We start from the raw sequence: 72,089 nt of genomic DNA, 5'->3' as shown, positions 1-72,089 counted from the left end.
CGTGAATTACAATTGAATACTTGCTGATAAGTATCGAATGGATTCTTTTTATACGGCTTTAAAGGTGGCTTATCATTTCGTTACAATGTACTACAAAACATATGAGTGTCAATTTGTAAATGAAATTATCTATTTGACCAATGTAGTCAGTGACAAGTAGGTTTTGGAAAAACTTATGAAGTGACAATGAATCGAATAAATACTCAAATGGAAATCATATTCAAGAAAATAACAAAAGTATTGGATCTTGTTGGGTGTAAAATGTCGTGGGATTTGAATATTCTGTCAATATCATTCATAATGAAAGAATATGATTTTAAGTATCAAAAGTTAGTACTAAAAAAATGTTTCGTGAAAATATGGAACAGAATTCCCTATCAATTCCTCAAAAAGGTTCGACTTTTAGGGTTTCACTTCCATCACGGTCTCATGATGTTAGATCATTCACACAAAGTTTTGATATGTCTAGATCCTAATTCTTTTATACCAGAAATCTCTTGGACATATGTCATTGTGTGTAAAAGTGTATGAATTTTAGGATGAAAAACGATTTGGTTAAGGAATTATAAGTACCTCTGCAATGTATGGACCAAGCAATAAACTCTGAACTTAAATGAGAAGTGTAAGGTAGCTCATGGACTAATGTGAATATATTCTAATTGGGTAGCAATTTTCGTGTTGAAAACTTCATTAAGGCTTCAAAATCACACATTGAGTCAAAAGAGGCTTGGGTTAACAAGTTGCAGCATGCTTCTAGGGACATCCTAACTAGTACAAAGGTTATCGAAAATAGACCAGAGCCTAGAACTGCAAGCATAAAGCATCAATGATCTTTGTCAAAGTCTACATTAAGAAAACAAATGCAAACACCAAAAGCAAGAAAATCTTTTTGTAGTTTTTGAATTTTTGAATTTTTGAAAATGAGAAACAAAACAAAATTAAACTCTTTTTGGTCTTTTGGATTTTTCAAAAATTGAAAAACAAAACAAAAATAAAATATGTTTGGTCTTTTTGATTTTTCGAGAGAAAAAAAATATTTTGAAAACTAGAAAAGTAAATGTACCAAACTTGCAAAGATTTTTCATGTTATCCATTCACCAAGATGTCAAAAGCGAAGCATGTCGAAGCGTTGACTATGAACACTAACCATTGACTCTGACAATTGTCCTCCTTTTTCACCTTATCATTCTTTCGAATCACATCCTGGAACTAAACCTCCTTCGATCATTCCTAATCCTGCTTAAATTCGAACAAATGATTTTTCATCTAGTGGCTTTGTGAAAATATCAGCAAGTTGATCATTGGTTTTCACAAAGTGAACTTCGACATTGCCATCCTCAACATGATGTTTTATAAAATGATATCGAAGAGCAATATGCTTAGTTTTCAAATGTTACACAGGTGTGTGTCAAATGCGTATAGCACATTGTGAATCGCAATACAAAGGAATTTTCTTCATATTTATTTCATAGTCACATAGTTGGCTTTGAATCCAAATGATTTGAGAAGTGCAAGCCGCAGCAGCCATATAATCTGCTTCTGTTGTTGAAATCGAAACACACATTTGTTTCTTTGATTGCCAGCTTACTAACTTCCCATCAAGTAATTGACATCTGACACTTGTGATTTTTCTATCAAGACTGCAACCCCTAAATCAACATCAGAAAATGCTTGTATGAAGAATCCTGTTTTCGAAGGATACCACAATTCTAACGAAATAGAGCCTTTGAGATATCGAAAAATATTATTCACTGCTGTTAAATGTGGTTCTCTTGGATTCGATTGATATCTGGCACAATTATAAACAGAAAACATAATGTTAGGTCGATTTTTCATAAGGTAAAGTAACGAACCTATCATGCTTCTGTATAAAGTAAGATCAACAGGTGTTTTATCTAACGAAGGTGCGAGCTTTGTTCCAACTGCCAGTGGTACTAATAATTTTGTACTATTCGTCAAGCCCAATTTTTCAAGTAGATTCTTTTTGTATTTTTCTTGATTTATAAAAATTCCTTCTCTGCTTTGACGAATATTCAATCCTAGAATATTGTTTATTTTTCTCATCATGCTCATTTGAATTTGCTCTTCATTAAAGTTTCAAATTCACTAGACAAGCCAGGGTCAATCAAGCCAAAAATATATCATCAACGTAAATCTGAACAAACATTAAATGATTTCCTACCTTCTTTCTGAAAAGAGTGGGATCAACAGAACGTTGCTTAGATTTAGAAAGTTTCAAAAGGTTGGTTAAAGTTGCATACAATGCTCTTCGTGCTTGTTTTAACCCATAAATGGCTTTATCCAGTATATAACAATGATATAGAAATTCTTCATTTATGAAACCTGGAGGTTGTTCCACATATACCGTCTCTTCAAGTTCTCCATTAAGAAATGCACATTTGACATCCATTTGATAGACGTCGAAGTCTTTATGTGTTGCATAGGCTAAAAATATTCGAACAGCCTTGAGTCTTGCGACAGGGGCAAAGGTTTCTTCATAATCGATACCTTCGTGTTGCGAATAACCTTTTACAACAAGCCTAGTTTTATTTCGAACAATATTACCATCTTTGTCGGATTTATTTTTGAAAATCCAACACGACAATTGAAACATCTTTTGGTTTAGGAATTAATCTCCAAACCTTGTTTCTTTTGAATTCAGCCAATTCAAATTGCATTGCAACAACCCAATCTTAGTGTTCCATTGCAGCCTTAATTGACTTTTGTTCGATTTTCAAAATAAAAACATTAAACATGCAAAACTCTTGATGAGTATTGAGTACCTCATTCTTTGAACGTATTTGAGCTCTTGTCAGCACTCCTTCATGTGGATTTCCTAACACTTGTTCTTTAGGATGATTTTTAACCCATTTATCCATTGGAGGATATGCTGGATCAAAATCTAATGGTGCATCCTCGAACATTTCTTTAGTTTCGGAACCTGCAATAGAAATATTGTCTGATAGATCATGAAAATTTTCATATTGATTATTATCCGACACAATTAGCTCCCCCTCAACAATTTCATTTATAGGTTTCTCCTCCTCAACATCAGCATCCATTCTTCTATTCTCCCCCTCGAAAGAATGCTCCCCCTCAACATGAGAATTCGAATCCAAGCGCTCCCCCTCAACTTGATCATTTAGCATACTTTTGCTAATTTTAGAAGAAGACGATGTCGAGGTTTCATCAACTGCAACTTGAGTAAATGTCAAACAAGCAGAAAGCTTCGATGATTCCAAAAACCGATTATCTTGGGCATTAATTTCAGCATCCGCAGCTCTATCTGGAACACCAAAAGTTAAATCATTATCAAAATTAGACGAATTAAGACTTTCAGATTCATCATTTTATTCATTAAGTATTGGTTTTTGTTCAAAACATTTTTCAACTTGTTTGATATAATAATCATAGAACGTAAGATTGAATGTTTCATCAAATTTCCTTGTTTATCTATTCAACACTCGATATGCAACCGAATTATGAGAATAACCCAAGAAAAATCCTTCATTAGCTTTGGACTGAAATTTCGAAAGATTATCCTTGAGTTTCATGATAAAACACTTGCAACTAAAAACATGAAAGAATATGACATTATTTTTTCGATTATTGATAATTTCATAATGAGTAATGTTGAATCTTCGATGAATAAAATATCTATTCTGAGTAAAACATGCAGTTGAGACTGCTTCTACTCAAAGATATTGAGGAAGGTTTGCATAAATGAGGATTGTTCATTTAACAACACCATTTTGTTGAGGTGTGTAGGGTGAAGAAAAATTATGCGAAATCCCTTTATCAACTAAAAATAAATCAAGAACAGTGTTCTTAAATTTGGAACCATTATCACTCTTGATTTTGCGAACATTCTTCTTCAAGCTTGTTTCCATCTTTTTGATAAAATCAATCATTATTTGAGAAACGTTTGATTTTAACCTGAGAAAATAAACTCAAGTACATCAAGAAAAATCATCAACAATGACTAAAATTTACCGTTTCTTTTTTAGAGTTTTAACTGTCGATGGTCCACATAAGTCGATGTGAAGTAATTCCAATGGTTCGACAATCTTCGAATCTATGATAATTGGATGACCTTGATTATGATGCTTCCCTTGTTCACAAGTTTCACATAAAGTATTGTTATCAAACTTTAAAACAGGTAAACCTCTTACCAGATCTTGAACCACCAGTTTGTTCAAATTTCAAAACTTCAAATGTGAAAGCCTTTGATGCCAAAGTTAGCTAATATCAGATGAAGCTGTCGAAAGTAAGCATATTGAGGGAATACCAACAATACGCTTTATATCAAGAGTGAACATGTTACCTTTGCTTTTGGATTTGAGCAAAACCGCTTTTGTGTTGACATTTAAAATAAGGCTTCCTTCTTCATTGAACAAAACTTGATTTCCAGTGCCCACAACAAGTTGTGAAACACTAATCAAATTATGTTGAAGACCTTCAACATAAGCAACTCGATTTACAGTAAACTTCCATTTGTGACTTTACCATATCCCTTGACTTGACACTTTTGATTGTTACCAAATTTCACAACACTAGCATTTTCGAAACTTTGATAATCACGTAAATTCTCTTTCTTTCTAGTCATGTGACGAGAGCAACCACTATTGATATACCATTTTTCATCATATTTCTCGTCACATAAAACCTGCAATCAGTGGAAAATTTTAGGTACCAAAGGTTGTTTGGGTCCTTTGTGATTATTTTGAAACACATTGTGAAATGAAAATCCTAGAATCTAATTATGACCTTTTGAGTTAACACTATCAATTAAGTCCACATCATTTGGTAAAGGCTCAAATATATAAGTTTTCGAAAGTTTAGGACTTTCACTAACTTTCACCTTTGTCTTCTCAGATTCTGACTTTGTTGGTTTTTCTTTCGAAACAGAACACCATGCCTTAACTGAAGATGTCAAGCCTATCGATGATGAACTGACATTCGACATTTCATTCAAATACTCTTCATAATAATTTGTGATTTCTTGTTGAGAGTATTGTCCTGTTTGATAACACTTTCCTTTGCCTTCAAGCCAATTATTGATATTTTGGAAATTTGATCTTCCCTTGGTATATGAAACTTTAAAGGCTTGTTGTGCTGGGGGATTGGGAAAATTTGGTTTCTGTGGAGTAAATTTTACATTTCTTTTTGAGTAAACTGTATCAACCTTTTGTGTTTTAACCTTCAACTAAAAACACTATTGAGACTTCTTCATTGAGAGTGAATTCATTTTAGATGGAAATGATTTTGAAAAACCATTAGTGAAAAGTCGTGTTTGATTATTAAAATGAGGTTTCCTTAAAAATGATGAATTATTCGAATTTGAAAATTTCTAGTCATGATATATGTGATTTTGAGTTCATGACAAAAACTTAGTTTCTCGATTTTGTATTTTTGAAACATCATCTAATGAAGTTGATTGAGACAAATGCTTTTTAGACAAAGCTGAATTTTTTTTTATGAAAAAACTTGATAAAGACAATGTCTTAATCGGTTTCGACATTTTCTTTTTAGTGCTTTTCATTTGCAAATCATTTTGTTTCTTTCGAGACTCAGCAATTTTCCAAAAGAATTTCTTTATTGCCTGTCTCTTTGAAACTCCATCTGTTTTTGAAAATTTGTGAAATTGATCCTTAAATTCCTTTGAATTTATTTTCACATTTTATGACTTGTCTTCCAATTTCATTTCAACTTCTTGTGAAATTGTTGATTTTACAACCCATGTTCTTTAAGGCTTTTGTCTTTGAAAAATGTATGAATTCTTTGTTAGATTATTTTCGACAACATTTTGATTAGAGAAAATACCATCTTTTGAAGTTTGCTTATTATCTTCATCTACTCATGTGTTAAATTCAGGTTTGATATTTTCAACATTTCCGAACGTAACAAATACTTGATTTGGAAAAATGATATCATCTATGCACTTGAAATTGGGATACACAACTGTATTCGTTTCAAGATAATGAACACCTTTTTCTTTCATTACTTTGTTGAAATTTTCTGTTTCACCATACACCTAATCAACAACAATTCTTGATTTTTCACATTTTTTCGAAACATCTTTTGTTGTGTTTGTGTCTTTCAAACTTTCATCATCACTATTGTCTTTTTAACTATCTATGACACTAACATATTCAAAATCACAAACTTTTGAAGTGGAGGCTTGATCAGTATCAGTCTTAGCTAACAAATAATTATAATTTTCTTTACCTTTACTCAAACATGTGACATTAATGACAGACAACTGAGAACAGTCAACATCTTCAATTTCACAACTAATTTCAGAGTTATCTTCAATATCAGCAAAATTAGATTGATTGTCAGATTTTGAATTCTTAGTTCTTATCAAATTTTGAAATTGTTCATTTTTGGTTAAGGTGTCATTCACAATGTCAACTAATTCATTAGAATCGAGACATTCACCAATTTTGATAATTCCATATGCATATCGATTATCATGAACTTTATCAAAATCTAAAATATTCTTTTTGCAATCATAAGAAGTTTCATCTACTTTTTATCTTTCGAAAACTAAAAATGGTAAAAGCTTCTTATGTTGTTCTCTACTAATTTCACATGAATGATGTAATTTAGTTAATTTTACATAGAGTCTCTTAGCAGTATTACAATAGATGTTCCTCTTTTTCAATAGAATCTTATTATCAGTGCTAAGATTATCCCTATCATAATATTTGTTATCTGCAACTCTAAACAATCTATCTTAGACTTCTTTGATTCTAGCATTCTTTGGCTTTCTATCAACTTAGTACTAGCTTTCTTAGCTTCATTGCTAGCAAAAATAACAAGATTATTCACATAAGTAACAGAAGCATCAAACTTAGTTAATACAGAATTATATGCAGATCAAGGAATGTTAAAAGATTGAAGTAGAGAACGTACCTTTGCAGTCATTGGTGTATTATCTTCTGACTTCGAAACGAAGCACCTACCTGTTACATTCTCTTCTTCAACATCCTCGTACCTTGCATACAAGGCCCTATGGGTTGGATTTCTCATCTCTTCATCATCATACCCCAATGACCATATCTTATATATTCCCTCATCCTCATCTTCTCCTCTAGCCACAAGTGAAAGATATTTGGACTTTTTCTTGACTACCTCCAGCTTCTCAACATAAGAGGCCTCATCATTCACTTTTTTCTTCTTATCTTCTTTCTTTCTCGGTATAAAATCATTTGCCATGTGGTTTACTCCATGATAGTAATGACAATCTATACCCGAGTCACGCTTCAGCTTCTTCTCTTGTTTCAAATCCTTAGCTTTTACCTTTTTCTTCTCAAACCTCTTCTCCTCACTAACTTTCCCAAAATAACTTCCCTTCGTTTCTCCAAACTTCATCTTTGCATTAAAAGGCTTCTTATAAAACTTCTTCGCCTTGTTTTTGGAGTAAAATGCAACAACTTCATCGTATGAGTTGACAATAAGACCTTCTTCCTCAGAACTCTCGTTCTCAGCAACCTCCTTTTCATTTTCTCTACCACTGACCTTTGAAACTAGAGCTAATGGACCACTCAAACTAATCCTTGACTCTATTGTCATTTCATTCACTTCTGTTTCATGAGTTTTTAGCTGATTGTAAACATCATTCAGAGTATAAAAATCGAAGCCATGTTGTATCTTAATCATCAAGCTTATACTCCTCCATTCTTTTCGAAGACCCATTACAAACGTAATACATTTCAATTGTTTCTCCATATGTCTGCTTGAATTCTCTTAATTAAGCCAGACATTGTTTTACAAAACTAATTGTGGTTTTCTCACCCCCCCCCTGTTACTTTTCTTTCAACATATTCCAGATCTCTTTTGAACTTGTGTAAGTGAGAACATGATTATACACCATAAGAGGAAGAGCACCATGAAGCTCTCTCATGCATTTCTTCTCATACTTCTTCGACCTTTTAGTTTGTTCAGTAACACTTGGAGTTGATGATGAAGTACCTATGCTTTCAATTGAAGAAGGTGGAATTACATCATCGATAATTCATTTCCATAGCTCTTCATCTATGACATTCAAGTAATCCTCCATTCGATCAACCCACTTATAGTAATACTTTGGAATCAGCATTGGAATCTTTGTAGATGATCCAAGGAGATGAGAATACGATGTCATTGTGTTCATGTTGAAATTCGTCATGGATATATGGATGAATTTTCATGAAAACTTCAGAAATTTGAGAATTAATAAATGAATCAATCAGAATTTTGAAACGGAATACTCGATCAAACAACTCAGTTGCATAATCGAATCACAACTATAAATCTAAGATGATTTTCAATATCAAAAAGGATGCGGAAGTTTTTAATCCAAAAGTGATTCAAAATCCTTTTGACACAGAGTGAAAATCAGATCATAGAAAAAATGATTCCTACTCCGAAACCAATTGTAGAAGAGGTTTAATCGAGTATGAATGTAATAAGAGTAATCAAAGTAATATAAACATGAAGAGTAAATAATATCTGGTTTATAGCTTAATTATACTTTCACATACACAGAGACTATTAGACAGAAAGACTTGGAAAAGTTTTTCTAACCCTGAGTACAACTCCTATTTATAGGAGAATCAGAAAGTAACAAAAAATACTAACAGGTAAACATCAAAACTTCGAAACATAACATGCCTTAGTAAATAAATAAAATGATTTTCGAAATAGACATTTATAAAAATGGGTTGTGTGTCGCTTCCTATTACATTTGTTGCACTGCATCTCACGACAAGGTCCGTAGTGGTGGAAATTGCATTTATTGCACCTTAGGAGGTTCCCAGCATATTGACTTGGAGGTGCTTGAGCAGTAGGAGCAACAACAGGAATAGTAGCAGCATAAACTGTCACTATTTGTTGCTTCTTCGAGGGCTCCTGCGATGTTTTCCCTTTTCTTTTCTTCCAAAATTTCTTCTTGCCACCACTTTCTTTGGGTTGCTCGAGGGTGGCTGTCATGAATCTTTGACGAACCCCATGATCTACTAGGGTTTGTGTCAGACTCTTTGTGCTATCGAACGTAAGTGGGTTTACAGTGATTACATTCCCTTGGATATGAGGATTGAGTCCCCAGATGTATGTTTCTGCTTTCTTGCTTTCCAGGGTGGCCATCCCGGAGCACAGAGTAGACAAGTCAATAAATTTGGCAGTGTATGCAGCAATATCGAAGTCCTTCATCGTCAGAACCCAGAGCTCCTACTCTATCTTTTGCACGTCGCCCCTCAGGCAGTATTCTGCTAGCATTATTTTCTTCAAGTCATCCCAACTAATGGCATTTTCTATTGGGAGGTTCAACGACATTACATGGTTGTTCCACCAAGAGAGGGCCATGTCTGTGAAAGTGCATGCTGTAAATTTCACTTTGAGGAGGTGGCGGCGGTGGTGGATTCGTTGGTGGGTTGTTTTTCTTCCTGTTGGACTTCTTTGGAGGCATCTTTATCTATAATGATTTATGAGGAAATGATGATAAGTCCTCTATAGTGGTCTTCGGTCATGAGACATTGACAAAATATATCTTCTCCTGACTCTTGTAGTGTTCTATTAAGAGGTTTATAGCGGAAATCTACTAATATAAGTAAACCATCGCAAATTTCATCTCCTGAAATTTATAGCAACACTTGAAATGGATTTTTATAGTGTGATTCGTGCCTAATCCCCCTATAATCAAATATTGTATACAAATTATATATAACTAAGACTAAATAGGTCTTCGAATAAGTGATCCTACTCTAAGTCCACAATCAAACAAGGAACAGAAAGTAAAGCTAAATCACCTATTTTAGGTCTATAAAATATTACTTATATATAACTTATATGTATACACTTAGCAATATAGATCTATCAGCAAGGGTTCTTTGTTTTCACGTGTTTGAATCTAGTGTTATAGTGCTATAAAATACACCAATAGTATTTTAACTTTTATGTTTGGTTCTAGTTTCCTTTTTTATAAAGTTAGTATTTTTTTTTCTTGCAACACCACTATCACTCCCAAACACATGTTGATCGTATCTCAAATAAATATAGTTGATCATGCTATATTTATCCCCGATATGATTATATAACTGCCCAGGTTTCATCGTAGTGTCCAACTCATCCAAATACGTTTATGTAGTTTCTTACTGTGATACTGTTCCAGGTATGTATACATGTTCCTATACTTCTTATAAAATACTTATATATTAAAAATTATAATTTTAGTCATAGCACTTCAGCCCCCATTGTATTTATATTTGTATATCATACATGGTTTGATATACTTAGTTCACTATAAACAATGCTTTGATAACAATTTGTCACACCCCCAAACCGGAACGACGGAAACGTTGGGGGCGGAGGATGTCATGTACAGTATCACAACAATTGAATAATAGTAACAAAAGTAACAAAAACCATTGCATTAATAATATCGTGTTTACATGATGTTTGCAACATTGTTTGTATAACATCAAAATGTATAACAAAAACTATGGACGAGACACAATGAATGCTTCGTCTTCTCAAAAACCTGTAGTGTACCTGTCTACTGGTTCCCTGAGAATGCAAGTGATTTTGAAAGTGTATCAACATTTAAGTTGGTGAGTTCATAAGTATGTTTTCATGATAGAAAACATTCTCATTGTTCCTTGAAAAGTTTTAGTATGTTCCTCCAGAAAATCCAATATTTTCTTTAGTAAATGAAATGTAGTCTTAGGCCTTCAGACCAAATATGTATGTTTGTTACTGTACTCTATAAATGTATATTTTACTCTTATCAATGAATAAATCCATATCAAGAATGTTTCCCTAAATTGTATGTTGTACTAGTGTATTATGTACTAGGGAAGTAGTGTATCATAGTGGTGTTCGTATGAAAACCTTTGTATGAATGTCTTGATCCCATTAGATGTAGTGTAAAATAGTGCATTGTAGTTTTATTAATTAAAATAAAACCATTAAAGTAGTGTTAATCCCATAAACAATGATTTAGTTAATACTATTATGAGTTTCATATAACCATGCTCACCTAACTAGTGGCCTCAAAGATGTTCTTTAGATGTCGGAATGTTATGATATTTGTCACCCCAAGCCTGTCGGCCAAATTATAGCTAACAATTTAGGTGCGAGATTGTCAATCCCATACAGATCTATACACAAATTCACGTTCTCCCTCCAGGAGACTCTGATCATAATTTGTAGGACTTAAACTTGTACCCCAATGGGTACAACTAAAGTAGTGCCTCACAACCCTATATTAACTAGTTTATGTGTAGTGTTATAGTGTTCTCTTGTACTTGAATCTGCATGTATTACCTTGTATTAGTGTACTTGTAAAGTAAAATAATTATACTTCAATAATTATATAATAGTGTATCATTGAAATAGTGAAATGATGTAGTGTTCCATAAACTATACCTATTATAGTTTAAATGTATGTTCTCGTTTCTTTTATTGAACATAGCAAAATAACGTAGTGGCTCACAAACTATACCAATTATAGTTTAAATGTATGCTCTATAATGAACTGAAAAACGTTTTCAATTTAGCAATGTGTATAAAGTGGTAGTAAGAGATTCGTGAAAAATATCTTTTTGCTCGACATGCTACAAAATGATTATATATATATATATATATATATATATATATATATATATATATATATATATATACATACATATATATATATATATATATATATATACATATATATATATATATATAATGCAGCGATAAATCGGTTTGAATCAATTGCAAATGGTTTGAAATCGTTTGAATATTGACACAAGAGTTCTTGTGTTTTACTTATATTCCCCCCCCCCCCCCCCCCAAAAAAAAAAAAAACATTGAAAATAGTGAAAACATAGGGATATGAACTCACCTCTAGTGTGTTCGAGTCTGGATAGTGGAATTGTAGAGATGATCATCGGGCTAGCATACGTGGAACTAACGGTATCGTCATATTATTTAAACACACAATTGTATTTAAGTTAGCAAAATAATTAATTAAAGTCTTAGACAACACTTAATTTTGTAAGAAATACTTACAAAAATTATCGAGAATTATTTAAAGTGATGACAAGGGTTTTCGGTCGATCCCTCACCGAAATCCCTTGATTTCGGTCTTTAAACCATAACCGAGAACCAAGTTCATGGTCTAAAGGGTTCTCGGTCCAGACAGTTTTCGGTCAGCTTGAATATTTGAAGATTGTTCTTGGTGTTTTTGGTGAAAATTATGAAAGATTTAAAGGATTTTGCTTGAAGATTTGAAGATTCTTGTATTATACATGAGAACAAAATGGGTGTGTTTTCGGTTGGAAAAGTGAGAAATCACTTATGTTTTCGAGTTAAATCATATATATATATATATATATATATATATATATATATATATATATCAAGAGGGTTCTTGGTCGGAAGGGATTTTTCAGTCGGCAGGGAGTTCTCAGTGGGGTTTTCAGTCCAAGGGTTTTCGGCCAAGAAGGGTTTTCAATGCTAAGGTACTCGGTTCCCACAAGAAAAGTTTTGATTTTTACATTAAAAATACTTATATAAATACATCATTTATATAATTTAAATCATATTCACCCTTATAATCTTAACAAAAAAAAAAAAAAAACTCGAATTTTATTTAGAGGGTTTGACTTTTATTGACTTGAAAATAACAGGTTGTTACAATATCCATCAACAGTCATCACCGATAGTAGCAGAAGACATTCCAGCCGATGAACAGTAAAGCAGCCAGAAATTAAATCTAATCTACGCAATTTAGGGAGAAGAATTCCAGCCGAAGAACAATAAAGCAGCTAGGAATTAAACCTAATCTACAAAATTGAAGGAGAAGAGGAACCAACTTGTTAGAAATTGTGGTCTTCCGATGTCGATGTTGACATATGGTTGTAGCCAATCTAATCCTGCAAACCTTTGAAAGAGGTAGACGATGCAGTGGTCTGATCATGGGTTGGTCGATCGTCGATGGTGGTGGAGGAGAGAAGCAAGGTCAGTGGAGGGGAGATGAAGCAGAAGAAATGAAAATGAAAAACCTAGAACAATCGGGAAGACAAAGAAACGAAAGAGCGGTGGAGGATTAAAGGATGAATAAGCAAGGAGATGCAGAAGAGACAAACATATATTGTATCCTGTCAGAAAAATGGCAGTGGTGGGACAAAAGAAGTAAAAAACAACCATGCAAATGATAGAAACACATGTGAGATGGCAATAGAATAGAAGCAGAAAACGGACATATAGATGGAAGAGGCACAGTTGATGACATGTGTAATCCACTATAGAAAATAAAAATGGGTAAATAACAAAAAAGGCAAACAAAAGAAAAATATAATAATAAAGCAGCCTATCGCATGCATGAGGATTAATATTTATATAAATGTATTGATTTTTAATTTTAGTTCAGTTTGATTTATAGTATTCCGACATAAACCAGCGCCTGTATGCATTGTTTCTCACATCAATTTGAATTTTTTTAATTAAAGGAGATAAATTGAACGATCTAGCATAAATTGGTATCAAACTTTTCACACATAGACAAAAAAAAAAAAAAAAAAAAAAAAAAAAAAAAAAACTTGTGTTTGTTTCCTAGTTATTGAGTATATCTGTTCTAAAATGTAATGTCGATGGCACCATTTTTTCCCGTTCCATCCACTTTACTTATTTAACATTTTGAGTACTTATTTTTAACTAAGTGTGAGACCTGTGTATTATATAAGTTTATTTTAAAAAAATTAAATACAAAATTATAAACATTTGAAAAATATGAATTTATAAGAAAAGAGAAAAAATATTCAATTATAAAAAAATAAATATTTTTTTCTTTTTTAAATTTAAATAAATAATTTAGATAAATAAATAAAGAAAAGTAATGAATCTTTAATTTTGTAATTTTGAAATTAGAATCAAAGTTTGTTAATGAAATTGATATGTATTTATTATTGAATATAAATATTATCTATAATTTAATAAAATGAAAAAAAAAAAAAAAAAAAAAAAAAAAAAAATGTGGAATAAAAAATAATTTAAAATAACCAAAAAATTACATGTGGCAAAATAAATAAGAATGTAACATGTGGTAAAAAGATCTTTATTAGGGAGGATTTATAGTTTTGGCAATTTAAGTTCCTCTACTTACGTTCTATTGCTATCATTCTTATTTGTAAATTGACATATTTCAACCCTCTATAATTTAAAATATCATTTTTCATCTTTTCTTTGAACTTTAAAAATATCAATTTCATCCTTTCATTTTCTAATTTTTTTATTTATCCTCGTTATGTATACAATCTGATTTATCTACAATTACCATCGCTTCGACTTTTCTAAGTTTTTGTATGCATCAGTATAAATTAGAGATGATCAACGTTTCATAGTAAATTTAAAACCTTCGTTCGTTGCTTTTAAAAAGAAATAACTTCCTTTTTGTGTATGTTTTTGTATAAATTCGAGTTCGCCTGCGTTTCAACCTAATTTCTTTTACATTTTTGTGCTTATTTTTATGTACGCTTCATACGCATGAATCGGATCACATATTATATGTTTTTAATTATTTGAACTTCTGTTCATTGACTTAAAAAAGATCTTACTACGTTTTACATATAAAACAATTTTTATTATTTATGCTTGGCATGAATTTGATCATTGACTTTTGTGGTTTGTCAATTTAAGTATTCATATGTTCTATTCAAAACCTATCAACTTACTTTCTACTACTTCTTTAATACATTACTGTTGCTACAACATGTGATAACTTAAATTTAAAATATATAAATATATATGTAATTAGATTATATTAATATAAAAAAAGATTTGTTCAAAATTTATGAGCTAATTAGAGGAAAATTATAAATCTTAATGGAAAAATCCATCACCTTCATTGGGGCAGTAAATTCGAGCTAGTGAAATGGTTTCATTAGTTATACATTTAGACATTATATACAACACAAAAAATCGAGTGAAACCCCCACAAAAAATTTTGGAAATCGACTGAGAATCGAAAGAGAAATAGGGATCAGAAGTTCTTGAAAAGTTTTCAAGACTTATCTTGAAATTAATGTATGATTACTCAATTAAACTTGATATAGTTGAATGACAAAACTTCAAAAATGATCCCTATGGTTTTCAAAAATATCAAGTTTAATCTCTAAGTTCAAAAAACCTCATAGATGATCCCTGTAGTTTCAAAACTTTTAACATTTGATTCTTCCGGCTAACTCCGTTACCATTTAGCCGTTAAGACAGGAGCAGTTTTGGTATTTCACTACAGGGACCATTTATGAAGTTTTTGCCTTATTTAAAAAATAATTATTATAATTAATTAATATTAAAGGATCCCACCCTCTCTCTTTCCCCCTCTCTCTCGATTTTCATCTTTCCCCTTCTCGCTTGTTCGCTCGCTCTTCGATTTCTCTCTCCCGTTAAATCTTCGCCGGCTCAAAATCCGTTCAGAAATCTCACCGTTTCGCCAATTCGCTCCTACCTCATACACAAATCTATATTATTATCCGAATTGTTGGTGGACGAAATCGTTTCAAACACACATAGACCTAATTCAAATCCATACCCATCGATTACTTCTCGATCGTTTAAGCTTATGTATTCCGGTGTTTCTCTTGTTCTATAGCCGATCTGGAGGTGTCGAAGTGCCTACTATATCCCATGATCAATCGTTTCAACCACCTAGGGTTTCTGATTAAACAGAAATCAGAAAAGGGGATCACAAAATTGGCTCCGGTAATTCATGGTTCTCGTCGCGCGGTACGCACAACAAGATTTGATTATAAAGAAAAGCGATATCTTGGATTATTATGTATGGGCGGTGGGAAGGTGAGTTGTGGTTCCACCGGCGGCACATGTGGCCGGTCCCATCTTCCTCCAAGCCATCTGTAGCTGCTCCTTCCAATTCCTTCGTATTGATTGACACTAACTCTTTCTCCAAAGTATATATAATTTTTTATTCCGTTTATATACCCATATCCATTACTTGTATGTATATTTATATATCAATTTTGATTAGTTTACCTGCTTCAGTGCTCTTGTAAGTTAGCTCTATATTTGAATGCTATTTTTTTCAATGAGAGAGAGGGGGTGGGACCTTTAATATTAATTAATTATAATAATTATTTTTTAAAGAAGGCAAAAACTTCATAAATGGTTCCTGTGTAGTGAAATGCCAAAAATCTTCTGATTTAACGGTTAAATGGTAACGGAGTTAGCCGGGAGGATCAAATGTTAAAAGTTTTGAAACTATAGGGACCATCTATGAGGTTTTTTGAACTTAAGCATTAAATTTGATATTTTTGGAAACCACAGGGACCAGTTTTAAAGTTTTGTCTAGTTGAATAGATACAGTTACTGTGGTCCAATCCCTTGGCTCAACTAGATCGGATCGTTAGCAACTAAAAATTCAAATGTAAAGTTTTAGTGAAATGAAACTTGAAGTTCGAATTTATTTTCAATGATGGTAATAGGTATATGTTATTAAGAACTGGAGAGGGTTAGTACTGATTTTGCATATTTTATTTGGTAAAAAAAGAACTTCAATGTGCTCAAAAATTACAGAAAATAGGTTTTCTCAGTGAATCATGAGATGTTTTCGTTTACGGCGTAGTTGATTTTAAGGTCAAAAGTCAAACCCAGGCTTTTCTAAAAGAAAAAAAAATGTAAAGACTACAAAATCTATAACTATTGGTCAACTAAAAATGGTGGACGACGGTGAACCTATAGAAACCACAGTTATAAGTTTTGTTTTACTTTATTTTAAACTCAAATACGTGTCATCTTATCGAAGTAAGAAGAAAATACAATTTAAACTCTAAACTCCTAGTAATCCAAAACCTATATATCCCTATAACTCTCATTATTGTTTATTATTTATACAGTTAGTGGGTGGTATGAAAATTCAAAGTTTTCTTACATTTTCTAAAATCACCCAAAATTCCTCATAAATCCAAAAAAAATATCCTCATAAATCAATCAAAAATCCTCCTAATTCACCTTTACTTACATTCTAAAATGAATGAATATATATATATATATATATATATATATATATATATATATATATATATATATATATATATATATATATATATATGATCAAATAAGAACACTTAAAAAGTTGAGAACGTGAGAATAATTTTGAACCTATCATTTTATAAAGGTATATTAGTAATTGCATATTTAATTTAAAATTTAACAAATCTTAATCTCCTAAATTTTAGCAATAATAATTACAGTTACTTAAAATAATAACCGAATTTTATTTATCTTTTTATTAACATATGACACAATAATTTTTATTAATTTTTTGTTAAAAAACTTTTTTTTGAATTTGATTACAAATGAGTAAAACACGTTTGTAATTATAAAACTTTAAAGTTTTAATTGTAAATGAATAAAACACAATTTAATGATAAAATTTTTTATTTATAAAAAAAGTATATATATATATATATATATATATATATATATATATATATATATCATTAAACTTTGTTATTTTCCTAAATAAAATTTCTAAATATTGAGTTTATACATTTATAGTTATACTCATAAATGAACATGTCAATATCAGTTTCATACATTTATATATGATTGTATTCAACAATGATTAACCCACTCCAAAAGAATATAATCATAAATGAATATGTCAATACTAGTTTCATACATTTATACATGATTATATTTAACAATGATTAAACTACTCTAAAAGAAAAAAAATATTGAAAAAATCATCAAGATGTCGGCCATTTTCTTGAATCCGTGGGAGCCCTCTTTTTATTTGGACAAAAATAGCTACTAGTGTAACGAGCACTAGTGATACCTAAAAAGTGATAGTGTTCCTTTTTCGTTGATAAATACCTACAAAATGCTAATAACATTTAAATACAATAATAAGATCAATAAAATATTAAAATGAATGATTAGTAGCAAAATCATGTGGTCTTATAATCATAAATGATATGATTATAATCAATTTTCAAATCATTTATATTGTGATAATTAAAATTATAAATGATTACTATCGGTGTCTTCTAATGATATGTACAACCATGTTTACAATCATAAATGATTATAACTTTATAACAATCATCAACTATCATTTACAAACTAATCAATTCCTTTTAGTTTATCTTGATAATCATATATGCATAAGCCAATACTTGAGTACAAAGTGACACAATATCAACAAATTGCGAAATAACCTTTGAGGGAATTGTCTTCTTGATGTCGTCTTTAACCATTTCATCCAACAATTCACTGTCATGAAGTTTTGAAGAAGCCCATTGCACTAGCAAACACAACTGACGATATTTACAATCATAAGTGATTATAACGAACACAATTGACGATAACCCATCCACTATCATCAAAATTGAGAAAAATAGAATGAGATTGAATGATTAAAGCATACAAGATGGTAGATAATTTGTGTATTACAAAGTATGAAGAAAGTGGCAGTAACAAGAAAACTCGATCAAAAAAGATTACCCTCTTCTCTAGACACGCCTCCTGAGATCGAAAAATCACCAGAGAACTTGAAAACCCGTAGATCCTCGGAGACTTGAGGTTTCTGTATTGGTTTCGTCGCCGATTACCAGAGCCATTGTGGCCACTGGAAAACATACTACGCAACGAGCACGATTGAAATCCGTCGGACTGTCTCCTTGCTGGAGGCGAGACCTAGCTCTCCTTCCTCGTCAATTCCATTCATCTTCTTTCGATAGAGGAAGTGTAGTGCCTCAATTCCAAGTATGGATTTAAATAAAGAATAATTGGCCTTATGTCCTACTCGACGAGTTGGTTTCCCTACTCGTGGAGTAGCAGCGGGAATAGAACGCGTGTTTAGTGACCTACTCAGCGAGTCCACTAAGGGACTCGGCGAGTAGGAGCTGGCAGATGAAACCCTAAATTTAGGGGATTTGAACCCTATTTAAAGGATCATTGGCCTCCACCAGCCTCCCCTTACTGCTTCTTGTCCCTCTCAAACCCTAAATTGTGTGTGTGTATGTTCCTTGGTGTGTTCAAGCTTGGAGGAATAACCTTGGAAAAGGAAGCACTTGAGGTAGCAAGGAAAAGCAAGGCCAAGAACTTATGGGAAGCTAAGGGATTTCCTCAATTATCACTCTCTGGAAGGTATTAGGCTGTTCCTTAAGCTCATTTCTCTTTTAACCTCTCTTGGATGGGTGTTATGAAGGGCTCTCCATGTTTAAGCTAAGATCTGAAGTTGTAACATCAGATCTGGACTTCCCTTGACCTCTAGATCCATAAAGTTCCCAACTTGCACAAGGATGAGACTCTCCCAAGGTGTAAAACTCCATTAAGAGCTTAGATTGATCATTTAGGGCCTTTAGAGCATTGCATGTGCATAAAGTTTGCAACTTTACATGATAAACATGCCTTAGGAGCTTGGATATGTAATCTGGGACCTTGCCATGGCTTAAAAAGCATCTGCATGGATTATAAACTGTAAGGACTCAGCGAGTTGAATGAGAAACCCGACGAGTCCGTTGAAGATGGCCATGAATTCGGCAAGTTGGATGAACAACTCGGCGAGTTCGTTGAAGATTGCCTTGAACTTGGCGAGTTGTCTAGGGTTTCTTCCAAATCTTGGCCACGTATGAACTCGACGAGTTAAAAAGGGAAACTTGATGAGCCAATCAAGGATTTCACGACTTCTCGAATTTAGGGAGGACTCGACGAGTCGGTGACCTGCACTCCACGAGTCGAGTCAACATAGACTGTTGACTCTGACTGTGGACTTTAACTTGGAACAAGGGTTGACCAGTTGAATTCTGTTGGTTTTTGGTAATTGGTAGATTCATGAAAGGTTGTATGGTACCTATAGGTGGTGGAGTTCGTGTTTGACCCGGGAGTTGAGCTTTCTTATTTCCGACGACAGTTGCGAGGTGAGTTATCCTCACTATACTAAGGGGTCTAAGGCACCAAGGCCAGCCCATTGGATATGATATCCTAGTAGTTGTATTATGTTGAGTATGAGTTAGTTATGCATACTAGTTTGATACGCTAGAGGGTAGGTTTGTAGGACTACCTGTGATACTGATTGATTGCTTGTATGTGCATTATCTGTTACATGTTGATATGTTATGCGGGATGGGTTGAGGTTGTATTGCTCCGTGCGGTAGCCAACAAACCCTAGAGTATTCCATATATGAGCTGAGGGCCCGGTAGGCATTCCAGACTCATACTGAGGACTTGGGAGCATTCCAGATACGAGCTGAGGGCCCGGTAGGCATTCCAGACTCGTATTGAGGGCTCGGTGGCAATCCAGATGTGAGCTGAGGGCCCAGTAGGCAGTCCAGACTCACACTTTATGTGTTGTTCTGCTCAGTTTTTTATGATATGTTATGGTGTGACATGGTTATGTGGACTGTATGTGTATCGGTATTTTGGGGGTAACTCACTAAGCTCTCGGGCTTACAGTTTCAGTTTATTAATTCAGGTACATCAGGGGATCACGACAAGGCGAAGGCATGATCGTACAGCTCCTATTATGTTATTTTTCTGGGAAAACTATGAAATAAATGTATTTTGAAAACAAAGTGTAATGTTTTGATGAATTCGACATGTTTTGAAAGTTTAAATTTGGCTTGAATTTTTGGGTGTTACAAGTTGGTATCAGAGCCTTGGTTTGAGTGAATTGGAGGAACACTCGTGTGACTCCGGTCTCAAATCAAGGAAAGGATTTTCAAAATGATTTTTTTCAAAAAAGTTTTCAAAATAAATAAAGGAGGATGGAGGGCGTACGATCAGCCGGAGCCAGTAATTAGACCCCAAAATACCATACAAGTTAATTGATTATATGATATGATAGAACAACATGTTAGTGCTAGGCTAGGGATCTTCAAGAATTGCATGATAGAATTGCCTGAATACATGATGCCTGCTAGCCTAGGGTTTTCCTTATGTGAGATTGACATCATTACTATAGTTGTCTAATGTATGCATCATAGTTGTACATAATTAAGATCTTATAGCCTGAGAATGTTTGATTTGGCCTTATGTTCTGTTCTTGTTTGATTGGGAGCTTGGGGTAGGTTTGGATATTTGAAAGTCTATAGGGTCCAGCATTATGTATGGCTAGCATACATTAGTGCTGCAGGGTTGGTGGAAGTTTCATGGATAGGAGGGATTGAGTGAGACCGGGAGGTCAGTTATGAGATATTTAGCATTCCTCTAGGAGTGAGGATTGAGCGCTCGCCATGTTGTGCATATTGTTAGGGTGTTGTGGTGATACTTGGGACAAATATGGGTAGGTGTGGAAGGTAGTAGGGGCCCATGCTACTGAAAGCATAGGACCTATACACGTGTCAAGTAAGTCGCAATCCCTAGGGTTAGTAGGGAGTTGGCTCCCAGTGATTTATATGAATTATCTGATATCTTGTGATATGTTTCAGAATGGTGATGACGAGGCGCTTCGTGGTTGGATCCGGTTCGGGATCAGGATCAGGGGACGGAGGCCAGGAGGGGCCGACAGCACCTGAGCCAGTGGTGCAGATGGGTACAAAGGAGTTGGATGCCAGGATTCGAGAGATCCTGCATGATGAGGTTGCTGCTGCATTCTGGGCTCAGTTACCGGAGATGTTCGGATGGATCAAGACCGCCATGGTGGAGTATTTTGATGAGCGTTACGCAACCCTTGCAGAGATAGCCACCGTAGCAGCTTCATCAGCTGTATTAGCGACAGGAGGAGGAGTTGGTAGAGGTTTTCAGTACAGGGACTTCGATAACATGAAACCCCCTACTTTTGATGGTACGCAGGATCCCATCAAAGCTATGAGGTGGATTTCAGATGTGGAGGGGTGTTTCTTCACCTGCTCGTGTCCTGCTGACTAGAAGGTCAGGTGTGCTCTGAACCTGCTTAGGTCTGGGGCCAAGGACTGGTGGAGACTTGCGACTGGGTCATACTCTGATGATCAGAGAGCTGCTGTTACTTGGGAGCAGTTCAGGGATATGTTCCGTGCCCGTTACATTCGACGGGTTGAGCGGGAGCGATTGGCACATGAGTTTTTGAGTTTGAGACAGGATGGGGAGTCGGTGACGGAGATCACCCAAATGTTCACTGAGAGGGCGATGTTTTGCCCGGAGTTTGCTTCAGAGCAGGCTCAGATTACCCGTTATCTGAGCATGCTCAAGACGGATATTCGTCAGTTTGTGTCTACCCAGTGATGTGATAATCTTCTAGAGTTGCAGGAGGCCGCCAGACGGCGTGAGTTAGAGATTGACAGCAGTTGAGAGAACAGCGGCAGGCCCCGACATATTCTCAACTGGCGTCGAAGTGGTCTAAGACCGTTGATACTAGGACTGGGGGTCAGCAGAGCCGCACATGTGGGAAGTGTGGCAAGGGACATTCTGGTTTGTGTTAAGCTGGTAGTGGATGCCACAAGTGCAGCAAGGAGGGGCATTACGCGAAGGACTGTCGCCAGGCCGCTCCAGTTCAGAGTATGAGGTTATGTTACCATTGTGATCAGGTTGGCCATTTGAAATCCAACTTCCTGTTACTCACCACCAAACCGACGCAGGCTCCAACGCCGGCTACTTTGAGGATCACGGATGGGAGACCAGTCAAGGCAGAGCCTCCAAAGGCTCAGGGTCGTGCCTTCCAGCTTACAGCGGAGGAGGCCAGAGCAACACCAGATGTGGTTACTGGTATGTTTCTATCCTTATCTCGTTTTCCTATATCTGTTGTATTCTTATCTGTTGCACCTGTGGTTAGGTACGTTTTTAGTGAACTCCTTGCCTGCTTTGGTCTTATTTGACTCGGGGGCGAGTCGGTCTTTCGTATCTCAAGCATTTAGGAGGGAGTTCAGTGCGCCAGTGGGCGAGTTAGAGTGTCCGGTGCGACTGTCTATCGCCAACGAACACGGGGTTTCTGCTTCTTCAGTTTATCGAGGGTGTGACTTGGAGATTTTCGGGGTGTTATTTCCGATAGATTTGATTCCGATTCCCATGGGGGAGGTATGCGTGATCGTAGGCATGGATTGGCTCAGTAGATTCGGTGCCATGATCGACTGTGAGGGGCAGCGTATAGTAGTTCGAACCCCAAGTGGGGGAGAACTGATTGTGTATGGTGAGGGCACAAGAGTGGGATATGGGTTTTGTTCAGCTGCCAGGGCACGACAGTACATTCAGCACAGGTGTGCAGGTTATCTAGCGTATGTGGTAGATACGCGAGCCAGGGATCAAATTTCGGTTTTCGACGTACCGATGGTCAGGGAGTTCGCAGACATATTCCCGGAGGAGTTACCAGGGATACCTCCGAAAAGGCAGGTCGAGTTCAGGATTGACCTGGTGCCAGGTGCGGCCCCTATTGATAAGCCGTTGTACCGATTGGCACCACCAGAGATGCAGGAGCTCTCATCGCAGCTGCAGGAACTGTTGGGCAAGCAGTTCATTCGGCCTATCAGTTATCCATGGGGAGCACCGATACTTTTCGTCCGGAAGAAGGATGGTTCGCACCGGATGTGTATCGATTACCGGGAGTTGAATAAGTTGATGGTGAAGAACCGTTACCCACTCCTGAGGATAGACGATCTCTTCGACCAGTTACAGGGTGCATCTTGGTTTTCCAAGATAAACTTGAGGTATGGGTATCATCAGGTCAGGGTCAGAGAGAAGGACATGGAGAAGACCGCGTTCCAAACTCGTTATGGACATTACGATTTTGTGGTGATGCCGTTTGGGCTCACCAACGCGCCAATGGTGTTCATGGACCTAATGAATCCGATGCTTGATCGCTCGGTCATAGTGTTTATAGATGATATCTTGGTGTATTCCAAGACCCGAGAGCAACATGAGGAACATTTGCGAGAGCTGTTGGAAAATCTGAGATGGGAACGGCTGTACGCCAAGTTCTTGAAGGGTGAGTTTTGGTTACGGGAGGTCCAGTTCCTTGGATATCTCGTTAACCCGGAGGGGATTCTGGTCGATCCGGCCAAAATCGAGGCGGTTATGCAGTGGGAGGTTTAGAAATCTCCCTCATATATTAGGAGCTTTCTCGGGTTGGCAGGGTACTACCGGAGGTTCATACGGGACTTCTCCAAGATCGCAGTGCCACTCACTCGTCTGACAAGGAAGGGAGTGGATTTCCGATGGGGTCCCGAGCAACAGAGGACATTTAAGACCCTCCGTCAGGAATTGTGCGAGGCTCCGGTATTGACACTCCCGAAGGGAGTCGAGGATTTTGTGGTGTTCTGTGATGCATCTATCACATGTTTAGGGGTGGTCCTCATGCAGAGAGGACGAGTGATAGCCTACGCATCGCGGAAGCTGAAGCCGCATGAGACGAGATACCCTACGCATAACTTGGAACTGGGGGCGGTGGTGTTCGCCCTCAAGATATGGAGACACTACCTCTATGGGGTCCGTTGTACCATTTACACAGATCACAAGAGCTTGAGACATATCATGGATCAGCCGAACCTGAACATGAGGCAGTGCAGGTGGCTGGACGTAGTCAATGACTACGATTGTGAGATCCTTTACCATCCCGGTAAAGAAAATGTAGTGGCGGACGCTTTGAGCCGCAAGTCAGCGGGGTCTTCCACCCCAGCGATATGTATGAGGATAACAGTGGATTCTCTACTGGTGAGTTTGATCAGAGATGCCCAGGTTGAGGGCATCCGCCCGGAAAATTGAAAGCTAGAGAGGATCAAGGGCGAGAACACCCAGTTTGTGCAGGATAGTCGGGGACTATTAACCCAATGTGGTCGGGTTTGGGTTCCGATGATGGGTGGGGTTAGGCAGACGGTTATGGAGGAGGCTCATAAGTCTCATTTCTCTATTCACTTGGGGGCCACCAAAATGTATCGAGATTTGAGGTTGAGCTATTTGTGGCCGTGTATGAAGCGGGAAATAGCTTGGTACGTTGAGAGGTGCTTGACCTATAGGATGGTCAAGGCCGAGCATCAGAGGCCGCATGGAAAGCTGCAGCCCCTAGAGATTCCCATGTGGAAATGGGAACATATCATGATGGATTTTATTACCAAATTACCGAAGACGGCAAAGGGGTTTGATGCTATATGGGTCATCGTGGATCGATTGACCAAGAGCGCCCATTTCGTGGCTATACGAGAGGGCTCATCGGCCGAGAAATTGGCTGAATTGTACGTTCAGGAGATCGTGTCTCGCCATGGGGTTCCTGTCTCCATTGTCTCTGATCGGGATGTCAGGTTTACCTTCCACTTCAGGCAAAAGTTTCACGAGGAGCTGGGCACGCGGTTGCACTTCAGGAAGAGGGGAAAATTGGGACCCTGATATATCGAGCCGTTCAGGATCATTGCCAGGGTTGGCAAGGTGGTTTACAGGCTAGAGCTGTCGGAGGAGCTTAGTCGGATACACAGCACTTTCCACGTTTTGCAGCTACGAAAGTGCGTCATGGATCAGTAGGTGGTGGTGTCTTTGGATGATATTCAAGTCGATGAGCACCTGAATTATGTGGAGAGGCCCGTGGCCATACTGGAGAGAAAGATGAAGATACTAAGGAATAAGGAAATACCTATGGTGAAGGTACAATGGGAGCACCGGAAGGGGTCCGAATGGACGTGGGAAGCAGAGGCAGAGCTGCGGGAGCATTATCTGGGACTGTTCACCGCAGCAGACTTCGAGGACGAGGTCTAGTTCAAGTGGGGGAGAATTGTAGCACCTCGATTCCAGGTATGGATTTAAATAAATAATAATTTGCCTTATGTCCTACTCGACGAGTTGGTTGCCCTACTTGTCGAGTAGCAGCGGGAATAGAACGCGTGTTTATTGACCTACTCGGCGAGTCCACTAAGGGACTCGGCGAGTAGGAGCTGGAAGATGAAACCCTAAATTTTGGGGGTTTTGAACCCTATTTAAAGGATCATTGGCCTCCACCAGCCTCCCCTTACTGCTTCTTGTCCCTCTCAAACCCTAAATTGTGTGTGTGTGTGTTCCTTGGTGTGTTCAAGCTTGGAGGAGTAACCTTGGAAAAGGAAGCACTTTAGGTAGCAAGGAAAAGCAAGGCCAAGAACTTGTGGGAAGCTAAGGGATTTCCTTAGTTATCACTCTCTGGAAGGTATTAGGCTGTTCCATAAGCTCATTTCTTTTTTAACCTCTCTTGGATGGGTGTTATGAAGGGCTCTCCATGTTTAAGCTAAGATTTGAAGTTGTAACTTCAGATCTGGACTTCCCTTGACATCTAGATCCATAAAGTTCCCAACATGTACAAGGATGAGACTCTCCCAAGGTGTAAAACTCCATTAAGATCTTAGATTGATCATTTAGGGTCTTTAGAGCCTTGCATGTGCGTAAAGTTTGAAACTTTACGTGATAAACATGCCTTAGGAGCTTGGATTTGTAATCTGGGACCTTGCCATGGCTTAAAAAGCATCTGCATGGATTAAGAACTGCAAGGACTCGGCGAGTTGAATGAGAAACTTGGCGAGTCCGTTGAAGATGGCCATGAACTCGGCGAGTTCGTTGAAGATTGCCTTGAACTCGGCGAGTTGTTAGAAGACTCGGCGAGTTGGCTAAGGTTTCTTCCAAATCTTGGTCACGTATGAACTCGACGAGTTAAAAAGGGAAACTCGATGAGCCAATCAAGGATTTCACGACTTCTCAAATTCAGGAAGGACTCGATGAGTCAGTGACCTGCACTCCACAAGTCGAGTCAACATAGACTGTTGACTCTGACTGTGGACTTTGACTTGGACCAAGGGTTGACCAGTTGAATTCTGTTGGTTTTTGGTAATTGGGAGATTCATGAAAGGTTGTATGGTACCTATATGTGATGGAGTTAGTGTTGGACCCGGGAGTTGAGCTTTCTTATTTCCGACGACAGTTGCGAGGTGAGTTATCCTCACTATACTAAGGGGTCTAAGGCACCAAGGCCAACCCATTTGATATGATATCCTAGTAGTTGTATTATGTTGAGTATGAGTTAGTTAGGCATGCTAGTTTGATATGCTAGAGGGTAGGTCTATAAGACTACCTGTGATACTGATTGATTTCCTGTATGTGCATTATATGTTACATGTTAATATGTTATGTGGGATGGGTTGAGATTGTATTGCTCCGTGCGGTAGCCAACAAACCCTAGAGTATTCCACATATGAGCTGAGGGCCTGGTAGGTAGTCGAGACTCATACTGAGGACTTAGGAGAATTCCAGATACGAGCTGAGGGCCCAGTAGGCATTCCAGACTCGTACTGAGGGCTCAGTGGCAATCCAGATGTGAGCTGAGGGCCCAGTAGGCATTCTAGACTCACACTGTTGGCCCAAGGGTATTCCAGTCTGTAAAGCTGTGGATCCGTTATGTGCTGTTCTGCTCGGTTTGTTATGATATGTTATGGTGTGACATGGTTATGTGGACTGTATGTGTATCAGTATTTTGGGGGTAACTCACTAAGCTCTCGGGCTTACAGTTTTAGTTTATTATTTCAGGTACATCAGGGGATCACGACAAGGCGAAGGCATGATCGTACATCTCCTCCTATTATGTTATGTTTCTGGGAAAACTCTGATATAAATGTATTTTTAAAACAAAGTGTAATGTTTTGATGAATTCGACATGTTTTGAAAGTTTAAATTTGGCTTGAATTTTCGGGTGTTACAGGAAGTCTAACAGCTGACAGCCCTGGAATGTTGAAAGGTCTGGTTCTCACGAATGGAGGCGACACTGAATGGAGGCATATTTTCATCTTCAATTAGTTAAAACCCTAATCTAGTTAGAGAATGAGAGAGAGAGAGAGAGAGAGAGAGAGAGAGAGAGAAAGAAAGAAAGAAAGAAAGAATGACGTCATGACCAAAATAATTAAGCTAATTATATGGAACCATAAAATGGAAATTCCATCACTACCCTTAAGGTCCCTAAATGTAAATTTAATAATTACAATTTGGTTCCACAAATCTTGTAATTTACATAAATGACACATTAATATGAACCTTTGATTTTAAGATTTAAATGGCTCAGATCTGTTCTGGCGTTCTCAACCTTTTTGGTGTTCTCAATTGATCCTACTCCTATCTATATATATATATATATATATATATATATATATATATATATATATATATATATATATACACACATATATATATACATATATATATATACATATATATATATATATATATATATATCGATCTTTCAAGAGGCTCCTTACACTACTAGAAAATAGACCTTTAATGACGCGCTTTTTACGACACGCACTGATTAGTGATACGCAAAAGGATGTGCCCTAAAAATAATGTCAGATCTTTAGAAATTTAAAGAATTTTGGATGCGCATTTTTGCGTGCCCTAGAATTAGTGTCTCGCCAAAAAAAAAACACGGAGGCGCTTATGTTAAAGGCGTGTCGACTAGAAATGTCGCTTTATAATTTTAGAAACACGCTCTTCTAATTTTAGAAACGCGCTCTTCAGCAACTAGCAGCGAGAAAAAGGAAATTAAAAAAAAATTAGAAAACCCGCCTTCCTTCCTTGTTTCCCCTCTTTAGCTCTGGGTGTGTTCTTTGACCACAAAAATCTTCTCCGGTCTTCCTCTGCCTCCCTACATCGAGTGTTGCTTGCTTCTTTCCCTTGCACTCCGACCGCCGCCACCGATTCTTCCCCGTCAAGGCTCATTTACTTCTACCCACAGGAACCACCATATCTCCCACTTGATGTTGAAATTGTCAGAAAAAGCCCTAATTCAGTATTATACTCTCAAGTCTCAATATTAAGAATGCAAATCTTGATTCTCATTTGTTTCTTATTCCCCACAGATAAATCAAAAAAAGGGAATTAGAATGACGAAGGTAGCGGGAGTTTTGGTCCGGTGGTCGTGGTTCATCTATCGAGCAAGGAAGATAGGAATGCAAGCAGCCATGGTGGCTCGATGATGGCAATCAATCAAGAAAGGGGAAGCACCTCTGGTGCGGGATCGATTTGACGAAAGGAAAAGGGAGAAGCAGCAACGCTTCTCTTGTCTGCCGGCAGCTAGGGGGCGCTCCGGCGGTCTCCTTGGTTGTTCTTCCTTGTCACCAACATATTACACGTAGGGAGGGGACTCAACTAGTCCGATGGAGCAGGGCAGGTAGCGACTGGTAGATCGGGACGATCGATCTATTCGTGAGGAGGAGGAGGAAATTATCGGTTCCCGGTGAGCCTTCCTTAGCTTCTTAGACTCCATCATCGGTAAAAATCGGGTAAACGAGTCAGGTTCTTGTCTGATTTTGATGAAATAAACGGAGGGGGGAAAGGTTTGGGTGGAGGTCTGATCGATGAAAATAGTGGGAGCCTCTTGGTCTTGTCGGATGCTACTCCATCTCCAGTGGTCGTTGAGAACGAAGGGGAGGACCTCTGGGGTTTGGATAGATCAAAGGAAGAAGAAGAATGAAGTTGTGGTGGTCTTCGGTGATTGAAGGTAAACGGATGGGGTTTTCTTGAACCTCACAGGTCATATTCTTCTTCTTCTTGGAGCTTTTTTCTTGACGTTAGATAAACAATGTCTATTCTCCTGTAGTATAAAATTATTGCTCACAAACACAAATGAATACTCCCTCCTTCCAAACAACTAGTCCAAAATTCAAAATCAACTCAAATGCTTTAGTTTTTCTTGACTTTGAATCTTTATTTTTTGTCATAATGATCAACATTAGGGCTTTTTTTCTCAGATAAAGACCGGGGGTTTAGTTGTCTAAAGATCTGGAAGCATTATCATACTGTACAGAGGAATAGACTACAAGTGTCCTTACTTATTTGTAAAACCAAATGATGCATCTGTTGATGAACCAATGAGTTCATCTACAAAATCTGAAGATAATGGTGTTCAAACAAGAACAAGAACTGATACAGAGCCACCTTTGATTCAAGGAGTGGGTTAAAGAACCAGGGTTTGATTTCAGCTACCTGGTGAGAAACAGCTCATGGAAGAATTTGATCAGCTTTTGCAAGGATTGGGTCCAAGGTTTCAGCCTGTTGGAAGTTGGATTTCACGTATTGATTCATCCCTATCTTCTTGTGATTTTTAAATACAATTTTGATTTTCTAAACAATTTTTATCTAATTGAACATGATGCACCTATTATTTTTTGTGTAGTGCAACTAGAAAAAAGGGAAAAATCTCAATTTTGATGGTACAAATGAACGAAACAGATCCACATCCTTAATTAGTTGTGTAGTTAGAAGAGCAAAATTTGATGTATACATGACTCTTGACCATAGACACCAATATGATCGTATGTGGCTGGCACTCAATCTTCTCCACTTATGACAAAATGATAGTTTAACAAAGGTTCAACATCTCTTATAACTATTGTTTTTTAGCAGTGAAGATTTTTAAGAAAAAAAAGATTTTGCAGGGTTACATGGTGGGAATTAATCTAGATTGGAGAGGCAATGGTAATGGATGTTGTGAGGATTTTAATAAATCATAAGTCCTCTTCCAGAATTGATAAGACAAGGCGAACCAAGACATGTTTTAACAACATGGTGGTTGCTAGCTAATGGAGGGCCAATCGAATGGGGTAACACCTTGATTCAATCAAAACTTGTCCCGGTCTTCTATGGTAAGTCATTGGAATCTCAAGACCTGATTTGAGACATTATTAATCAATAAAAGTTAAGACTTTTATGCTTATGAAATGATAATAATAAAATAATTATAATTGTGATTTATTAATCCAGGGATCTCAGTCGTAACTACCTCAATGGAACTTTACCTCCCCCAATGGGCTACTATGTGTTTGGTTGACCTGTATGATTTCTGAACCACCCAATTTTTTTACATGTGAAAAATAATTATTTTACTTTAATAAAACGTCTTAATCTTATAATAATAAACCATGATTATATGCAGCTCTCTCATGGTAAACAAATTATCCGTCCCATTTCCAAGAGTTCTCAGCAGAATAACTACCCTTGTAAATCTGTAGACAACATCACCCGTTCTTATTTTGTTACAATACAATAAATAGAAAGAAAAACATCACTTTGATTATTTCTTCAACATTTTTTAGGAGCGTGGAAGGAAATCGCTTTTCATGATCCATACCCCAAGAGATTGTCAACATGAAAAATGTGTAGAAACTGTAATAACTAATAACTTTTCTTTTCACCTTTTTACCCTTGTACACTTCTTCTTAAAACCCTAAGAAGGAAAAATAATAGATTGAAATTATAAACTTTGATCTATATTCATATAAAATTTTGTATTTCCATTTCCCAGCATTCTGGCTTCAAATGAATTATCTGCCCCACTGCCTGTTGGACTTGGAAAACTTACAAACTTGACTAATATGTGAGTATACATATACATAGTACATACATCTTGTAAACTTATCAGCTATGTTTTAAATATTATGTTTTCATCTCATATTATTTATGCATTATCAGGTTCCTTTAACTGTTGTTACATCAATCATCGATGGCTAAAAGAAGCTCTACATCCAGAAGCTGAAACCTTTAGAAGTCACATATTGGGGACCAGATTGTGACCCCCCGAATCCCATATTTTTGTACCCTATTATATCCCAAGTACAAATAGGTTAAACTCAGCTAGCTTGTGAAAGGTAGATACTGTTAACCATGAAGAGGGTCGATCAAATGGAGTGGAGTAGTAGCAACCCCATTCCCTTTATTCCTCGGAATGCACAAAGTCCCTTTTCCTTTTTGTATTACTATAACACTGTCAACCCCTATCTATACCCACCTGGTAATTCACATTCTTTGTTTTGCTTCATTTTGTGCCTTTCCTTTCAAGTTACTTATATATCAAATGTATGATGTTCAAAAAAGTATTCGAATGTATAATTATTTTCACAAGAGAAGAAATAATTAAATAGATTGTTAACTCTCAAAATGGTGAAACAATTTTTTTTTCTATTTAAATTTTGTTGGAATTATTATCAGGAAAGGTCAAATGGCTCAATGCCTTGTTGGTGCAGATCTACATGGGGCACTTATTCTAGGTTAAAACTCACTGCACCTTGTATCTATTTGTATATAATTTTCTTATATATTTCATCACTATAATTTTTTGTGTTAAAATTTTTCACTTTTCGCAGTTGCACAATGCAAAATGGCTGGTTTCACTGGAGTGAGTGGGATCATGATCCGTGAAACTGCAGAGACAAGTATTGCTATGTTTATTTGTTTTCAGAGGTCAAGTATTGCTATCATCTCACATTTGAGTTTATAGGAATCAACAATCTCTGTGAAACTTCTAGTGTTCAGATTTCTTACTGGTTGTGAATATTTGTTTCTTCCCTTTCTACCCTTCACTTGCAGGTTGATGATTTGTCAAGAATGTTCAAACTATTTTCCAAAAATATCCCATGGATTGGATCCTGTCTCTAGTATGTTTAAATAGGTTTGTGATTTAGGAGTTGGATTTTTTTTTTTAAAAGTAGAATGCAGTTATTTGTATTTGTTGTCATCTATTTTTATCTTTTTGATGTAATGCAGCATGTTGCTGCTGAAGGCACAACCTTGGTCAAACAGACAGAAGATGCTGCAAGTAATAAGAAGGCAGAAAAGAGATTGCATGTTGATCTTGCTACATGGCCAATAATGATCTTTAGAGTCTGCTAGAAGGATTGGAGATTGCAGTTAAGCTTCTTTTTAAGACTTCACGCCAAGGACTTGATGAATTTAAGATATCATATTTTTGCATGGCTAGAAGCTTTGGAGGAAACGAGACTCAAGCAAAAGTAAACATACAGAGAGTTGTTGGCACATAGTAAGCTAGATAATGCAATTGTATATAAATGAGTTCATTATTTTATAACTTTTACTCACTATTGGAATAATTATTTGTATTCGACATATTAGTGAAATGAATTATCTTTGTTATTTATGGTATTTTATTTTGTATTATGAGATTTTTAATGTATTATTTAATTTGAAAATTAGTAAATCTATAAATAATATTATTTTAAAACATTTAAAATTATGATACGCAAAAATGTGTGTCATCTTCATTTATGACATGGCCTTTCTTGACAGGAGCTTTCTTGATACACATTGTGTGTCATTAACACGAGCGTCATAAGGTTACGACACGCGAATGTGTGTCGTCTTCCTTTATGACAAGGCCTTCCTTGATACGCATTGCGTGTCGTAAACGCGCGTCGTAATTGCGCGCCGTCTCTCTTTATGACATGGCCTTCCTTGATGCGCATTTGCGCGTCGTCTGAGCCTTTTACGACGCGCAATGAGCGTCGTAAAAGGCTGTTTTTCTAGTAGTGTTAAAATATTTTAGTATTGAGTTTTTAGTATTTATTATTTCGAAAGGGTTGAAGTATTAGAAGAATTTTTATTCAAAAGGAACATTACGATCAGAGAAGATTTAAGCGAAATTATCTAAAATGCGAGTTTTTAGATTTGAAGAGTCGAATTCCTAAGACACATTACCAGTGATGTGGGAATTCTTGAGGACCCTGTTAAAAATTAAAACCTCTGAGTATTTGTCAACACCGAGGATGCCGACAGGAATTCGGCAAATTCTAGGTCTTGCTGACCTACTGTCGAGAGTTCATTCAGAACTCCTTGCGGATTACGAAACCTCTTATGACTTTGAATCAGAAGGGAGTGGCCCTTAACTGTGATGACAAGCAAGAGGAAGAAAACCTTGGAATTTTAGTTGAGAGGCCAATTCCTTTTGGAAATCTCACTCTGGGAAAGCTTGATACGCTTCGGAAAGCATGGTAAGCTAAATCCAGAATAGTTAGGACCTCTGATATTTTTGCCGAAATCGGTCCTGTAACTCACAAACCAACCTACACCACGAACTCAGTGACGTACATTTTACCCTTCATGTCTCGAACTTGAAACCGTACCTTTCCGTTAGGACTCTCATAAGGCCACTCGACAAGATCAAGATCAACGAGATCCTCACCTTCGTGGAAGCACCGTAGTGACCCTCGACCAAGTGGTCAAGCGGACGAAGAAAACGTCGTTGCCCATTAGTGAAGGTTCGTTGGAATACCAACCGAGGACCTGAATTCATTCATGAGCAAGAGAACAAATCGATTAGGAAGTTTTCCCACACTCCTTGTTTGATATTCATGCCTACTTCCTTACCTAAATCCTAATTTCGGGACGAAATTCCTTCTAACGGGGGGGGGGGGGGGATGATGTGACAACCCGAAATTTCTATTGTCTACAAACATAGCAAGTCAATAAAAGTCAGAACAGTTACTGTTAAATTTTAGATTTTTAGAATAAGTTTGAGTATTTCGGGATTCACACTTTATAGATATCAGGAGAGAGGATGCACTAGGGTTATTGTGCAACACTGTTATTCCAAAACTCTAAGAAATTAGAGTTCACTGCCTAAATAAAATATTTTCTGCCAAAAACCCTAAATTTGGGAGTATATATATGAGAGTTAGTCATTATTTACACTTTTTCCAAATCTCAAGATCCAAAACCCATTTCTATGGAACTGCCTTGTATTGTAAGTACTTTTAGTTAGGCTTTATGCGGCCAAAACTTTTGCTACTCCGGATATGAAGTAAGACCTGCGTGAAGGTCAATTTTCCCTGAACTTATTACATCTTAAACATCGATGATGTTGACAGTCGGCTAACTTCCTTGTCACGTTTTTGTTCAAATACTCTGATCATACTTTCATTGGAGTCTATCTGGAACATGCTTTAGCCAAGTCATTGGACTATAGTAATTTAACTCCGGAGACGTTTCCAAGTCTCTTTCAGTGGTTGAATCATATTATCCACCAATCTATAGTACCTTGGCACGAATGACAAACGTCTTGAGACCATTGTACGAGCTTACTTCCACTCTTTGCTAGGGCTGCATCATAGGGATGTAGGTTAAACCTTCGTGAACATACTTCCATTCCGTACTAGGACTGCATCATAGGGATGTAGGTCAAACCTTAGAGAACATACTTCTATTCTTTACATGAACGATCGAACTACGTCTAGGTTCAACCATACTCGCTAACAAATTCATTTTCTTTCCATGAACCAGAATCATGACGCCAAAGAAAAACGATCAGCCCATCAACCAAACACCAACTCTTCAGATTGATGCAGCTACCTTTCAAGCTGCAGTCTCGGTTGCCGTATCAGCTATTCCGACCCACCTCAACGCTAACAACACGAATGTTAGCGGTATTCTTAACAACAATTCCAATCTAGGTAACAATCAAGTACCTCAACGAGAAATAAACTGCCACGACACCCCGAGCCCCAAGACCAAGAGTAACAACGGAAGTCTTGGGCTAAATCTAAGGACAAATCACTTCGAAGGGCGAACAAGAAGCAACCACTGGTAACGACCTTCACAGCCATGACATCGGTACCTCCTACTACCATCCCTTCAGGTATCCGAGTTGTCCCTAACTTAGCCAGACAATATGCTGGAAATCTCCCAAAGTGCAACAAATGCAACTACCACCACCGCGGACCTTGTCGGGAGATGCAGTGCTCAAACTACAACATAAAGGGACACACCATACGTTACTGCAAGAGCCTACCAAGGCCGAATAACCAAGTGCCCAACACTGGTGTGAACCAGGCTTGCTAGGTTGTGGCAAGGTGGGTCACGACAAAAGGAACTGCCCAGAGGCAACAAATGCTGGCACAGACGGAAGTATGCTACCGACCACCACCGCAGGAGAGACTACTATGGACTGATGTTAAAGTAATTAAGGTGTTTCGTTGTAACCGACTTATAAACTATTTAAAACTAGTGCAACTAGAGTCTTATCTTCTGCGAGATCCCATCAGTTAAGGGATCCTCGTGCTGCGTATACTCGTCTTTTGTAGTATACCTTGTTCGCAGCAATAGTCTTGTACTAAATCTAAAGTACAGTAACTCTGTTAAAGGTTGCACTGTTGTGTTTTGTCTGTAATGCCTTATGTTCAAATCTAATGTCTTTAGTTTCCATATGATCCCGACTTTATCTTACGAATCGGGTCAATTCGATCCTCGCAATATCAGTCTCATGCACACATCTCTTTCTCCGAAATCGTCTTTCTAGCGAAACTGTCATTCCAGAACACTGAAGTACTCATTCATGGAGTACCTCATGTTTCAAATTCATTATGAAGAAATCTCAACAAAAGAATGATAGGACCAAGCTTCTCACCTATGAGAGTCTTGGTCTTATTCTTCAAGAAGACAGACTTCAACGGGTGTGATCATACCAGCACTTATGCACCGGATCCCATCAGAACTCCGCAGTTAAGCGTGCTTGGGCGAGAGTGATACTAGGATGGGTGATACCCTGGGAAGTCCTTGTGGTGCATACCTTGATAGGACTTCCATTAGAAATCATTACCTTCTGCCACACATAGATGAATTAGTTGACCCACCACAGAGAACGAAGTACCTTTCGGAAATGAACCTAAGATCTGAATATCACCAATTATGAGTGTTAGTGAAGGGTGTCCCGAGGACAATCTTCCAAACTCGATGCGGACGCTACGAGTCTGTAGTGATACCCCTCAAATAGGACCAATACGCCCGTAGTATTCATAAACTTAATGAATAGGGTACGCCATTCTTACTTGGATCAGTTCGTCATTGTCTTATTGGAAATGACTTACTTATCCACCCTTGTAGTAAAAAGAAAATCATAAAGAGCATCTACAACAAACCCTAGGAACATTACGATCAGAGAAGATTTATGCGAAGTTATCTAAAATGCGAGTTTTTAGATTTGAAGAGTTGAATTCCTAAGACACATTACCAGTGATGTGGGAATTCTTGAGGACCCTATTAAAAATCAAAACCGCTGAGAATGTGTCAACACCGAGGATGCCGATAGGAATTCGCCAAATTCTAGATCTCGCTGACCTACTGTCGAGATTTCATTCAGAACTCCTCGCGGATTACGAAACCTCTTATGACTTTGACTCAGAAGGGAGTGGCCCTTAACTGCGAAGATAAGCAAGAGGAAGAAAACCTTGGAATTTCAGTTGAGAGGCCAATTCCTTTTGGAAATCTCACTCTGGGAAAGCTTGATACGCTTCGGAAAGCATGGTAAGCTAAATCCAGAATAGTTAGGACCTCCGATATTTTTGCCGAAATCGGTCCTGTAACTCACAAACCAACCTACACCACGAACTCAGTGACATACATTTTACCCTTCACGTCTCGAACTTGAAACCGTACCTTTCCGTTAGGACTCTCATAAGGCCACTCGACAAGATCGAGATCAACGAGATCCTCGCCTTCGTGGGAGAACTGTAGTGACCCTCGACCAAGTTGTCAAGCAGAAGAAGAAAACGTTGTCGCCCATTAGTGAAGGTTCGTTGGAATACCAACCGAGGACCTGAATTCACTCATGAACAAGAGAACAAATCGATTAGGAATTTTCCTACACTCCTTGTTTGATTATTCATGCCTACTTCCTTACCTAAATCCTAATTTCGGGACGAAATTCCTTCTAACGGGGGGGGGGGGGGGGGATGATGTGACAACCCGAAATTTCTATTGTCTACAAACATAGCAAGTCAATAAAAGTCAGAACAGTTACTGTTAATTTTCAGACTTTTTAGAATAAGTTTGAGTATTTCGGGATTCACACTTTAGAGATATCAGGAGAGAGGATGCACTAGGGTTATTGTGCAACACTGTTATTCCAAAACTCTAAGAAATTAGAGTTCACTGCCTGAATAAAATATTTTCTGCCAAAAACCCTAAATTTGGGAGTATATATATGAGAGTTAGTCATTATTTACACTTTTTTCCAAATCTCAAGATCCAAAACCCATTTCTCTCTCAAGTATCATCCAAAAGTTTTTCAAGATCTTCAATCTAGTAAGTGTTTCTAGCCTTCTTAAGTTGTTATATGACTTAATATGGTGTTTTAACACATTTTTAACCATGAAATCATACCAAAAGGTTGATTCTTCCTTTTCACCAAGCCACACACTAGTGTTCTTGGACTTTTAGCTCATTTCAAGCTTACACATAGTAAGTACTTCTATCCTAGAGTCTTATAATGCTTGCTATACACCTTCAGATAAAGGAAAAGTTCCAAGAACACCAAGAACAAGGTGTTCACGATTCAAGAAGTTCTTGAACCGTAAACACCATATAAGTGTGCTAAAGGGTACATTAGGGTGCCTTAGTCCTTCACAAGCCTTGGAAACTTGCTTAAATCCTTCCTTGAGGTGTTTAAGCACATGAAAAGCACCAAAATCTTTCATTTATATGTATTTACGGTTTGGGGGTCTCCCAAAACCGTAAACACCCCAAAGAGTGTATAAATGGCCCATATTCCTTCCTTATGCCTAGAATCTAACCTAGACTATTACCTTAATGTGTTAAGGACTTGAAAAAATGAATATACCACTTTCCATATGGGTTTACGGTAGTAAACCCAAAAGGAAATGGCCTTGGGGCCGTAAACTCCTCAGAGGAGTGTAATGATGCCCTAATCCCTTCCAAAAGCCTAACCATCAAGTAGAAATGCTTCGAAGGACTTGTAAGGCATCAAAACAACAAATTTCCATAAGTAGGTGAGCTTACGACCATAAACTCAAGGGTTTACGATCGTAAACTCTTTTATTAGTGTCCACAAAACCGTAAACTCTCTAATGGAGTTTTCCTTGAACCCCAAACACACTAGCCTTTCCCTACAACACTTAGATGCAATCCTTGGGACTTATAACACTTGTATGAGGTGTTTAGCATGTCCTAGTGTGTCTTAACTTTGTTTATTAGTTGTTTAACTACTAATTGGATACATCTATATATATATATATATATATATATATATATATATATATATATGATATTATATGTTAACTAGGATCATAGAGTGTGTTCAATTTTTCACTTGACACCAAGCAATCCTACATCTTCAGTTCATCCAAACCACCATCTACAGGTGAGTTCATACCCCTTGAATTAACCTTTTAAATGTTTCTATACGTTTTTAAATGCTTTATGGGGGGGGGGGGGGATACAAGTTGAAACATGCTAGTTATTATATCAATCACATGTGATTAATAACTAACATACAAATGGATTTACTATACGTTAGTTGTTTTACCAAACAGATTTCTTCAAATGAATTTCTTAAACGTTTTACATGTTTAAAACTCTTTATCAAACTATCTTACATTTTGTAAGTTTCATTTTAAACTCGGTTACAAATGTGGTTTCAAACAAAGGTTCCTTTATACTTAAATTGTCTTATCAGAATACTTTCAAAGGTTTTACAAGACTTCTTTCATGCTTTTATATTATCAAATGCATGCCTGTATATGTATAGGTATACCTTCGTTGATACTTGTACATTTCTAGTAACTATTATAGGTATATTTAGGAGATACTACTTGATATTCCTAATACAAGGAATTACACCAGATTCAGTTCATTCATGAGTCCATACGAATACATGTTGCTTGTAGAGATACACTTACTTGGATACACTTAAATGATACTTTTACTTAGATTCTATATGATGAGTTAGTAGTACATATTATATGTGTAAATTAGTTCTGTCTATCCTAGTTCAATAGGATAACTAGACGGGACTATCCATTCCGGAACCCACCTGTTAGCAACAACGGTAATGAACATTTATGGATGCCTACGGTTAATACTTATATTAGGAGTACCTTTACGGGACTAACCATTCCTTAAACATGCTGCCAGCTACGGAGGACAATGAACAATCTACGGATGTTCAAGGTTATACATTTCGGCAGTCGTGATGTCGAGTTGATCCTAATACAAAAGGATAACACTTACATGGCTATATTTTTCCTATTACTTTTATTTTGTGATCCATTCACATAAATGACGAGGTACACTTGATATTGTTAATAGTAGTTATACAGGAGAAAACCATCTTTGTTATAGCAAAACATTTGAGTCTTGGTAGAAGACTACTTTCAAAACATTCGGGTCTTAGTAAAAGGCTACTCTTTATACTAATTGAAATCATAGGGATTTGCTAGGGTATTCAAACGCTTTCAACTGCTTTCAAACAGTTCATACTTATACAATATTTTTCCAAAGGTTTACAAGTCATTGCTTTACAGTTTACAAATCAAAGACACATTAATACTTATGAATTCACCAACTTTTTGGCTGATACTCGCTTTCAAAATAACTTGTATTCTCAGGTCATAAATAGATAGGTACGACGACCAGGTTTTGTGAAGACGGGGCAGTTCAGACTCGTCTTATATTTTGATGATTCATTATGTTGTCTTATTTTATGAAAGAACACACTTGTAATCAAAATTATACTATTAATGCAATGGATGATGTTGTTGCTTGTTTACTACTTTGCATTGTTGTGATACATTACATGACATCCTCCGCCCCAGAACGTTTCCGCCATTCTCGGTTTTGGGGTATGACAGTCTTATTATTAGTCGTCGTACAGAGTGTTAGTACGCGGAGGAGAACATACGCTCTGATTAATTAGTCGTAAACATATTTGTTGTGCTCAGCGGATGGACTTGTTCCCTAGAAATGACAATAGTTCCCTAATTTATCACTAATCGTGGAAAGAAATTAAAATAATTACATTTGATAAATTATCACATTTGTTTTTATTTTATTGACGTTCATATGCATGAAAACCACGAACTCAGTAGGCTATATGCTTACCTATTACAATCTTTAAATGCACGCAACCCATGACATAACGTAGCAAGTGGCAATGAGAATGCAAATGATGAAGTTCTGACTTGAAGAAGGTGACAAGTTTTGAGGAGGGCGTAACATACCAAATTTTTATTTAAATTTCTATTTGATCCTACTCCTCTATATATATATATATATATATATATATATATATATATATATATATATATATATATATATATATATATATATATATATATATATATATATAGATCTTTGAAAAGCTCCTTAAAATATTTTAGTATTGAGTTTTTATTATTTATTATTTCAAAAGGGATGAAGTATTAGAAGAATTTTTTTCGAAAGGTTGTTAAAAAACATAATTATCGTTTATAATTATTATCACTCAGTTGATTGAAACATATGGATGGTTGAACCAAAATGATCGTATATGATGTTTTCTAGAATTTATCCTTAGAAAATCATGTTGGTTAAATGTAGGGTACGTGTAGCATGATAAACTTTGGCTAAGACCTAACACCAATAAGGTGAGTTTCGTATGAATTTTGTGGTTGCGTGTATGAAATGTTGATTCTAATTTATTTGCAATTACATTTTACCGTTGTTATTGCTCTGTATGTGTGTGTGTGTGTGTATATATACACACACACACACACACACACATATATATATATATATATATATATATATAGAGAGAGAGAGAGAGAACAAATATATTAACTACACGGTCTTATTATTAGTCGTCGTTCAGAGTGTTAGTACGCGGATGAGAACATACGCTCTGATTAATTAGTCGTAAACATATTTGTTGTGCTCAGCGGATAGACTTGTTCCCTGGAAATGATAATAGTTCCCTAATGTATCACCAATGGTGGAAAGAAATGAAAATAATTACATTTGATAAATTGTCACATTTGTTTTTATTTTATTGACGTTCATATGCATGAAAACCACAAACTTAGTAGGCTATATACTTACCTATTACAATCTTTAAATGCACGCAACCCATGACATAACATAGCAAGTGGCAACGAGAATGCAAATGATAAAGCTCTTACTTGAAAAAGGTGACAAGTTTTGAGGATGACGTAACATACCAAATTTCATTATAAATTTCTATTTGCTTCTGCTATTATTACTAACAATGATATTAATATTTGGATTTCCGAATATTAGAGGTTTTTTTGAGATCATGTTAAGATAATATTTGTATTTGAAATTTAGGGTATTACATAACACGTAAAATCTTAGATATATAACAAAATGGTATGCTAAATAAATAAAAGTTATACCTACAACAAAAGATAAATCATAAGAGACATCTGATATATGTTTGTCATATTTTTTTTTAATAATCACGTAGGTGACAAATGTTGCAATGAAGACCACATGGATCATTTTGTAAATTTAGCCGGAGGGTTTGGCTAAACGTTGATGTAGTATTTGATTTTAAAGCTTTTAGGTTAAATTAAAAGTTAAACGCTCTTATTGTCGTATATTGCCAAATGTCACGTGTCGAACATACACATGTTCTTGCAAATTTTTTCCTAAAAGCTACACGCTACAAGTTCTTTAAGGTCGCATGCCGAACATGCACATATTAGGTTCTATAATATGCTTTCTAAAAGTTGAATTTTCTAAGCTATTTTTTAAAGTATAAGTTTATACTATCTTAGTTTTGGAAACTCTTTTATAAAATTTGAAAATTATGATAGCTGAAATTTATAAATCATTTTGTTACAATTGTGTTTTTCTAATAAATGAATTTTTATAAGATATTTTATAAAGTATTTAGATATTAATATAAAATTCATATATTAAAAGAGATGATAAATGATTTAAATTCAATGAAGTTTGGATAAATAGAGAGAATTAACTGAATTTGAACAGAAAATGTAACATTGAATCTGTTAAACCTCTAAGAGTTTAATGAATCATAAATGTTTTTTTAAAAATAGTAGACCTACGTCCCACCTACTATGAGGTGATATGTAAGAATAATATGTAATTTTAAACATGATGCATGCATCCATGTTTACATGTACGTTGAAAAGTAGTAGCTAAGTGTGGAGTCAAATAGGCTTAACGAAAGTAAAATATAAAAAGTTATTAGTCTCAAGGTTTTGGGTGCGGATTTAAGTACGGTTTACCATTTAAGTCGCAAACAATGTGTTGGGTGTGTAAGTGTGTTATAGGTAAAAAATTTATTTTTATTTTATTATTAATAGAGAATTTATTCTAATATTTTGAGAAGACCAAGCTCTTGGTATAATTAATGTGTTATGAAGGTGTAAAAGACTCAAATAAAAAAGGATTAACCAAGTCAAAGGCGGGTCATATTATTTACACCTGATTTAAGGGCTTAAATACCATTTTAAGGGTCAAAGACATGTCTTAAATAATCCCAATTTGATAGGAATTGAGATGATAATTACATATTCACCACACCAAGTAGAGGAGATGAAATTATCAAGTCAATGTCTTTCCTATGGATTAAAGTTAGAGGTTCCGGTAATTTTTGCAATTAGGAGGAATGGAGATTGTCACCTTTTTCTGTTTTGTAAACGTCACTTTGACGTTCTTGTAATGTTTTCCCATTATGCCCATGTCTCGTTTCTTGCTCGACTGGGGCATTTTAATAAATTATGGCTGTTTCCAAAAAAAGATTACATATTACATAATTGACATAATATTATCCAACTACATTAGGCTCAGGGAGTCGTGTTGCTTCTGTCAAGATCCACTTTAGCCTGCTACTTATTTGGAGAGAGAGAGAGAGAGAGAGAGAGAGAGAGAGAGAGAGAGAGAGAGAGAGAGAGAGAGAGAGAGAGAGAGAGAGAGAGAGAGAGAGAGAGAGAGAGAGAGAGAGAGAGAGAGAGAGAGATGACCATATATATATATATATATATATATATATATATATATATATATATATATATATATATATATATATATATATATATATATATATATATATACTATCTTATAAAAGAAGTCTCACTATTTCTAAAAATAGATTGAATATAATAATATTATTTTTTTAAGACGTTCAAATCATTAAGCTAATAGTACAAGTAATCATCAATTAAATAATATTAAATTTTAACATGTGTTTTGAATCCTTATATTTCTCAACAAATTCTATCTCATTCCCTAAATTTCGGATAATTCAAAATTTGAAACTATCAAAAAATACATGTTGATTCAAATATCTCTCCTGCAGATGACTCTTTCTTAACAGATTTTTATTTTAATCCTTACTTATAATTGATTTCATCATTTTAACTTTTTGTATTTTTATCATATAAATATATTGGATGAAGATTTTATTATATCAGGTTTGTTCCTAAAAATGTTTTTACTATGTTTCTTTAATGTGTTGACTTTCCAGGTTCAAAGAACTCAACCAAGAGGGCCAGTTAGAGCATTGTATTATCATTAGTTTTTATATTTTGGCATCTTACTTTTGCAATAAATAACGGTTAAACACAAGATTTGACATGATTAAGGTAGTTTGTATATTTTTCATCTTGTTTAGTCTAAAAATGAAACCTTTTTCATCATTGGTCCTTATAATATCAAGTTTCATCGCATGGACTTCCTGATTACGATGATTATTGTCCTTATTATAATGTTCTATATAGATTTTGTTCAATATTTTAAGGTTTCGAGTGTAATTGTGTATATTTTCCCATTCCTCAGCTCATTCTCATTAATCAATATACAAGATAAATACATTATGGGCTATAATACTAATATTTTGGGCCTAAATACAAACAATAATAATATAGCTAACATCCCCCCGCAGTTTGAACGGGTTTATGAGACTGAATGTTCAAACTGGACCGAAAATCAAGAAACAATGGTGTTGGGAGGCCCTTCGTGAAGATATCAGCATATTGATATGAAGACGGAACATGTAAAACACGAATCTGCCCGGTGGCCACTTGATCACGAACAAAGTGAATATCAATCTCTATATGTTTAGCGCGTTGATGTTGAACCGGATTGCTTGACATATAAACTGTGCTCACGTTATCACAATACACAATGGTGGCTTTATCAGGGGGGCGATGAAGCTCACGAAGTAGGTTACGAATCCAAGAAGTTTCTGCCACAGCATTTGCAACCCCACGATATTCCGCCTCAGCACTTGAACGAGAGACAGTGGACTGTCGTTTAGAGGACCAAGATACCAAATTCTGACCTAAGAAAATACAGAAACCAGAAGTAGACCGCCGGGAATCCGGACACCCGACCCAATCCGCATCAGAATAGGCAACTAGCTGTTGAGAAGGTGATGCATACAACTGAAGACCGAAAGAGGATGTACCACGAATGTAGCGAAGAATTTGTTTAAGTGCATTGAGATGAGGCTCACGAGGATCATGCATAAAGAGACAAATCTGCTGAATAGCATAACTGATGTCAGGTCTCGTGAATGTAAGGTACTGCAGGGCCCCAGCAAGACTGCGGTATAGGGTCGGGTCAGAGATGGGGGGGTCCGGAAGCAGGTAACTTGGAAGAGGCATCGGGTGGAGTGCGCACATGTTTACAGTTCAGCATGTGAGCCTTTTCAAGAATCTCTAAGGCATATTTCTTTTGAGACAAGAACATACCCGTTTGATCACGAGTCACATAAATACCAAGAAAATAATTAAGAGGTCCCAAGTCAATCATGGAGAATTCGCCAGCTAGGGTAGTCATGATCTGTTGAAGTAACTCGGGTGAGGTGGCTGTAAGAACAATATCATCGACATATAAGAGCAAATAAGCCATGTGAGAACCCTGTCGATAAATAAATAATGAAGAATCACATCGACTATGAATGAATCCAAACTGGATAAGAAACTGTGAAAATCGGTGAAACCAGGCACGTGGGGCTTGCTTGAGACCGTATAGAGAGCGCTGAAGAAGACATACATGATCAGGATAGTTAGAGTCTCGAAAACCTGGGGGTTGTTGCATGTAAACTGTTTCCTGAAGGTGGCCGTGCAAGAAAGCATTTTTGACACCTAATTGACGTATGGGCCAGTTTTGAGAAACTGCAAGAGAAAGTACTGTACGGATGGTGGCTGGTTTAACAACCGGGCTAAAGGTCTGATCACAATCAATGACAGGGCGTTGGGATTTTCCATTAGCAACAAGTCGGGCTTTGTACCTGGATAAGGAGCCATCTGCATGAAATTTCTTTTGAAATAGCCAAATACAATTAATAACATTAGCATGAGACGGTCTCGGGACTAAGGTCCAAGTTCCATTTGAAATAAGTTCTTATATTCCTCTGTCATGGCATTACGCCAGTTGGGGTCCGAGAAAGCCTGAGAATAAGATTTGGGAAGAGGTGAAATAGAATCCACATGAAGGTTTAATTTGTTAACCTTCTTGACAACACCACGAGATGACCGAGTGGCCATTGGATGACACGAGGTGGTCGGGTGGGGGGGCATGGGTTGTGGAGGTGTGTCAGTGATAGGAGGGGATGCAGAAGAGGGCATCTCGGGTGGTGTGGTCGGTCTTGGTTCGGATGTGGATGGGGAAACCTGAGTATTTGGCTGTGTACGAGAGTGGAGGAAGCGGTAGGATATAGCATTAGGAGCATCATCAATAATGTGATCAAGGAACTTGTAGGAAGGAGGCTGGTCCGAAGTCATGGAACCAAATGGGAAAGATGTCTCGTCAAAGGTTACATGACAAGAGATGATGATTTTGTTGGTGGTGAGGTTTAAGCATCGGTACCCACGGTGTTGTGTCGGGTATCCCAAAAAGACACATGGTGTGGTGTGAGGGGATAGTTTATGAGGAGTGACTATATGGGGAAACAGAGGCATCCAAAAACTCGTAAATGATTATACTTAGGTGTTTGGTTAAATAGTTTCTGAAATGGGGAAATGTTGTGAAAAGTGATGGAGGGTAGAATATTTATAATGTGAACTGCCATGTCTAATGCTTCAACCCAGTATTTTGGTGGAACATGAGCATGAAAGAGAAGGGTGCGTATGACATTATTGACGGTACGTAGCATGCGTTCTGATTTGCCATTCTGTTGGGATGTATGAGGACATGAAAAACGAAGCTGAATACCGTGAGAATCGCAAAAGGTGTGAAAATTAGTGTTATTGTATACACCGCCATTATCGGTTTGAAAAGCTTGGATTTTAACATGGAACTGGGTTAAAACATATTGATAAGAGTGTTGAAAATTTAAATTCACATCAGACTTTTTACGCAAAGGATACACCCACAAAAAATGAGAGAAGCTATCTAAGAAAATAACATAATATTTGATTCCACTCAAACTAGTAATCGGGGATGTCCAAACATCGAAATGAATAATTTGGAAAGGAAATTCAGCAACAAATTGAGACATTTGAAATGGTAATCTAACATGTTTTCCTAACTAACACGACTGACATAAACTATTTTTGGTTTTGTTGACACAAGGAATTAAACAACGAGAAACTAAATGTTGAAACACATGATGACCAGGATGACCGAGTCTTTGATGCCAAAGCTGCAGTCCAAAAGAGGGGAGAGCTTGAGCAGAAGGCTTCGTGACTGGATAGAGATTGTCGGTACTGCCACATCGTAGGAGGGTGCGTTTGGTCTGAAAATCATGAACAGAAAAACCAAACTCATCAAATTCAATAGAACATTTGTTGTCACGGGCAAGACGACGAACAGACACAAGATTTTTAATGATATCAGGAGTTATTAACACACTATTTAAACGTAAAGGACGGAAAGAGTATGACATAGGAAGAAAAGAGTCACCCGTGGATTTTACCAGGAAGCGGGACCCATTACCAACATAGACAGAGGAAGTAGGCAAATTATTTTTAACAGAATTTAGGATACCTTGGTTCGTGTGTAGATGAGCGGTGGCGCCAGTGTCCATATACCAATCGGCGTGGGTGGGGTCATTCAAAGTCATAGTGTTAAAGCTTTGAGGAAGAGTCGTGGCCTGATCCGAAAGGGCTTGTTGTGCCGAGTGGAAGGCTTGGTGAGCAGATGGAGCGGGCCACAATGGCTGTTGGCGATTTGGGCCAAGAGAAAAAGAGGAGCGTTGGTGGGCTTGAGCTCCTTGCGGTGTGGGCAGCAACCCATTTGAGCCATACGGTGGTCCGTTAACCACAAATTGGTGAGATGAGATATTATTTGGACCAAGAGAGCATGGAATTGGACCCTAGGGGGTATGTATAATTAATTGTTGACCATTTAAATATTGACCAAAACCACTTGAAAAACTTTGTTTATGTCCGGTACGTCCACCCCCACGTTAAAACCTACCTCCTCTATTAAATCTTCCACCGATCCTACCACTACCACGTGATTGATTAGAAAAATTATTTCTATAATTTTGAGATTGATTAACATTCCCAGTGGCTTGAACCGAAAGAGCAGTTGGAGAAGAGGGATGATCGGTGTGTGTAACAGAAACGGGCTTGGATGCATTGACCTTCATGAGTTTTTCTTCAATGGTAAGGGTGGAACGGACCTCCGCAAAAGTTGGAAACGACTTGCTGTTGCGGATTAGAAGGGAGAGATTGTCATATTTAGTAGGTAAACTATTGAGTGTGTGTATGATCAGATTCCGATCAGTAAGTTTGGCTCGTAGATTCTCAAGCATAGCCGCCAGTTTAGACACACGGTTGAGATACTCAATCATGGAGGAGTCCCCCATTGATAAGTTCCTGATTTCAGTGTCTAGCTCCATGAGTCGGTGATCTTTGTTATCGTAAAAAAGATTTTCAAGGGGGATCCATACGTCATATGCTGTGGTATTTTTCTTTATAATGGAATTGAGTAAGGGTTGTGCAAGAGTACCGTAAATCCAAGCTTTCACAATAGCATCAATTTCCTCCCAATCGGCTGGTGGATCTATGGTAGCAGCTTTGTCTTTAGGTTGGTCGGCTGGGGTGGATGTCGATTCAGTGGTGGGTTTGGGAAGTAGATGATGGTAAACACCAAATCCCTTGCAATGATTCTGGAAGAGTTCACGCCATGAGTCATAGTTCTGATGTTCTTGATCAAGGATAAGTGGAATGTGGGTCTTGATGTTTGTGATGCCATATGGTTTCTCAGACTTAGAAGAAGACATGATAGAGCAGCGATCGACAAAAGAGTATCAGGTAAGATTAAATAGGAGAACGAGCTGGAAGAAAATAGTGGCGGCAAAGAGAAGGGTGTTGCACAAGAGAGATAGGATCGGAATTAGGGTTGTACACGATGGTCTCTGATACCATGTAATTGTGTATATTTTCCCATTCCTCGGCTCATTCTCATTAATCAATATATATACAAGATAAATACATTATGGGCTATTATACTAATATTTTGGGCCTAAATACAAACAATAATAATATAGCTAACATCGAGAACCTAAATCAATATGAATCCTTGAATTACATACCATTGTTGAAAATGTTTTAACATATTTTTTATTCGTCGTCCGCCGCTTTGCACGGGTAGACGACTACTATATATATATATATATATATATATATATATATATATATATATATATATATATATATATATATACACACACACACACACACACACACACACACACACACACACACACACACACACACATTTTAAGTTATCTTTTAGTTATTTGCAAAAATATTTGATACTTATTAAGTTAAATTACATTTTGCAGTAAAATATGACATTTTTGAGGGAAATAAGCCAAAATGAGAAAAATGAACCAAAACCGTGGCGTTTATAAATAATCCAATAAAAACCGACTTTACTGCAAAATGTAATTTAACTTCATTTTATGTTGATAAATAAACATAAAATGTAAATAAACAAAATCTAGGATGCATACTCCCATCACATCCTCGGTCCTCAATCACCAATGGTACTGTTGAACCGTTAGAAACCACCAAATCGCATTCTCTCACCAATTAAATCTATGGTTCTACATATCATCACAAATGGGACAAGATCCTTACATTTTCCCCCCTTTCAATTGATTTACTAATCTTCATTACGTACTTCTGAGACTCACAATCATAGACCCTCCCCAAAAACCCCTAAATCATGATTTCGAATAAATGAAAAAGGTATACGTCATCTGCCAGCTGAGAACATCTTTTTCACCGACTTCTTCCTAGCCAATTCGATGGTGCTAGCTAAGTCACCAAAACATGTCAGTCAAGAATTTTCCTCCACAAACCTATTTCTACCATCGACAATTTCGTTGACCGCACGTTTACCAGGGAGAAACCATATATGTGGTCACACCCTTCTTGATTCAAACAAAGACTAAAAGACAACTCTGTTTTCGATTCAATTGAGAGAAATAACCCATCTAAATTCTATCCCCTTAATTGACCTCCGATTATAATGCCTCTTCTCTAGATTTTGTTTCAAGTCTGCATCCTACCCACGACTTTACTTTAATCTTTAGATTCATCAATTTATAAATCAGACTCGTCAATTGCTAATGGCGATCGAACAAACATTGTCAAGTATTTCACGAAAATATGGTTTGCAGACAAACGACATAAAGAAGATAAAACAATGAGGCGATAAAGATCAAGTCTCTGATGCCAGGTAGTAATGTATAAGTCGGAATCGGTTCAAGGTCTTCGATGCCATCATATCATATTTTGTGCAATCACCTTAATCGTCGCCAGAGACACGATAACGATCATGATGAAAAAAAATCATCCGTTGGGAAATAACTCTACTTCGTTGGGAGTTTCACAGAGAAATACGAGGGCCTTTCCCCATAGTTGGAATTTCAGTTTTCAAAATAAAGCTTGAAATTGACTTACCTTCATACCTACAATCAGATACGAAGAGCATTCCACCATTTGTGTTGATGTGTTGCAAATCGAGTAATTTGATGGAAGGTTTCTGGAAAAGACACATACTAGTAGTTGGAAGCAAAAGAAACAAAAGAGAATCACACTCCTTCTCTGTTGAGGTGGAGGAGCACCACCACTTGAAGCTATCTCTTCTAGGAGGATGCACACATTTACTTGTGTTTCTTACTTGTGTTTCTGTTGAGACGAAGATCCAACTTTAATCAAGAATTTCTTTTTGTTGTAATATTTATATTGAAGAGAGGGGAGGGGTGGTATGAGGCTGGATTTCCTTTTTGTTTTTTCTTTAACTATTGAAATGTAAAAAAAAAAAAAGAAAAATAGAAAAATACAAATAAAAAAAGTTAAAATAATCTTTCGTTTAATTGGACAGACACCAAAACGACCAAAAAATAAAAGTTTACACCACTAGTGGATGCTAAATTCTTTTTTTTGGACCAACTGCAGAAAATAAAAAAGCACAACTACCATTTTAACAATACTTTCCAAAAAAATTCTTGAAAAATTTGTAAAAACCTTATAAACTGTAAAGGTGTTTATGAAAATCTATAACAGTTGGAAAAAGGTAATATTCTTGGAACTTTTTTGCTGTAAAAAATAGATTCTAAAATAGAATCGGGTTAGACATTATCACTTTAAACGCTATTTTTCCTTCTAAATGAAAAAATAAAATATGGTTACGGATGTTCCAACAATAACTAAAATCATCTGAAAAACAGTGAAGTTTAAACGAGATAACGCATCTTAACATAAATCATAATCTCTTTTCTAATGTGCTTACTTCTCCAAAACCTAAAATAAATCATAATCTCTTTCGACAATAAGCTCCATTCTAATAGCTAAACACGTGTGCATTACATACTCCAAATCCTTTAACACATTCAAAACAATCCACAATCAAAACAAATGTGCGAATGGAGTGAAATAAGCAAATATACATACTTTTGACACTACCATAAAAATTCTAACAAAATCCAGAATATTACACACTCATTTTTTACATGCATAGAGAAGCAACAAGACACTTGTTCACTAATCTATTATAACCCAAAGTTCTTCTAAAATTCTGCTTACTTCAAGTGATGATTTCTCTAACCAACCAATCAAGACTCGGATACGCGAAATAAAGAACAAGAAAAGATGGCAAAGCAAACAGAATTGTGATGAGAATATACACAGCCAAGATCACAGCACTTGCAGGTATTGCATATAGAACAATAAGCAGAAATATGAACACCAAAGGGAACTTAGCTGTCAAGTGAACAAAAAAGAAGAAAGATTTTCTCAAAGACGACTGCAATCTCTCAGCATTCACATGGCTACGTGGGCCCACATGACTATTCGTATGGCTACTTTGATTAGTGATCAACCCTCGACTCCAACTCCAAGCGGGAACTACTGGTAAATGGTCAGAACAAGAATTGGAATGAGACTTTCTTTCACCATTTATGCTTTCGACCATCCATAGAAGAAAGTAATTCTTTTTAGGAAACTTGAGGTTGCCTTTGTAAACAAGGCGAAGTGATAACAGGTTGCACCATGGACAAGATATGAAAAACGGGAGTTGAATTGGAAGAGTTGGGAGTTTGACAACAGCCCATTGGAGTCCAAGAACACAGTTTTTACAAAGGGTATGGCCACACCATAAGACGTAGGGAACATTTTCAACGATATTGAAGGATTCCCAGCAAATGGGGCATTCTAGAGCTTCATCTCTGTTGTTGTTCATGGAGATTTCGTCATCAGAACATTCGGAAGAAGCTTGATTGGGTCTTGTGGAGTCTTTGGAGCTGACATTTGAAGGAAAACCCCACATGATGATGAAGGAGGAAAAGTTATTGGAGAACCAGAATCTCTTTCGCCTTCTACAGAATCAAATACAGATGCTCAAATTCATGATCAATTTCTAGGGAATCAGTATATATATATATATATATATATATATATATATATATATATATATATATATATATATATATATATATATATATATTCTAAATAACAATATACAAAGCACACGAGAATCTAAGCAAAAAGCAAACATATTATCGATCAATCACATCAAAATACCGCAAATTCACAATCCTATCTCCAAAAAAATAACAATGAAATCTACTTCACCAATAGGAAAGCTAAATTGACTCCTATCGCCAAAAAAAAAACGAAACTTTACTTCCGATCAAAAGATTTCGAACACGACAAGATAGGGAAATATAACTGGATTAAAATCGATCAAAATCAAGATCGTTTACCTAGAAATAATCACGATATGATGAACACCGGAAGTAGAAATTCATTCGACATACGCAGTGGTTGTCTCTTTCTCTCTTTAAAACGGTGAGAGACATACAAACACAGACACAGACAACGTCGGCGAAGAGATCTGACAGCGACCAGTTCGAGACTACGAGAAATCCAAGTGTTCTCGAGGAGGTAGATCTGCTACATCGCGGGCCTATGGTATGGGTCCAATTACGTTCTAGGCCCAGTGGAGTAGGCCCATGTGAGAGCCCAGTAAGAAATAGCCCAATGATAATCTTGTTGGTAGGCATCAAGGCTATCAAGAAAAAATTGCTTTTTGTGTACTTGACAATTATAAGTGTCTAAGGATAATCGATCGATAGTAGACAAAAATACCCTTTGAATTGAATTACTTTATATTGGTTAAAGGAAAAGTGAAATTCAACCATAAGAAAAGCTTTACTTTCAAGTTAAAACTAGAATGATGACAACTATAACTCATTGCTTGTTTCCTTGTTTATGTTATAAGATTACACTTTTGCAAAAAGCTTATGGACCTATTTTGAACCAATATTTTCTTTTCTTAAAAGCTTCATGACACGCTTGACTGCTTTGTGTTAAACCTGAAAATTGAAACAAATTATATGTTTGAAGAAAAGCCGACATGTGTTTATAGTCTATAGGTGTTAGTAATACAAGCACATTTGATTATTATATCAATTTGTCATATTGTTTTTTTCTTTTTAGCTTAGGTATACAATCTTTTATTTTCTCATCTTTCACGTTTAATTGATCACAAATGATTTCCTTTAAATTAACATAAACAAGCCCTCTATCCTACGCCACGTCACTGTAGGGGATTCCTACTACACATATGATTTAACTAATAAGAGTGTCATTGTATGTAACGTATCGAGTACAAGCATGTTTCAACCCCAATATACTACTACTACACCATGGTCATTGCATATGTCTTACCGAGTTTGTGATTCTTCTATCCCAAAGATACAATCGCTACACCACACAATACAAGAATACTGTAAAATGAAAGTACAACCCCATCTCATGGTAGGAGCTTCAATGATTAAAATAAATTTATATATATATATATATATATATATATATATATATATATATATATATATATATATATGACATCAGACACCATCAATTTTAAAATTGTTAAAAACACATATCTAATAAGATATCAAAAATAACTAACCATGAGCATCAAACGGGGTTCTAAATGACACGACGTGATAGCAATATCAACCTTCAAGTTTTACAAGTTGTTGCGAGTAAAATTGCTTTTAATGATGCAACTTAAGAGGAAATTTGTGTGTATGTGTGTAGACCCTGTAGCCAATACTCGAGACCTTTCCATCCTTGCTCATCAAGAAATCGAAAACCGCCTTCGGTTTTGCATCATCATCGAGTCTACCTATCCACCATCACCCTTTTCCATTGATACTCGAACCACTGCCTCTAGCCAAGACCACATAAAAACATAAACCAACCTATCGCCACCTCCTTCAAACAATCATCACTACCTATCACCTGCTTTTCCCAAGCCAGGAATGAATCTATTGTTCATCTTCTTTACCTAGTACGAACCTGCACAAACCGAATAAGTGAAGTCTTGCTTAAAAAAGAATATGATGGCAAGATAGCAGATGTGTGTTTATGTGGTATAACGTTATATGGCATGCTTGCTGGAGGTTACCCTTTTGAAGACCCTGATGAACCCAAGAATTTCCGCATGACTATACAACGAATATAACATATTACGACAACTAATACACGTTTTATGCGTATATAAATATATCATGTGATGAAAGATGAAGTAAAAAAATATATTTTAGGTAACAAAACTTTATTAAGTGTTATATTCATATATGAATGATACTTAATCTGTAAAAAGGTTAAGCATACGTTTTATGCATAAGCGAATAATGAATGTACTGTAATAAAAATCTGGTGCATTTTTATTTATTTATGAATAACGAGATCTGAAACTCTAAAAATAATAATATTTTATTTTATTTTAAAACTATATCAATATTGATGTCTATTTATAGAGAATAAAAAATTATGAATTCTGATATATTTAAAATATTTTTTCGATAAAAACAGTTTTTTAAAAATTAAAAAAGAAAGTGTGTATATTAAGGTAATGATTAGAACATACCCACCCCCAAACTCTATTTTCTCCCATTTCTTCTCCCATTGGGGGAATACTATTCATATCTCTAAAAATGAAGGTGTTGTTTGGTTGTCAATTTTAGTCTCTCTTATTTTTATTTTATATATTTCTAATTTATTTTATCTACTAATTATAATTGAAATGAAATATTTAATATTTATAATATAATGTTATATACTAATTTATATTAATTAATTATAAATATAGAGTTTAATTTTTATTTATTGAATTCATATAAAAAATTAAATATATATTAAAAACTTGAAACACAGTAACATAATTTGTAAAATATAGTAACAAATATGATCGTAATCTTGATATATTTATTATAAATATAATATTATTTATTTAATAATTATTTATAATAGAGTAATAATTAATTTAAATTTATTATATATAAACATTTTATTTATTATAATATAATTTGAAATATTTTTGTAATGAAAAAATATAATATATATATTTGTTAAAATATAATTAGTACAGGGGTTTATTTGACAATATCTACGTTATAAAAATAAAATATTTTAGAAATATACTTTTTGGAGTAAAAAATTTGATAAAAAATAGAGTAAAGTTGGAGAAGAAACACTATTTACCATATTTTTTACTCCATTTATGAGGGAAAAATAGATATGGGTTGGAGATGCTCTTAATATAGTTTAAGGAAACATGTTTGGTTGGAAAACACAAGTGTATCCGTTACCCATTTCTGCCAGTAGGCTTAAGCGTTTTGCGACAAAATAAATGTGTTGGTAAGAATAATTCCCCCATTCTCAACCTTTTTTTTTTCTCACTTGAACCTTCCTCTCTTTCTCTCTCTCTCTCTCTCTCTCTATATATATATATATATATATATATATATATATATATATATATATATATATATATATATATATATATAAAAGAGAAATATCATAAATATATATTTATATAAAATGTATTACGTTTTTAGAAAAGTTTTATCAACCCTTAATACACACAAAGTCAAAGGTGTCGTGTTCAATAAAAAATAGAAAAAAAGGAAAAATGAAAAAAAAAAAAAAAAAAGAAGAAGAAGAAGAACCTACCATACAAAATAGCGCCATGAACCGCCTTGGCATGCGCCAAACCAAACATCGCCGCATGCAGATTTTTGAGATGACATAGCCACACTTCGCGTCATGGCAGGCCTCGGTGCACGCCGTGACGTTCCTATTAGAACCATGACATCAGCTAGATGATATTTAGAGTTCATACCTTAATATGTCGGGACAGTTAATGTATGTAACAGTAATCAAGTTAGATAATTAATATTAACATGAGGAGGATATTGTATCATGCTAGACAACACCATATATGAGTTGATCTTTAAATTTTTTGTTTTCTTGTCGACCAAGGAGAGAGGATAGACTAATGACGCCCTAATTTTTAGTTTGGAAGAATGAGGTAATATTAGGTTTCTGATTATGACTTCGTTTCCATATGATAAGATGTCATTCATTTACATCATAACTATGTAAATACATGTGTGTTACATACATTAAATTATGACAATTATATATTGTTGAAAATGATTATCATTCATATTAAATATACAATAATACTTTTCATAACTAGTTGATGCATAAGAGTGTAACATTTTAAAAAATATGATAAGATAAATAAATGGTATGATAATATTATTTAATGGCATCTAACCAGTGTTTGCACATAAATAAAATTATAAATATAATTCTTAATTTGGTTTTACTTTTAACTGTTATTATATTAATTAATTTAACAATTATTTATTTTGATCACCTTTAAATTTAAATCATAATAATTATGTAAAATATTAGTCATTCTTTTTAGGTTATGTAATTTAATTTATAATTTTATGTTCTGTATTATTATTATTATTATTATTATTATTATTATTATTATTATTATTATTTGGTTTCAAAAACAACTTATCATTATTAAATAGTTGTATATGAATTTTTAAACAACATACTATTATCAAAAAGTCACAAAAAACTTAAATAAGTGGGGGAGATTTTTAGCACCCGGTTTTTGGTATGTATTTCATTTAAGTATTCTTCGCAATTTGGATTTAGACTCGGCAAGTAGATGGCCCAACTCGTCGAGTAGTAACGGTTGGACCCTGGGGTTAAGTGGCATACTCGTTGAGTTAACGGCAAGACTCGACGAGTAGGCTCTGGCTGGGCAAAACCCTAATCTGAGAATTTTCACTCTATTTAAACGACCTTATACAAACTACATCGGCCCTTTATGCTCCTAGAACACTCCATTTCGAACCCTAACTATGTTGTGAAAGATCTAAGGGATTTTTGGTGGTTTTAGTGCTTTGTGGTAACAAGAAGGAAGGAAAAACCGAGAGGAATAAAGAGGAGACCAAAAAGAGTCAAGCTTGTACATCATCTACAGTCCTTGGGAGGTATAAAGTTGACACCTTGCTCCTTCTTGCATTAGAACCCTTTTTCGGGAGATTTAGGGCTTTTATAAGCCATTCTTGGTGACCAACCATTATTGCAAGCATGGTTGGGGGTTGTGGTTTCAGATCCAGGCTCCTTAAGGAGTTAGAAGGCAGAAAGGAACTGCCTTTTCACCCATGGAAAACCCCATGCTAAGAGCTTCCTTTAGGGTCTTTTTAGCTCATAGTCCCATGCATGTACGTAAAGTTCATAACTTTACGTGCTAGATCTATCATTTGGACAAGTGTTGTATGCCAATAATCGAGAAATGAGTGTTGGACGACCTTGACTCGGCGAGTCATTCTTGGGACTCGGTGAGTCCAACGCTTGATGTCCCCAAATCTGTTAAGGGTCGAGGGGACCCAGTTGACTGTTAGAAGGGTTTTAGAGGGTCCAATGGAGTGGCCCAACGTATTGGACTTAGCCATAGACCTGGAGTTCATAAGAATCAACGAGTGCATGAGCATACTCGGCGAGTCCAAGACAATCTCCCACCCATTGAAGATGAACTCGATGAGTTGTTCATACACCCATTGAAGATGAACTCGACGAGTTGTTCATACATTCATGCTAGTAGTAGTAGGGGAGATAGTCCCCAAAATTCTTGTTCGATAGGGCCAAAGGGGGTAGTCATACCCAGTCATGCTAGATAGAATACAATTATGTGTTACATGTTACGTGGTAGTAGTAGAGGGGTGAAATAGTCCCCAATATTTGATCGAGAGGACCGAAGGGGTGGCCAGTACCCAGATATGCTAGGTAGTATCCGGTCGAGAGGACCGCAGGGGAGGACGACACCTAGATATGCTACGTAGTATCCGGTCGAGAGGACCGAAGGGGTAGGTCGGGCACCCAGATATGCCAGACAATATATGCATGTTATGTGATCATATGGTATGTGGTATGATGGGGGAACTCACTAAGCTTCGTGCTTACAGTTTTCAATTTTGTTTCAGGTACCTCTTCAGCGAAGGCGAAGGAGCTGGCACAGTAGCTGCACATCTTACACATACGTTGGATTTCCGCATCATGAGATACTTGGGATTGTACTCTGACGTTATTATATTTATGGTTTGGATTTTCAGACATGAGATATTAGTTTTATGAAGTGATATGTCTTCACTATGTTTTCTTATGGATGTTTTATAAATCAATTAAATAAAAATGAAATTTTTTGGACTCGAAATTTGGGATGTTACAAGTTGGTATCAGAGCCCTGGTTTGAGGGATTCAGACACACCCTCGGGGATGTCTAGACTCAAACTGAGGGATTAAAAGACTTTTACAAAGAAAATGGTTTTCTAAAAGCTAAGTTAATAACTGTTAAGAAAGAACAAGGTGTGTGATGTGCGCGACCGACCGAGCTCAAGTAAGTTTTTCCCCAAAGTACCCATACAAGTTTATATTATGATTATTAGTTCAGTAGAACAACATGCTAGATTAGGACTAAGGATTTAGGAAGGATGCCTTATGTGCCTATTATATGTGCTTTTGAGCTGCCTGATAGTATTGATTAGACTGAGATAGGATAGCCTGTTTAGGTTATGCCTGATCATATGTGCTTATAACGCATGCTAGTATAGATTCTTGTTATATGGATAGAATTACTCGAGCTTGTTTCCTTTTTGTCTGAATGTTGCTTGCTTTGTGCTTTGTGGGACTCGGAGTGATGGGAGTTAGCTATTAGGTGGGTATGTTAGGTCATATGCAATCAGGGTTGAATAATCTCAGAGTGTTGGATTTGAACCTATTGCGTAGCTCTTGTTTGAGTCCTAACAGTTGTGGGGATGAGTCCCTTACTCGAAGGATTATCTGAGCCTCGTGACATGTGATTGTATCCATATGGTGGCTAATTGGCGTTGCAAAGAGGCCTTCAGCAATTAAGGACTAGTTTGGGTGGAGTTAGAGGTATCCTAGGGCAAGCCTAGGATGAGAGTAGCAGAGATCAGTAGTAGTAGAAAGGACTTGGTGGAGTCAATGCAGTTCTTGAGGAAAGTACGGATAGATGTGGAAGGTAGTATGGGCCCATACTACTGAAAGTAGAGGATTTGTAATTGAGTTGAGGAAGGCTGAGACGAGACCAGGGAACTTGTGATAGATGTGATCCCTCTAGATGTATCAGTATCACTGACAGTTATCATTATGTATTGCAGAATGGTGGTGCTACATCCAAGGCCATCAGTTGGTAGTTCAGGAGAGGGATCGGGTTCGGCTTCAGGTTCCGAACCAGTGGATGAGAGGCTACGCGAGTTCATCGCGTCCAAGATCACTAGAGGCATCCTTGATGCGACCCCAGTCATCTTTGGGTCGATCAAGGAAGGGGTCATCGAGCTGATGGAGGATCACCTCAGGGCGTTCAGGAGTGACATGGCGACCAGCCAATCAGGATCACACACACTGTCCTTTAAGGACATCAGGGGCAGTGGTGCGCTGGATTTCCATGGGGCAAAGGACCCCATTGCTGCCAGACGATGGATTGCAGAAATTGAGTCTGCACAGTTGACTAGCTTCTGCCCCAAGGGGTCGGAGGTACGATATGCAGTAGGATGCTTGAGAGACCAGGCCAGGGATTGGTGGGAGTCAGTTGGTGACTCTCTGGGAGCGGCTATTGAGGCTATGACATGGACGGATTTTGTGACCCGGTTCAAAGTTGAGTTCGCGCTTGCGGTGGAGCTCCAACAGTTGGCTCGGGAGTTCCTAGATATGCGACAGACAACTAAGACAGTGGCGGAGATCACCGCTAAGTTTCAGGAGAGGGCGTTACTGGTGCCCTAGTATGCAGGAGACGAGGACATGAGGAGGACCCGCTACCATGACATGCGGTGAGCTGACATTCGGGAGCATGTAAGTTTTTCAACTTGCCCTACCCTGGAATCCATGATGGACATGGAAAGGGAGAGGGAGATTAACATGGAGCACATCCGGAAGACGAAGGACGAGGAGGGACAGATGACTGGGGCTTCGCGGAAGAAGCCCAAGAGATCAGACGTCGGGCCAAAAGGCCAGGTTGGACGTTGTAGGATATGCGGCAAGTCACATGAGGGAGCATGCAGGTTTGGATCATCGGGCTGCTATAAGCGCGGAAAGTTGGGGAATTTCAGTAAGGATTGTACTGCCTCTATACCCACTATTTAGACATCTGGGTTGCTGTGTTTCCACTGCAACCAGAGGGGCCATAAGAAGGCCAATTGCCCCTAGTTGACAGCAGCATCGCCAGTGAAGGCGCCAGTCCCAACAACCCTACGGATTACTGATGGCCGGCAGGGCAAGTTAGAGGCTCCAATGGTGAGGAGCTGGAACTTCCAGTTGACTACCGAGGAGGCACGCGCTGCACCTGATGTGGTGACGGGTATGATTCTTCCCCTCTGATTTATTTATATGGTGTTTTTGATATTGATATATGCTTTATATACATATGTTTAGGATCGTTCCATGTGAATGACATCCTAGTTCAGGTGTTGTTTGATTCAGGCGCTACCCGATCGTTTGTTTCTCTTGCGCTTAGCAAGAAGTTTCCTAAGTCCTCGGGCATGTTGGATTGCCCTCTATAAGTCGAGATTGCAGACGACCGATCTGTATGAGCATCAGAGGTCTTCTGGGATTGTGTTTTGAGGTTGTTCAAAGAGCGTTTTCTAGTGGATTTGGTTCCCATACCATTGAGGGGGAACAAAGTTATTATTGGTATGGATTGGCTAAGCCCCAATGGGCAGTGATCGAGTGCGTGCAGCAGTTGGTTCGAATCAGGACCCCATGTGGGGGAGAGTTGGTGATCTAGGGCAAGTGGCCACAGTGAGGACCAGCCTTATGCTCAGCAGCAAGAGCGAGATGCTACCTTCAGCAGGGTTGTGTAGGATTTGTCGCCTATGTTACAGATACCTGGGTGGTGGGTAAGGAGATGGTGGGCGATGTGCCCGTGGTACGAGAGTTTGCGGATGTATTCCCCGAGGAGTTTCCTGGGATACCTCCGGAGAGGCAGGTGGAGTTCAGGATCAACCTCGTCCCTGGTGCAGCTCCGATAGCCAAGGCACCGTATCGGTTGTCTCCCCCTGAGATGCAGGAGTTGTCTACACAGTTGCAGGAGCTTTTAGACAAGGGATTCATCAGACCGAGCAGTTCACCCTAGGGAGTCCCAATTCTATTTGTGAAAAAGAAGGACGGGTTGTGTCCGATGTGTATAGATTACCGGGAGCTGAATAAGGTAACGGTGAAGAAGCGTTACCCACTTCCGAGGATTGACGACCTCTTTGACCAGTTATAGGGAGCATCTTGGTTCTCCAAGATTGATTTGCGTTTGGGGTATCATCAGATGAGGGTCAGAGAGGAAGATGTACAGAAGACTGCTTTTTAGATGCGTTATGGCCACTATGATTCTGTGGTGATGCTGTTGAGTATATTTGTGTTGCGTCTTGGGCTAAGTGTTTTGTAATCCAGATTGGGCCTGTCCATCCGTGTCTATCTAGATTAGTTACGTAGTTATCTAGATTGATTGCTAGGGTTGTAGTATATATATGCATGCATGTATGCGTATATCGATAAGCTTTTCATTACGTTGATTTTTGTAACCCTAAACGCCTCTACAGATTGAAGTTCTTTATCGAGCTCTTCTAAAGTGTTATTTGCATTAATCATTAGACACATTCAGCACAATACTTGTGTTCTTATTACGTTCTTATTTTATATCTTGCTTAGAATCCTACGATCCTAATAGAACTTTGTTCTAACAATTGGTATCAGAGCAGGAGACTGTGTGATCAATACACATTCCTTCTGTATACATAATTCTTTAGGGTTTCCGCTTTTATCGTATAAATAGAAGCCGTCATCTTCATTTCGACGATAACTCTATTTTTGATAAAACCCTAATCTCAAGTTTACAGGTTTGATTCTGAGCAGCTCACCATGTCTCAAGAAGATTCACATACAAACCCAATTAACATCTCAAACAACATCGGATCAACAACAAGAGTACCCATACTCTATACTCAAGACTACGAAGTATGGGCTCATCACTTTGAAGATTACGTAGTTGGATCGGAAGACAATGGCTATCTCATCTGGGAAGCTATCACTCTTGGACCATTTATACATTCGGAGACAAACACAATCGTTAAGACGCAAAAAGATTACAACAAGTTGGTGACAGATGTTCAAAAGATGCCACAGGATGAGAAGGACAAGATCTTGTGTAACATAAAAGCCATGCGGATGATAAGATTCGCCCTGCAATCTGACACCTTTCGGCTTGTAGGTTCATGCACAACTGCTAAAGAGATCTGGGATAGGCTGAAGGAACTTTACTCAACTGATGAAGATCTGGAACACTCCATTCAAACTCTGTTACTATCATAATTTGGAGTTTTTGAACAGAAACCTGAAGAGAAGCTTGTACAGACCTTTGATCCGTTCAATCATCTCTTAAGTAAGATGATTAAGCATGGGATAGAGAGGAAGATGATCGAGAAGAAAGTAACGTTCATGAATGGGCTGACACCAGAATAGATGGCGGTGGTTTCCACTGTGAAGGCGCATGAACAGTTTAAATCGTACTCGCTGGCGAAACTAGTAGGGATACTGAAGTCCCATGAAAGTGTTGTAACTAAGGAAGAGAAAGTGGTCTCTGGTATGGGATCGTTGGCTCTTGTTTCTAAAGGAAAAAGTGCTGCTGAAAAAGAAGAAGAAGAGTCAAACATGTCAGAGTGCGAGCTCACAAGTGAGGAATATGACTTGATGATCACAAATCCAAAGAAATTCGCAAGGAGAAAATTTCCCGCCAACAAGAACAGAAATGGCAGGGGAGCTACAGTTCTGAGAAGATGAAGGATGAACCGAAAGTCTCCTCTCAAAAGAATGAAGAGAAAAAGGAGAAGACACTTGCAGGAGACTCTGGATACGACTGCAACTATTTTCACGGCAAAAACCATTTTGCCAAAGATTGCATGTTGAGAAAGATGGCTGAGAAGAGAGAGGGTGAAGATGACGAAGCATATTATATGCGCAAATTAGAAGAAGTCAAAAAGAAAAAGGTGTCCAACAGCTCAATGAATGCCTTAATTGTACAGGAGAACGCTGAGGAAGATGAGTTCGGTGGCGTAGAAGTATGGTCAACCGACTCTGAAGACAAAGAGGTTAGAAGACCCACTCATGGAAAGGCGAATGTGGCAAAGAATGAAGGTTCGGGTGGAAAATGTTTTATCGTCACTGCTGGTCCATCAACCGAGAGTGCAGATTCGGAAACGAACCTGACTGAAAATAAGTGTTTTGCGGCCAAGCCAGTGAGTGAGAAGATCAACGACTGCGATCGATTGATCAAAAAGGTACATTCTATTCTTGAGTCGCTTAAAATTTTCAAAAGCTGATTATCAAGAAGAATTAAATGAATTAAATTCTAAATTCTCTAACCTAAGTAGTAGCCTCATGCAAACCTACTTAGCAAATTCTAACCTAACTGACCAACTCGGCAGGGTGTCTTCAAAAAGTGAGGAGATGAGAATCTAGATTGAGCTGAAGGAAGCAGAGTTAGTTAGGGCTGGGGATGAAAGTATTTATTTGCAAAGAGACAATTTAAAGTTATTAAAACAAACAAATGTTTTTTGTTTGATTGCTAAGCGTCTTTATACTAATATTGCTCAATTACATTTAAATTATGAAATTGGTAAGAAAATTCATAAGATGATTTTGCCCTTTCTTGAATTTAAAGAAGATGAAGTTATAGCAGAATGTGAATTAGAAGTGTCCTCTAAAGAAACGTCAATGTCGTATAGGCTAGGTTTGGATAAGATAGAAACTTTCATCGATTCTAAGGAACATAAAAGTATGTTAAAAGATATCTTAGATGAAAATGACATGCTAAAGATTAAAACAAAAACTATACATACATTCGATTTGTCAAATGCTAAAATTGTTAAGGATAATAAAATAAACTTAGATAATTCGTCTGAATGTGATGCGAAAAGCGTGATGAGTGAAATCTCAGTAGAAGATGAGGTTGATTGTTCTAAGTTTATGAAAAATGAAACCGAGAGTGAAAAACCTCTAATATCAGAAAATTCGGTTGAGTTTGCTCGTCTATCAAAAGAACAGAAACCAAAACTCAAGGAAAAAGCTTTGGTTTATCAAAAGGTCCAGACCGTGCCAAATCAAGTCTATGCTACGACTGGAGTCACTCAAAAGCAGATGGCAGAACTAAGAACAATGGTTGACGAAGATAATGATGTAGGCTGCGAAGACTATTTCTGGTATGCCCCTATTGACAACGCAGACGAAACTGTGGGACCTCTCAACAAACCACATGGAGAGTCAAGGGTCGATACATACCAGAACCTCTCAACAAACCCTCCAGTTTCGATATTCCAAGCACAAGTGGAACCAAAGATGTTCCTGAAGAACCGATGGTTGAACCTGATGTTCCTATCAAGAGGGCAGAACCAAAAGTTCTGCTCAAGAGAAAGGAAGCACCGAAAGTTCAAACTAAGTCACCTGCAACCCACCAGAAACAGAAAGCAAAGACAAGCTTCAATATTCACAAATCTCAGAAGGAGCTGGCTGAACAGAAACGCCTGAGAAATCGAAGATATGCCACGAATCTGAATGAACGTAAAAGGCATAGGAATTCTCAAAATCCCAACTATGAGATTCCTAGGAAAGAATCCATGGACAAGGGAAAGGAAAAGATGAAGGAAAACTTTAGTCAAAATTCCTATTATTCTAAATCCCAGAACCGAAAGTCTAGTCTCGGTCCTGAACCCACTTTCGGTCCTCGACCCACTTTCGGTCCTCGATCCAGATTTGGTCCTAAAACCAGATTCGATTCTAATCCTAGTTATGGAACCTCCAAGTCCCAAGATAAAACAAATTCTTTAAAGGACATCAAAGGAAAAGGAAAGCTGGTATCAGATTCTGAGAAGGAAAATAAGAAACCCTCTACTAAACCTAGGAATCAAACGAAAAACACTAAACCATCAAAAGCAACACCAAATGATACACTAAAATTTAAAGAAGATAAATCAAAAATCAAGGTGTATACCATTAAAAGAAAATATCAAACAACTCTAATTAAACGAACTTATTTGGTTGATGCTTCTGTTGTAATTCCTTTCTCTGTGAAAAACTCACAAGGACCCAAGAAACTTTGGGTTCCTAAATCTGCTTGAATTTACAGGTAATCAGTGACAAGCAGTTTGACGAAGAATGGTATATAGACAGTGGTTGCTCGCGTCACATGACAGGAAGGAAGGAGGAGCTAAGGGAGTTTCGGTCTCTGAAAGATGGTGGGTCTGTGAAGTTTGGAAACAATTCCTATGGGATAATCAAAGGATACGGCATGATAACTAATGGAGATTTCTCAATCAGAAAGGTAGCTTATGTGGAAGGATTGCAGCACAATCTCATCAGTGTATCGCAATTAGTAGTGGGCACAGGTTTGAAGGTATCATTCGATGATGAGGGATCAGAGATAATTGAAAAACAATCAAAGAAGGTTCTGCTAAAATCAGCGCAAAAGGGAGAGATGTACCCTTTGAATTTTAATCCAATAAGAGGGACACCAGCTATCTGTCTATTGTCAAAAGCAAACACTGATGAAAGATGGTTATGGCATTGACGACTATCACACCTAAATTTCAAAGATACTAACAAATGGGTGATTGAAGATCATGTTCAAGGCCTTCCTCTTCTCAAGTTCGATAAGAAGCATTTATGCGCAACATGTGAAATGGGTCAGCAAAGCCGAAAAAGCCACCCAACACGCATCAATACTAAGATAGTGGAAACACTTGAACTGTTACACATTGATTTGTGTGGACCTTCTGCTATAGAGAGCATCGGTGGAAGTAAGTACATTCTTGTTATTGTAGATGACTTTTCCAGCTTCATTTGGGTTTTCTTTCTTAAATAGAAATCAGATGCAACTCCCAAGCTGAAGGTGTTCGTTAAGCAAGTGGAAGTACAATTAAGGAAGACAGTCAGAAACATCAGAAGTGATAATGGACTAGAACTCAAGAACAAGGACTTTGAAGACTTTCTGGCTGATAAGGGGATAAGTCACAATTTTTCGGCCCCCTATACACCACAGCAGAATGGGATCGTTGAAAGACGAAACCATTCTCTATGTGAAGCAGCCAGAACCATGCTCAGTTACGCTTCTCTACCCTTATACTTCTGGGCTGATGCCATTGCTGCTACTTGTTATACTCAGAATCAGTCTCTGCTCAACAAAAGATTCTCCATAACCCCTTATGAGATCTTAAATAATAGGAAACCGAACGTTAAATTTTTCCATATTTTCGGTTCACGATGCTTTATTTTTAACTCTAAAGAGAACCGAAATAAGTTTGATGTTAAAGCTGATGAAGACATATTTCTGGGTTACTCTCTGTCATCAAAAGCATATAGGGTGCTGAATAAGAGGTCAAGAAAAATTGAAGAAACTTATTATGTTACTTTTGATGACAATTATATGAAGAAGGTTCAAAGGACTGACATTGCTTCAGGAGACATATTCCCAGAATCTAGATAGGTCTCGGTTCCAATATCCAACCTATTTGAGGAATAAATTCGACTGTTCGATGAACCCAAAAAAGCAATTCATTCGGAGGCAACAACAGCAGACAACAAAGTAGATAATCTCAAAAAGGTTATAGACGAAGCCACTAAAGGGATGGAAAGCGAACCACCAAGTCCTAAGTCATCCACAGGCTCTCCAAGTAAAGCTTCAACGTTCCAGGGGGAGAGCTCAACTAATCCAAAGACAACTGAAGTTTCTGTTGAAGGGGAGAATCCAAGTTCATCCCCAACATCTAAAAGTATCGATGATAAAGATACAACTGATCCAAAACTCACAAGTGAAAATCCAATCGAGGGGGAGACACCCACTTCAACAAGCAATATAAACTCTGATGATGATAGAGACTTCACTTCGCCAATCGAGGGGGAGAAGGAAAAAGTAAGTGATAGTTCTACTGACGAAGGCGAAGGTGATCCGTCAGATGTTGAAATAGAAGTAGAAGCTGAATTACATCCAGAATATGATCCAAGCTATCCTCCATTAGTAAAATGGACAAAGAACCATCCCAAAGAGCAAATTATTGTTGAAACTTCCGAAAATGTTCTTACTCGGTCTCAACTGAAGGCGAAACAAACTGCATTATTCTCTAAAGTGGAATTTTGTATGTTTAATTCGTTTATCTCCAAGATGGAGCTGAAAACTGTAAATGCTGCACTTGATTATTCTGATTGGGTTCAAGCAATGCAGGATGAGCTCAATGAGTTCGAACGCAACAGAGTTTGGAGGTTGATTCCCACACCGAAAGATGCTTCTATTGTCGGCCTAAAATGGGTGTTTAGAAATAAGCTGGACAAGGAGGGGAATGTCATTCGTAACAAGGCTCGGTTGGTAGTAAAAGGTTATTGTCAAGAAGAAGGGATAGATTATGAAGAAACCTTTGCTCCAGTAGCAAGGTTGGAATCTGTTAGAATCTTTCTTGCATATGCTGCTCACAAGAACTTCGAAGTCTTCCAAATGGATGTCAAATGCGCTTTCTTGAATGGAGAATTAGAAGAAACCGTCTATGTTGAACAACCGCCTGGTTTTGTGAATGAAAGACACCCCGATCATTGCTATGTGCTGGATAAAGCTGTCTATGGGCTAAAACAAGCACCGAGAGCCTGGTATGAAACACTAACTCGGTTTTTAATAATGTCAAAATTTTAAAAAGGTTCGGTTGACCCAACCTTCTTTCATAAGAAGGAAGGCGAACATTTGATGATTATTCAGATTTATGTTGATGATATCATCTTCGGCTCCACGAATCCTAGCTTAACAGCTGAATTTAGGAAGTTGATGGAGACTAAATTTGAAATGAGCGCAATGCATCCAATTAACTTTTTCCTTGGTTTAAATATTAGACAGGTACCAAAAGGTATTTTTATAAACCAGGAGGCATACACCAAGAACTTACTAATGAAATTTGGAATGAAGGGTGATTCAAAAGTGAAGGTTCCTATGGCATTCGGCACTAAACTAACCCCATCTCTGGAGAAACCCGCTGTGGACATAACACTTTATCGACAAATAATAGGGTCTCTTATGTATCTGACAGCTAGTAGACCAGATATTATGTTTTCTGTTTGTTACTGTGCCAGGTTTCAAGCCAATCCAAGAGAACCTCATATTCTCGCTGTGAAGAATATTTTTCGATATCTGAAGAAAACTTCATCTCTCGGTCTCTGGTACCCTGCTAAATCAGGATTCTTCATTCAAGCCTTTTCTGATGCTGATCTAGGAGGATGTGGACTGGACAAAAAAAGTACTACAGGTGGATGCCAATTTCTTGATGGAAAACTTGTGAGTTGGCAATCCAAGAAACAAACCTGTGTTTCATTATCCACAACCGAAGCTGAATACATCGCTGCTGCATCTTGTACCTCACAAGTGGTTTGGATTCAAAGTCAATTAAGGGACTATGGATTAAGTATGAAAAAGATTCCTCTCTACTGCGACTCTGAAAGTGCAATAAGGATTTGTATAACCTAGTGCAACACTTAAAAACTAAGCACATTACACTTAGGTATCATTTCATCAAGGATCATGTAGGAGACGGAAACGTGGAAGTTCACTTTGTTCGATCTGCTGATCAAATGGCTGATATCTTTACTTTTAGCCTTACCCGAAGCAACCTTTAACAAAATCTTACAAGGCTTGGGCATGATGGAAGGAGAGTCGGTACCGAATCTTAAAATCTCTCATTAAAAATTAGACAACCGAAATGGATAGACCGCTCGGTATATTTCGGTTCTCGAATTTTAGGGAACAGAAATGGACAGACCGCTCTATCTATATCTGCTCCGTGATTTTCTGGAACAAAAATGAACCGAATGGTCGATTTATTTTGCTTCTCCCAGAGAAGGTTTCGGTTGTATATTTTGTGCATATCTTTTGTTTGCTTTAAACTTTAAATATATTTTTTTTTTCTGTTTTTATTCTTTTTCAGAAAATTTCAAAAATCCAAAAATATTTTATCTTTCTGTTTTTTATTCTTTTTCAGAAAATTTCAAAAATCCAAAAATATTTTATCTTTCTATTTTTTATTCTTTTTCAGAAAATTTCAAAAATCCAAAAATATTTTATCTTTCTGTTTTTATTCTTTTTCAGAAAATTTCAAAAATCCAAAAACATTATATATTTTTTTTGTTTTAGTATTACTTTATCTATCTCGATTGTTTGTTTGGTGTTTCTCTTTATTTTTCTTAGGCTAAATGGGTAACAAGGACAACCGACTGTGGATCTAAGGTAGGTATGATTTAATTTCAACATGAACTAGTTAAGGGTCCCTAGAAGCATGCTGCTGCATGTCGTCTTAAGCCTTCATGATCTTGAGTAGGCCTTAATGATTCGATCTATACCTATCGTTTCTTCCAAATCAGGCTAATTTATGTTACTCAGTCTAGAGCTACCTTACTCTTCTCATATGAGTTAAGAGTTTCTCTGCTCTGTCAGGATTATCTAGCAAAAGGTACATTCGGTCCTTAACCCACCTCTTTACATTCTCCATCCACTTTTGGTTTACCAACGTAACCCTGGAGACTCTCGGTCTTTACCACTGAGGTTTATGGTTACACAACATCTGTTTTTATGATCTTAGATACATATACCATGTGCTGAGTGAAACCCAAAATCCAACACCAAAAATGAATTCACGGTAAATTATACATTCAAGATTTTACTGGTTACCAAAGGAAATCCATTTTTATTTTTGAGAGATCTTTATGAAATTGTCTACAACCAAGGCATTCCTTCCCAAAAAGATCCAATTTATTTTTTTTAGATTTCCGATTCCTATATAGTCACTAAAATAAAATATCCAACCTACCTATTCAACAGACCACATCGGTCTCACAGGTACTTCTTCCAACGATCGGTTTTATGTTAAAACTCGAAGTGCGGTTGAACACAAGCTACCCTGAACCCATTATTAAAAGAATCCTTTCAATGTTTCTTAACAAATAGTTGATCGTATTTTTCGGGAAACCACACAAGCACTTCAAGTCTATTTTGACTTTGAAGGAAGTGATTCTTGCCCGGAATCCTCTGCTTTATGTCTCACAGACATCACTCACATCCTATACACATTTAATTTATTTCTTTCTCTTTGTCACACTTATGCACGGAAATTTTATTTTCCAACATTCAAGGTACTGTTTGGTATGAGTTTTGGTTATCTATCGTAACCAAACAAGGAGTTATATGGAATTTCAAAGGCCAATTAAAGATAAGATTTAGGTGCGTGAATTTATTCGTTTCTAAACCCATGCGCGCTGACGTAGTCTTGGGAGTAACCATACTGTCACACATCGCGCTTTTTCAGGTGACGTTTTAGCAACCTCATCATCACGATTTTCTCTCTCCAGGCAACGGTATATAAAGGGTCAAATGGGTTGTTTCTCATTTACCAGTCTCAATTCTCTCAACGTAAACAACTAGTAAACACTGTTCATCTTCTTCTTCATTCATCAATGGCGACTTCTTCATCTGCACATGATCAGACCGCATCATCTTCTTTGCTCACCATAAAACCTAACCAAAACATGATCATTGAACTTACTCCGTTCTTATATGATCCATACATGTTACAGGTTGTGGAATGCTTGCAATATTCCCCCTGGTTTTAGCCCTAACCTAGGTTGAAGCCGTTCCAATGTCGCTCTTATCCCAAGTTTATTCTTCGGCGACATATGACAAGAACAAGGATCGCATTTACTTCACCATCCACAACAAGAAATCTTCAATTTCAAAAGTGAAGTTTTGTTCACTACTGGGCCTTGCAGTCGATTCCTCCATTATCTCACCAGATTTCATCACGACGTCCCAACTGTTCTCCATGATGTACGAAATGGGGTACACGGATGTGCTTACAACACTAACGAAGGTGAAGAAATCCTATTTACCATCCCAATGGAATGGTTTATTAACCCTGTTAATTAATGGTTTGGCCGAAAGAAGTGGTGGTTCCGATACCACCAGCAAGGGGTTTCTCACTCTACTTTATGGGCCCTACAATGGAATCAATCTCGACTATGGCTCCATCATCTGGTCTCAAGTGGTGCAGAGTCTAAATACTTCGACACACCATTCAGAAATATCTTGTGGCCGTTTTTGGACTCTGATTACCAAGAAGGCTATTGATTCATTGGAGATTCCAATCATGAAGGATGCTCTTCTTGCTACAATCGCAACCTTCCATACGAAGAAAATTATTATTTCAGATCCAAGTAAGTGTCTTCATTATGGAATGATTCTTGAAACAATGTATAGATCTGTTTCAGAATAGAGCAATGTCCTGGCTGATTATAGAAAACTACCTCCTCTTGGACCGAGGGTTCTAACTCCAGAGCAGCAAGCTGCCCTAGACGCATTGGAGAAACCAATCCACCGAGGCAAGAAACCTACAAAGAAAGAGGAACCGGAGGAACCAAAGGCCAAGTCCTCTAAGCGAAAATCCGATGAAGGGGACTCTTCTAAACCGCAAAAAAAGAAGATAAAGAAGATGGCTCGTAGGCCAAGACAACGCACTTCTCCAAGAACAGAACCTGATGCTGAAAAACCTGAGGAAGAGGAAGTACATCATGACTCGCCCCGAGAGCTCACTCCTCCACGCTCCCCAACTCTACCAGAATCTCCACAACAAACAACACTTCTAACTCCTCCTCCATCACCACAACAGAAAGTTGACCTCTCTACTCCTGCTGATACTCCACCAGTTATCATTCCAACAACTGCTA

At 37.0% G+C, this 72,089-nt stretch overlaps 2 protein-coding genes and 1 pseudogene across 2 annotated transcripts; 1 reads left to right on the top strand and 2 right to left on the bottom strand.

Moving 5' to 3' along the window:
- Positions 1 to 36,129: 36,129 nt before the first annotated feature.
- LOC145044751 (5S ribosomal RNA) lies at positions 36,130 to 36,248 on the top strand (annotated as a pseudogene).
- Positions 36,249 to 47,851: 11,603 nt separating this feature from the next.
- LOC145040345 (uncharacterized) lies at positions 47,852 to 48,673 on the bottom strand. Its single transcript, XM_078988285.1, has one exon. The coding sequence runs from the start codon at positions 48,671 to 48,673 to the stop codon at positions 47,852 to 47,854; it is 822 nt and encodes a 273-aa protein (XP_078844411.1).
- Positions 48,674 to 51,334: 2,661 nt separating this feature from the next.
- Positions 51,335 to 52,828, bottom strand: LOC145043087 (uncharacterized). The gene is made up of 2 exons (XM_078991642.1): positions 52,667 to 52,828; positions 51,335 to 52,279 (listed from the first exon to the last, which is right to left on the bottom strand). Exon 2 carries the CDS (start codon positions 52,228 to 52,230, stop codon positions 51,490 to 51,492), a length of 741 nt encoding a protein of 246 aa, XP_078847768.1. The 5' UTR covers positions 52,231 to 52,279; positions 52,667 to 52,828; the 3' UTR covers positions 51,335 to 51,489.
- Between the last annotated feature and the right edge of the window lie 19,261 nt (positions 52,829 to 72,089).

The sequence above is a fragment of the Lactuca saligna genome, chromosome 4 (assembly GCF_052625555.1).
Source record: "Lactuca saligna cultivar CGN05327 chromosome 4, ASM5262555v1, whole genome shotgun sequence".
NCBI classification, from domain to species: domain Eukaryota; kingdom Viridiplantae; phylum Streptophyta; class Magnoliopsida; order Asterales; family Asteraceae; genus Lactuca; species Lactuca saligna.
Note: the sequence above shows the minus strand (reverse complement) of the source record. Positions and strands in the feature narration are given on the sequence as shown.

Excerpts from the sequence above, each read along its gene's own strand:
- LOC145040345 (XM_078988285.1), bottom strand. The coding sequence starts at position 48,673 with ATGTCTTCTTCTAAGTCTGAGAAACCATATGGCATCACAAACATCAAG.
- LOC145043087 (XM_078991642.1), bottom strand. The coding sequence starts at position 52,230 with ATGTGGGGTTTTCCTTCAAATGTCAGCTCCAAAGACTCCACAAGACCC.